This window comes from Triticum urartu, chromosome 5 (genome assembly GCF_003073215.2).
Source record: "Triticum urartu cultivar G1812 chromosome 5, Tu2.1, whole genome shotgun sequence".
Lineage (NCBI taxonomy): Eukaryota > Viridiplantae > Streptophyta > Magnoliopsida > Poales > Poaceae > Triticum > Triticum urartu.
Window position 1 is genome coordinate 356,191,330 of NC_053026.1, and position 72,089 is coordinate 356,263,418.

Below are 72,089 nucleotides of genomic sequence, written 5' to 3' on the forward strand. Positions count from 1 at the left end.
GTGCAATTAACTTTTTATAGAGGGAGAATCATACACGCAATTAACTCAAATGGATTGGATGTGACTCTATTATTTCCAGCCTAAGAGCATCTCCAACGGCAGCCGGCAAATTTCCTCCCGCTTCCTTTCGCGAAGGACGACATCAAACGCCAACGGCATACATTTTCACAACTCTAACCAACCAGATGAAATTCGTGCAAACACGGACTGTTTTCATATAAGCATGCAGGATTTCGTATAAAAAAGCCAGATCTTCATATAAACAAGATGGATTTCATTACATTTACATGAACTAAGCGGTGCTAATCCGGCTCTCTTGGTATAATTAATACTCCCTCCGTCCGGAAATACTTATCCTAGAAATGCATGTATCTAGACTTATTTTAGTTATAGACACATCCAATTTATCCATTCTTAGAATAAATATTTCCCGCCAGCAGGAGAGGGAGTGCCTAATCTAAATGGCCACCCGCGGATCCCATTGTCTTCCTCATGTCCGGCAGACACTTGCGAGGTCGACGAAGGTCCTCGGAAGAGACGAACCAGCGAAGAAACCACCTGAATGCGCAGTCGTCGCCTCGGCGGTGGCCTTCATGGGACCCAAGTGCCGGTGTCCTCCCGTGTTCTACTTCTCCTGGATGACGGCAGCGGACATGCAGAAGCTGGCCACCGACTCATCGCTCTCCACACACCCGGCTTCTGTCTCTGCCTGCATGGCGTTGCCGCGGGCAAGGGAGGCGCGTCCGCAGGCATGGGAGGTGTGCCCACAGACACGGGAGGCGCGGCCACCGCAGACACTGGTGGCGTGGTACGACGTGGCAGCGACGACGCCTGTACCGCATGCTCACCGCCGTGCCGGTGTGGAGCAACTCGCCACTTCTAATCAAGCTGAACTGGAGCGGCGAGTTGCTGAACCACGCGCCGGATTGGGGCGGTAGGCCAAGCGAGGTTGATGAAGCACCGAGCGGCCTCACCCGTATTCGGAGGGCTCGGCGGGCCACCAAGTTGGGTAGTATGCCGGAGAATGGCTCCTGGGAAGCCATCGGAAGAGTGGAGAAAATGGCGGAGGAGGAGATGGGGGAGCGGAGGGGTGCGATTCTTGCCCACTGTCTGTCTGGCCTCATTTAAATAGAGGGCGGACGGTAGGAGCTTGGCCGGTGTCTGTCCTAGTTTAAACTGAGGGCGGACGGGAGGAGCTCGGCCGGTGTTGCATTTAATTCCGGCCCGCTCACGAACGGACGTGTGGCCGGAGTAGGTTTCTTGGTTTGCATGCGGGTTTAAGGGAGGGGTTTGATGGAGGCGAGGAGGCGTGTTCAGCCAGGCGTGCAGCGGGCGGCGCAGTACTATTTGATTTGACAGCGGGTGGTGCAATTCCCAATAGACGAGGGAGCGGTAGCGGTTCCCGAAATGTTGAACGGCCAATGATGCATCCTCCGTCAATTAGCATCGTGCATGCATGAGGAAAGTAATGGGAGGAGGACCGGGAAAAGAGGCTGCACGATGTGAATGCAACGCAGTTTGCACTCATATGAAGGCGCCCCTCCATTCCAATGCATCTACCACATCTTACGCACCTAAGCATTTGCCTAAGCACCTACACTAAACGCAAAAGTGCTCACTCCAGACCCATGGCGGCGATGCGCGTGAGCGGCAAGCGGCTGTGCTAGATGGTCCATGACGCCGGCCTGCGACATGGCGTCGAGGATCGTCTCCAAACAGTGTTTGCGACCGGCTGGTGGATGGCCGCTGTCGATGCCAACTACGACTCTCAGTTGGACCAGATGATCGTTTCCACCACCAACAAGTTCACCATCCTCAAGAAGCTCGGGGACGACATCGCTGTACTCCTCCAGCCCGCGCGCCCGGGCTCCTCATTGCCTACCACCCTAATCGGCCTCCATGGCCGAAACCTCTTTCAAGCACTGGTGGCCCTGTGACTGCCCGCCGACGCCACGAAGAATGTCCACCTAGAGGTCGCGCTCGCCGCGAGGAGCCTCGCCCTGCAAGAATTCGTTGACCTACACATCCACATGTACGAGCAAATCGTGTACATAGGTATCTACAAGGCCATTGAGAACGCTACGAAGTTGGCCTTCCTCAACCGGCTAGAAGCCTTGGATGCCTTTGCTGAGAAGCACCTTGACCTCGCCACAAAAGCCGCCGCTCCTTAGCCGCCTGTCGGTGGCCTGGCGCACTAAGTTGAGGAGGAGGAGGTCGTACGTTGATGGATGCATCTTTCTTCTTGCCTCATGTAACCACCACTACGATCGCATCATCGTGGCCTTAATTCTTACTGTGCTATTTCATTCTCGTTCCAGTCAATAGCGACATGTGCGATCCCTTTGCTTAATTATATGAATCACTGTAACTAGTACTCCATCCGTCAATTTATAAGTTGTGCTTACCTTTTCCATCAACTTCGTGCAACGCACAGGCATCTTGCTAGAAACACTAGAACATGTCGGACCGCATGTGACCAAACCGACGATGCGCCAACCTAGCTACTACGTACCATGCTTATCTGGCAGAAATAGCCCTGCCCTAGCGTTTCCAATCATTATTTCTATCTATCGATCGTGCCAAGGAGCAGAACCAAATGTTACAATTTATACATTTTTCTCTACTCCTACTCCTATAAAAGACTCGGTTGGTGATGGTGGTGTGTCTGCCATCCGTCGTTTCTGACCATTAGATCTGCATCTAATGGCTATGAGGTAAGTTGTGGCATTTTTGCAACAATAGCCCACTTCTCTGCTCCAATTTGCAGAAAACCCCTTATTATCTTGAAAGCAACCACATCCCTCCCTCACCTCATCAAAACAGCCTGAGAAATATATTTTGAGTAAAAAGTAATATATTAGGAGTATATCAAAACAAGAGTGATTTCTTTCAAGTTTGTGAACAAGTACTACTATTCTACTACTTTGGATCCGCCGCAACGCACGGGCATGTTGCCAGTAAAAGGAAAAGCCCTACCGCGTTCGCGTCGCACCCCCACACGCCCGGGAATCGGGAGTACTCCACGGCCCATCTGGCACGCCACATAGCTAGGGAAGGCATGTTGCCTAGCATTTTCACTTTCACGTGGGACCGCCATTGAGCAAACCGACCATTGGCAAACCGCACCCGCCCGCAGCCGGGTTGGAAAACAGAAACAAGGGAAAGATCTAGCTGTAGCACGGAAGCCAAGAAATTTGGTGCTGATGGGGCTCGTTGATAGAGTGTTATTTATTCATAACTAGCAAGATGCCCTTTCCGCAAAAAAAAGCTAGCAAGATGCCCATGTGTTGCACGGAAAATCAAGATGCATTTGTATGAGTAGTTTACGTTGTGGGAGAAAATGATGAACAAGAGAAGGCCTCATTTGCAAATGTGGAGAGGGGTGTGGGTATCTTTTTGCAAAATTTCCATAGTTTCCTTCCTATCCGTCAGATATAAATCGGACGGCCTATATTGCAGGATGGCAGGTACACCATCATCACCAACTCTGTTTTTTTATAAGATAATAGTATAGATATAGATATAGAGAGTAGAGATTTGGTTACCAAATCTCATGCATGCAATGCATGTGTAGCTTACTAGTTGGTTACCAAATCTCATCCGGGTTTGGCACGAGCTTGTACTGCGGGAGCACCACAAGGCCTTCCTATCCATCGCAACGCACGGGCACATTTCCCTCTCGGGGCCCACGAGACCGAGCTTCAGTGGCTTAGTGCATCGGCCTATGAGTCAATGACATGCGGACCTTAAATGCGGCTGGCCCACATGTCATTCTCATGGTGGTGGCGTGGTTCGCGACTCACTCGTTAGAGATGAACCGGCCGGTGGTGGCGTGGTCGTGGCGAGGGTGCCACAGCTGGGCGTCGAGGCGTTACGAGGCGTAGATGGCCACATCGGCGGGTACTATCTGTAGTACAAAAGTACTCCAACTGAGAATTGATGCCCGGGATGAAATGTGTCACAGCCAGTTGATGAAAATTCAATGGTGCGGGAGTACGGATAGGAGCAGGCAAACCGCGTCCAATCGGGTGTGGCTGTGGTAGAAAGTTGATGGTCGCTGCAGTTCAGCTGGCCCGCATGTCATGCACACAAAGGCAGAGGAGCGGTGGGGCCGAGAGGGATGAGGCGCACGTCTGGGGACGTCGTGCCGTGGGTTGGAGCGGCGTCGTGGAAATCGCGTGTGGGTGTGGCAGTGGTAGAAACAAGAAACGTGATGGTCAGTGTGGTTCAACTTCCATGGACAAGCTGTCATGTCTGCTGACACATGCATTGCATACCGCTCACTGCAAGGAGCAATAGTAGAGAAAACTTGTTCCAAAGATACCATTTTTCCGATAAAATTCTCGAGATATCATTAGTTTTTACACATGGGATTACTCCTGCAAGGGTCAATCACAACAAGTGTTTTTTTAAATGCATCTTGATGTTCCCTGCAATGCATGGGCATCTTGCTAGTTATAGAATAAGGCCACACGGGCATCTTGCCGTAGGGTGTGCCACCAACCCAAACTTCAATTTTCTTTTCAACCGATTAGGTGCACCGGATGTCGTGCCATGCTACGAAATGTTAAAAAATAGCTCAAATTTTTTTAAAACATGTTATCTTCAAACCATCAAAACAGCTCGAGGAATATATTTTGAGTGAAGCATGATTTACTTTTACTGATATATGTATATCAAAACTAGAGTGTTTATATTTCAAGAACGTGAACAAGTATTATTCTACTACTTTGGATCCATTGCAACACACGGGCCATCACATTGGTAGTAGTAATATCTATCTCTATCTCTATCTCTACTCTTATTCTTATGAAAGCAGAGTTGTTGATGATGGTGTGCCTGCCATCCTAAAGTATAGGCCGTCCGATTTATATCTGACGGATAGGAAGGAAACTATGGCAATTCTGCAAAAAAATACCCACACCCCTCTTATACTAGCAAGATGCCCGTGCATTCCACGGAACATCAAGATCTTGTGGAAGAAAAGGATGAACGAAGGAAGGCCTTATCTGCAAATGTGGCGAGCAGTGCGTGTAAATTGTCATAGTTTCCTTCCTATCCGTTAGATATAGATCGGACGGCCCATATTGCAGGATGGCAGGCACACCATCATCACCAACTCTGCTTTTTTATCGGCTATCCGATTTATATATGTTGGATAGGAAGAAAACTATCGCAATTTTGCAAAAAGAAACCTACACCCCTCTCGACATTTGCAAATAAGGCCTTCCCTCGCTCATCCTTTTCTCTCACAAGATAAACTACTCATACAAATGCATATTGATGTTCTGTGCAACGCACGAGGATGTTTCCTTGGGGGTCTCTCCAGCGCGGTGTGGCCATAGTTGCAAGTTGACGCCCCGTGAGATGCCGACGTTGAGGGGAACTCGGATTTTGTCCGATGAGCAGGTAATATGAGTTTGATCACGTAGTAAATGCATTCTAAAGACTACTTCCGTGTCCATTTCCTAATTCTCCCCCTGCCCACTATTTCACAGGTTAGGCTCGGTGCGAGTGGAGATTGGCTTGCATATGTACGGAAGGGTACCAACATCAATTTGCACAACATTTACAATGGTGACACCGTTCCCGTAGAACCTTTGTCCAACATTGGGATCAACCATGCAACGGGCCACCGCCTAAATTGGTACGATGGAACCACGGTGAGATTGAAGAAGATAGAACGAACCTTGCACATGGCGGTCAAAGGTGGACGATGCTGTCTGCGGCCGATTTGTTGCCATACGTGTATGAAGATGTTGTGCTCCTTTCTAACCGCATCTTCGCGGTGACAAACCAGGGGACTTGTTTCGTATGGGACACATCCAACGGTATACTCCCTCTCTCCCAGTTTATTTGTTTTGAATTTTTTCCTTTTATAAGTTTCAAATTCAAATTTAGAGCTCCCCATCACATGTTGAGATTACAATGTCCATTAAATCCTTGCGTGCATGTATAGTAAATAAACAAATCTCGAGTTTGCCATGAGTTCGTGCAGTGGTAGCACCACAAGGCCTGGTGCAGGAGTTACATTTACCTCTCGGGGCCCTCGGATCTGAGCTTCAGCGCCTTACGACACCTGCCTTTGAATCAAAAACATGTGGACCCGATAGGTGGCTAGTCCACATGTAATGCTCCCGAAGGCAGAGGAGCAGTGGGGCCGAGAGGGGTGAGCCGCAGGTTGGGGGATGTGTGGTGTCATGGGTTCGAGCGGTGTCGTGGGAACCGCGTGTGTCTGTGGTAGAAACTTGATGCTTGCCGCATTTCAGTTGGCCCACATGTCATGCACACGTAGGCAGAGGGGCGGTGCGGCCGAGAGGGGTGAGGCGCACGTCGGGGGACGTGGTGTCGTGGGTTGGAGCGGTGTCGTGAGAATCGCGAGTGGTAGTGGATGAAACATGATGGTCGCCATAGTTGAACTTCCATGGACAAGTTGTCATGTCTACGGACACATGCATTGCGTACCGATCACTGGAAGGAGTAGTAGAGCCCCGACGTGGAGGCAATAATAATGTTATTATTTTATTTCCTTATATCATGATAAATGTTTATTATTCATGCTAGAATTGTATTATCCGGAAACATAATACTTGTGTGAATACATAGACAAACCAAACGTCACTAGTATGCCTCTACTTGACTAGCTCGTTGATCAAAGATGGCTATGTTTCCTAGCCATAGACATGTGTTGTCATTTGATTAATGGGATCACATCATTAGGAGAATGATGTGATTGACATGACCCATTCCATTAGCTTAAGCACCCGATCGTTTACTATGTTGCTATTGCTTTCTTCATGACTTATACATGTTCCTATGACTATGAGATTATGCAACTCCCGTTTACCGGAGGAACACTTTGTGTGCTACCAAACGTCACAACGTATCTGGGTGATTATAAAGGAGCTCTACAGGTGTCTCCAAAGGTAAATGTTGGGTTGGCGTATTTCGAGATTAGGATTTGTCACTCCGATTGTCGGAGAGGTATCTCTGGGCCCTCTCGGTAATGCACATCACATAAGCCTTGCAAGCATTGCAACTAATGAGTTAGTTGCGAGATGATGTATTACGAAACGAGTAAAGAGACTTGCCGGTAACGAGATTGAACTAGGTATTCAGATACCGACGATCGAATCTCGGGAAAGTAACATACCGATGACAAAGGGAACAAAGTATGTTGTTATGCGGTCTGACCGATAAAGATCTTCGTAGAATATGTAGGAGCCAATATGAGCATCCAGGTTCCGCTATTGGTTATTGACCGGAGACGTGTCTCGGTCATGTCTACATTGTTCTCGAACCCGTAGGGTCCGCACGCTTAAGGTTTCGATGACAGTTATATTATGAGTTTATGCTTTTTGATGTACCGAAGTTTGTTTGGAGTCCCGGATGTGATCACGGACATGACGAGGAGTCTCGAAATGGTCGAGACATAAAGATTGATATATTGGAAGCCTATATTTGGATATCGGAAGTGTTCCGGGTGAAATCGGGATTTTACCGGAGTACCGGGAGGTTACCGGAACCCCCCGGGAGGTATATGGGCCTTAGTAGGCTTTAGTGGAAGAGAGGAGAGGTGGCCAGGGCTGGGCCGCGCGCCCCTCCCCCCCCCTAGTCCGAATAGGACAAGGAGAGGGGGGCGGCGCCCCCCCCCTTCCTTCTCTCTCTCCTCTTTCCCCCTTCCCGAATCCTATTCCAACTAGGAAAGGGGGGGAATCCTACTCCCGGTGGGAGTAGGGCTCCTCCTGGCGCGCCCTCCTCCTGGCCGGCCGCACCCCCCCCCTTGATCCTTTATATACGGGGGCAGGGGGCACCCCTAGACACACAAGTTGATCCACGTGATCATATTCTTAGCCGTGTGCGGTGCCCCCTTCCACCATAATCCTCGATAATATTGTAGCGGTGCTTAGGCGAAGCCCTGCGACGGTAGTACATCAAGATCGTCACCACGCCATCGTGCTGACGGAACTCTTCCCCGACACTTTGCTGGATCAGAGTCAGGGGATCGTCATCGAGCTGAACGTGTGCTAGAACTCGGAGGTGCCGTAGTTTCGGTGCTTGATCGGTCGGGCCGTGAAGACGTACGACTACATCAACCGCGTTGTGCTAACGCTTCCGCTGTCGGTCTACAAGGGTACGTAGATCACACTCTCCCCTCTCGTTGCTATGCATCACCATGATCTTGCATGTGTGTAGGAATTTTTTTGAAATTACTACGTTCCCCAACAATGCACACATAGGCAGAGGGGCGGTGCGGCCGAGAGGGGTGACGCGCATGTCGGGGGACGTGGTGTCGTGGGTTGGAGCAGCGTCGTGAGAATCGCGAGTGGTAGTGGATGAAACATGATGGTCGCCATAGTTGAACTTCCATGGACAAGTTGTCATGTCTACGGACACATGCATTGCGTACCGATCACTGGAAGGAGTAGTAGAGCAAGCTAGGCGGATAAATAGTTCCTTATAGTCAAGCGGACCCACACTACTACTTGTTCCAAAGACATGCACACCATCGAAATAGTCCATCTATATCAATATACATAGAGAGGGAATTTTTTTACAAGAGAGGAAATAGTTCATCCATCCATAATTCCCTGCTGCTAGTGCAGCATCTTCTTCTTCTTGTTCTTCTTCTTCTTATTATTCTTGTTCTCGTTTTCTATGGGAGACGGCTTCGCAAAAAGCTCTTTGGACCTTGCAGCTATCTTCAAACTCACACGGGCATCGAGGGCAACATATTTTATCCGCTCATACGTCAAGGGATAATTCTCCCATCCAGACGACCTTAATGCCAGCATCTCGTCACCCTTCTGAAGATTTGTTCCGAGCACAAAATTTACTACGTCGAATAGGGATGGTGTCGGTTTATCACAATCTTCTACATGAATTTTTATTTTGGTTTGTAGGTCAGCGATGCTTTTCAAATCAAGGTTGTACGACTCCAACTTCTGTTTGTCCCCTGCGATGGTTGCCCCACAGAAGTATATGTCCTCCCAAGCCAAGAAATCATGAAGCTCACCTGGTATGGAGGGCGCATGTATGATGTGGTACACCAAAACATCATCTTTGAGGCACAGCTGAAGGACGGCGGCGCATTGGATCTTACCAGTGGCACGCTTCGTGTACTCTGCGTCGAGACCGATGACATTCATCTCCACCTTTTGGAGGGAGTTGGATACATTGTTGATCCACTTCCGAACAACCCTTGGGTGGTCGGTGACTATGGCAACTATGCTCAACAAGCCTTCGATGAGGACATGTTGGACGCTAAAAACCTGCATCTCGATCTCTTTCGCCATTTGGAACCGCTGGACCAGAGGGCTATGGTTTAGAGAATTAGGATTAGATGGCTAGTCTAACTGAAGAAGATGATTATTTATAGGGGCTTTGGAATTACTACAGGAGGATGTGAAGAGGTTAAAACAATGTGAATGCAGTGTGGTTTGGATGCAAATGAAGATCAAGGAGTAGTGAAGAAGCCGAGGAAAATATGTTCCCGATGGAGAAGTAAATGGGAGAAGTTATGCGCATGCATGTGGAGAGCTGCGGTGGTTTGACTGCTGCATGCAATGGATTGGACGGGCTCTTCGGTTGCCTTTTCTCTCTCCCACGCGCACAGAATGGCCCACTTGCATGCCGAAGCTTATTGGCTGGAGTCTGGCTGCAGTTGCTCATGCGTGCACTAATTAATGCTGTGAATGCGGAGCATGGAGGGAAATGGGCGCATGCAAAAGGGTATATACACAGACTAATTAGAGAAATACTGAAAAAAGTTATGCGCAGACAAAAGAGGACCGGAGGGAGTACTACTCATGTTCCTACTACGGTTAAGGAATATACGGTTATCCTCAAAAAAGAAAAGTCCTTCTTCGCGCTTCCGCATGCATGAGAAATTGGTTCTGCTCACAATATGGATGATACCTGGAGGATGAAGTGAACCCAGAGGCATGCTAGCACGGGAGTAACTCATGTTCCTACTACTCCTACTAGTAGTAGTACAACTGTGGTACACTTGATGGTCAAAATACTATTATTCATCCAGTCCTCACAGTGAAGTGACAAGACCCTGTGCCCGAGGTGACACCAGTCCAGGCGGCATGTCCGGGTTACCAAAGTCAGCCTCACCTTGTGCACTGTGCAGTCACTCTCACCGCCACTGTATAGCATGCCTCGCCTCGTCTCCATCTCCCCTAGCACCACTCCATCTCCGTCTCCGTCTCCCCGGAGATCCTGAGGTCACTCTTCATCATCTCACTGTGCCCCCGCGTACCCTCGCCTTGCTCGCCTCCCCTAGTACCACTATCCCCTCGCTAGCCGCTCCAGCACCGAAAGCCTTCTCCACCGTAAATCAAGCCCCCCAAAAGCCCACCTTCCAAACTCCACCATGGCCGGACGTGAACCGCGCAGTATCCATATGAGCCGCGATTGGAGCAATCTCCCTAGTGACGTCCTCGACCTTTGTTGTTCGTGTATGGATATGTTGAGTGCCCTGCGGCTGGCTGCATGCTCGAGGGGCATGCACACGGCCATCATCGAAGAGAGGCCTAAGCTTTTCAAGACACCCTGCTTGCTGCTATTTGGTCTTGCGAGATTTGCTCACCATGATACGGAGGCGTACATGATGCCCCACGACTTCAATCCGACCTCCATTAGCCAAAACTTCTTTGTAGGTATGTAGTGGGTCGCCGTACATCATTTCCCTCGACTTCGATCCGATCACCATCACCCAAAACTTCCTCCAGGTACATACTGGGTCGGCATGAACTCACACTAGATGGCTGCCGTCAGAGAAGACAGGGAAAAGTTGGTGCTCGTGAACTTCCAGACCTCCCATGAGATTATCCTTCCTCCATTGGATCATATAGAGTTTTACCTTCGCGTTCCAAGTCATCTAGATTACATCGTCAGTTGGACGCACCTTGTTTTGCAGAAGATTGTAATCTGCCAAGTGCCCACACGACATGCGGATTACGCGGACTTCAAGCTAATTGCGTTGTTCGACAAGGGACTCGCCTATCTTTCCGCCGGTGCCTTCTTTAGCTAGATACAGCTCATCTCGCAGTGGATCGTCGTCAAAGCTAATACGCACTTCTGTGATGCTATTGAACACAATGGCATCATCTACGCGATCGACAAAGCAGATGGCACCATGTATTGCTGGGACGGCGCATGTAAGTTATTTCTGTTTGATGTTAATGATGATGCCATGACATTGTTTAAACTTTTTGTGATGATTGACATATCCCTATTTGAGCAGAATTTGAGTAGAACTATGGCAATGTATTAGAAACGTTGTAAATCAGCTATATTTAGAATGAGTTAATTCATGCGATTATGACCATGTCATTACAGCCAATTTGTACCCCTGAATAATCAAACTGTTAGGAAGATATTGATATTCTCCTTATTTTATAGTAATCTATATACTACTAAATATGAGTGTGTATCAATGGCCACATTAGTTTCCTCGTTTTCATGATGTAGAAACATGCATCACACTGTTGATTTCATCTAACCATACATTAGGGAAACAAATGTGCATATGGAGAACTCTGTATTTTGAAGTAGTGAAATCTTGTAATGCTTACCATGTGTACATACCTATGTTCGCCCTTCAGCAATAAATAGCTAGAATAATATGCTCACAAAAATTTTGCCCATAGAACATGAGTATATAACAATGCATGGTCTGTTAGTTTCCTTGAAGAATTTGTTTGTGAGGACAGAACATGATTACGTAACATGCATGACATGGTAGTTTCCTGTGAAGAATCGATTGTGAGATAACATGAGTATAACCATGCATGGCACTTCTATATTTTCGAACCCAGTATACATTTCCCTGTATTTTCTTCCCAGTTCCAATAGGGACATATCAATGTTTTTCTTACATTATCCTACTCATACTCTGAACAATGCTGATCTTACATTAACAACGCTTGTCCTTTTTGATATGATGAAGTGTCCCTATAGTTATTGCCCTTTGTAATCACACCACCTTTACCAAAAACAGGGAAGCACAACTGGTTCCTCGCTCGATCAAAGGACGGCAAAAGACTGATGATCATTCGGACACATGAGCCGGAAAAGTTATATTGCAAAAACCCCACTGTATGCAAGCACCATGAAATACGTGAGTATCCGGACAGTGGTTGTTACGTCTATGAGCAGGATACCAGCTTGTTGGGGCCTGCGGGATTTTTGAGTTGGATGAGGGTAAACAGCCTTGGTTCATACTCTCTATTTCTCGGACTCAATTATCCGATTAACCAGGAGATCACTGTTGGCAAGGACCTTGATGGCAGAGAGGCTCTATTTGCTATGGAAAACTGTGTCTACACGGTGAGCCCTAGGAGTTCGGGAGCAAACTCCCCTGATTTTCAATGATACAGCCTGCAGCCAAAAGAAGGTGAGAATGACAAAGGCATCTGGATTAACTTTGATCCTTGGATGTGTCGAGTCCGACAGGCAGTGATGTGGTTCAAACCTTCAGGTTGATAGGTAATTGCGCTGTTGCGTCGAAAGGGTGGAGTACTGGTGTCTCCGAATCACTTGTGGCTGAACCGGGGCTGCAAATTATTATGGTGTCGGATCATCCCTCTTCGAATGACTTGTTGTCTTTGCTGCTTGTTCTGGATGGGTAGTTCTCTCTTTTGTTATGCATATTCCTTGTCATTTGGTCATCTTGTCCATGTCACTCTTACTATCTAATAGTTGCCTCTATTTAGAATGCCATTCTCGTCTGGATCACGAGAGTCTGAGCGCTGCAGATGGGTGCATTTTGGTGGTGTAGCAAGACTTCTTATGAACTATCATGTCTTGCTATTTATGTCAGTAGTAGTCACTAGTCAGTGTTTGAATGTTGTATATATCGTTGTTTCGAACTGTTTATTGTCTCGAACTGCTGGTGGGAAAAATGAGGGCATCACCATTCTCCGGTGTTCAGAGTATATCTCCTTTTTTCAAGTTATAATTTGAGCTCAGTGTCTTTTCGATGATGTACACTTGTTTGGGCCAGTGAGGTGTCGTTGAATATGGGCCGAGTAGTAACGCAATGCCAAATAGGTCAATTATGACTTTCAGGCTGGGCTCTCAAAAGATCCTAAAAAGGTCGGGCTCTCCAAAAAAGAAAGAATAAGGACTCTTAGGCCGACATGTGGGCGCCACCGGTGTTTTCGTGCGCTTGCGCGCCGAGAGCATATTGGCGTTTGTTCGAAATTCATGCTACCTTTTCATCCCCAATCAACTGCCTCTCCCCCACCTCTGGAATCTCGATTCCTACTCCAGTTCCCCAAAATCCCGCTCATGTACTCCCTGTACTCAAGTGCACTATCATGTCGGCGGTCAACGCGGATCTCCGAGCCGGAGATCTTGAGGTCCGTCCTGCCTTCAGGCGCTGTGTGATGTCACTTAACAGTGGCATCGTGGCGCTTGACGACCAGTTTGCCGGCAAAGTGCTGATGGTGACCATCAATGGCGACCGGCCTCCCATCTCGCCGGACGACCTTGTCAAAGCTCTTGGCATTGCACATGGCATCCAAATAAGTGACTTGCTCGTTGAAGTCTGTCCGCCACCGGAAGATTCCTTCGTCAGGTTCCGGGCAACTTTCGACTGCAGTCGTGTGTTCGAATCTTCCCGGCGTTTGTTCTGCGATGGCGCACTGGTGAGCTTTGATCGGTGGCACCCATGATGGGGCTCGGTGCCCTCTGAGCTTGAGTTTTTAACAAAGCTTACCTTCCATGGCATGCGTCAACGTGCTTGGAACAGCGAGTCCATGAATGAGCTTATCAACGACCTTGGAGGTGAGATCGTAAGTATGTTTGTTCCTCCAGACAGCTAGGCTCTGGCGGTTATGGCATGGATGAAGAAGTCATCCACCATACCGAAGGTGATTGGTGTTGAGATACCTGTGCAGGAACCGGGGTTGTACTATTCGTTGCCACCAAGGCCGCCGTGGACCATGTTAGGAATGTACCTGTATCGAGTGTTCGTGCATGTCGAAGAACTAGTCAATCCATCAATCAAAGTCCTGCCGCCGCCGCTGGTGCCCGGGTCCGTCGACGACGTCCATTACAGGAGTCAACGTCAGACTTTCCCCGTGTTGCTCGGAACGATGGATGGCACAGGGCCTACTCCATCGCGCGGCGGAGGCCACTGCTTCTTTGGGAGAAGAGGCAGGGCTGGCTGCTTGGATGTGCACTAATTTGAGGTAACAACTGAATCTTGTCAGATGACCTGTTCTATTTTTTTACCTGAACTTTTTTAGAAAGGGTTGTACGTCAACTTAATGTTCTAGCATAACTTATATATTGTGTTGTCTGTCTGTTTTCTTTGCACAACATTCAAGATATTTCCCCATCATTAATAAAGATGATGAACCGTTATGTACGAGTTCATTGGTTTCAACATAGCCCTACTCGTAGCGATCCACTGCTTCCACCCTAATTGTGCCGCCTGCGTGAAATTTTTGTATGCAAGTTCAATGTGCTATGATGTTCTATATGATTGTGTCAACTATATAAGTTTTTACTGAGCATCATCAATGCATATGGCTGAAAGATGTATTTACGAGCATCGACTGATGGGTCTCTCTCTCTCACACACACACACACACAAGTGGGATCCGTTGAATTATTTCTTCGCTCGTGACAACTTTTAATTAGGTTCCACTGTACTCTAACTTTTTCTTAAGTTATTAATTGGGCTTAGTGACTTCAAAAAGTTGTACAGAAGCCTTGTTTGGGCCTTTCCGGCGTCGCTGAATGTGGGCTGAGTAGCCATGTAAGGTTGTACTGTACTACACAGGCCTTTGTTCAACATCAGCAATGCAACTCGGCCGACAGTTGTACACAATCCGGGTCAACTTCTTATTCTCCGTCCCGCTGGGCTGCAAATCTTTCTTAGGAGGGATGCATTAGGCTTAACAAGAAAATGGGCTTTAAGAAATAATAAATGGGATGTAATTATAAAAATGGGCAGTAACTATAAAAAAATGCACCAAACACGTAATTAGTTTATAAAATATTACTTTTGGATTTTGAAAATTTAATTTCATTAATTGTCGCGTGCACAATGTTTCGTTGGATTTTTATGTAATACAAACTTATATTGAAATTGTATTTAATCTGACTAGAAATTTCAGGACAAAAAATTTCGGATCCTATCAAAATGTGGGAAATTTTATTGAATTCTGTTTTGAACGGTTGGTTGAAATTATTAATCGTTGTCCTAGCTAGAAAATGGGATGTACTTTTAACAAACTGTAAATGGGTTGTAGTAAATTCCATTAGAATTCAAAAATGGGTTGTGGATTCTTACAAATTGCAAATGGGCTATAAGTTCTCTGCCACACACTTGTGGGCCTACTAAGTTGACGCATATGCAAGGCTTTGCCAACTTATAGTCAACACACGATTCTAGCAGCAGTGTCCGTTGGATGCCCATCCAACGGATGTCGTGCTTCTTCTTCAATCTCGTATATTCGAGCTTCAGCCGCCCAAAAAATGATTCCTCCCCCTGACATCTGGGGTGCACTGTTTTGGAGGATGACCTATGGGCCTACTAAGTTGACGCGTACCAAGGGATTTGTCAACTTAGTCAATGTAAACGATTCTAGCTGTAGTGATCATACGATGTCCATCCAACGGCCGTTGTGATTCTTCAACCTCTGGTCTTCTTGCTCCAGCCGCCCAAAGCAGCGTCGGTCATGCCGCCTGCTCCTGCCTCCCGTGGCCGGCTGTGCTGCCGTGGAGGCCTCACCTCCCCCTGCCACTCCCACCGCTGGCCAGGCCCTGCGGCGACGGCATCCTCACACCGCAGCTGAACCAGTGAACCCTCGTACTCCTCTCCGCATGGGCATCCACTGCCGCGTCTTCCCCTTCCTAGGCCTCGCCGTCGTCCACCGCCTTGGTGCTCTCGGCATGGCGTGGTCAACGTGGTCAAGGAACGACTTCCATCAAAAGAGTACTGTACGTGGAGAGGCTGACAGCTGGGTCCACGGCCGCAGCAAGGAAGTGCCTCCTTATTACGCGCAAAATAATGATTCCTCCACCTGATAGTAGGGACCCACTGGACGGGCCACCATATTTCACGAAAAAATGTTTCCCCCTGACTGGAGGGACCCACCAGCTACATCTTCGCACAAAAGGAAGTGCATCCATATTACGGGCAGAAAAATGATTTGCCCCCTGACTGTTGGGACCCACCAGCTACATCTTCGCACGCAAGGAAGTGCGTCCATATCACAGGCAAAAAAACGATTCGCCCCCTAACTGCTGGGACCCACCAGCTACATCTTCGCATGCAAGGAAGTGCCTAACAGTCGGGACCCACCCGGTCGAAGCGTACGTAGCATTGTCATTCTGGTCATGAATGTGTACGTACATACTGGTCGATCGGTCTGTCTGCAGGCTGCAGCGCTGAACCGTGGCCGTGGAAGGAAGGGCACGTGTGGTAGTAGAGGCGCGCACGTGTGGTAGTAGAGGCGCGCACGTAGCATGTACACGTACGTACAGCGGCCATGTTGCAAGAAAGTAAATATGACCACGTGCGTACATACGGGCGGGGTCTCGAACGCCTACTCGCGCATACATATGGTCAGGGCTCATGTACATGGCTGGGTCGGAAGAAAGAAACTGCGTCCTCATCATGTTCATGGGGAGGCAATGGAATGCGTCGTGTTCATCGGGAGGCAACGGAACGCGTGCTATTCATCGGGAGCCAACCGGCTTGGGAGGAACAAGCGATGGAAACGAGGCCTGGCGTACCGCGGAACGGAGGAAACGGCCTTGTGTTCAATTGGCCATGGTGGAAACGGGATCCTGTTCATCGGGAGGGGTCTGGCGTACCGCAAAACGGAGGAAACGGACCTCCTTCGGTCGAAACGGGGTCCTGTTGCTCGGGAGGGGTGTGGCGTACCGCAAAACCGAGGAAACGGGCTTGTGTTGGAGCGCTACGGTCGAAATGGGGGTCTTGTTCATCGGGAGGGGTGTGGCATACCGCAAAATGGGACTCCACGGGATACTGTTGATCTCCACTATCGACTGCCTCCATGGGCTAATGTTCTTCCACCATCGACCTCCTCCAGCCTCCACCTGCGATTGTTCATCCACGGGCTCCTGTTCATCCATCCTCCACCGCGTGCTCCTCCATCGGCTACTGTTCAACCATCCCTCTCCACGGGGGTCCTATTTAACCACCCCTCCACGGGCTACTGTCCATCCATCCCTCCACCGGCTACTGTTCAACCAGCCCTCCACCGGCTACTGTTCAACCAGCCCTCCATGGGTTCCTGTTCATCCAGCCCTCCACGGGGTCCTGTTCATCCACCGGCTCGATCGATCGGGGTACTATTCATCCAGCGGCAACGGCCTCTACTACCATGGGGTCCTGTTCATCCAACCCCCACCAGGAACTGTTCATCCAAAGCCCCCAACAACACTCACTGTTCATCAAGGGAAGGAGGCAGCAGTGTTCGATCAGCTTCAGTTAGCATCAGTAGCGAAGGAATCACTCGGGTTCAGTTAATAGCAAGGGATTGATCGATCTCTCGGGTTCAGTAACGCGTAGCCTGCAGTGCAATCTCTCGGGTTCAGTTAGAGCCCAATGCCTCGCTCGAGTTCAATTAGAGCGCAACGCCTCGCACACACGCGCGTACGTACGAGAGAAACATGCATCGCTCGGCCCCCGACCACCCACCGTAACCGGGAACTCCCTCGATATTTTCCTCGCCCTCGCTTCTACCACGGTTTTCTCTATCATGGACGTCCCAAAGAATGTCATGCAGCTGCGTCTCCATCCCTCCCAGGACGAAAAGCCTATTTTCTGTCATGATTTTTTGTCATAGAAGTAGGAGCCCACCACATCTATTTTGATACTAGGTTTTGTCACAATTATCGTCATAGAAGTGTCATAAGTATGACAGGGAAAAAATTAGTTCGGCCCAAAATGTCACGGATGTGTCTTTTTTTGCACTGCTTGTTGTTGCTGTCTCTGGCTTCAGAGGTGCCAGGGTCGTTGGTGTTGTTGCTTCTACGAGCTAGTCAGCTATCTTCTCCCGCGCAAAGCGGGTCATAAGTGCGGTGAGAGCTGCCATAGACTTCGGCTTTTCTTGGCCGAGGTGTTGGGCGAGCCACTCATCAAGGATGCTGTGTTTAAAGGCTGCGAGGGTTTTGGCGTCTGGACAATAGAAAATTTGGTTCTTTTTAATTCAGGACATGGTCCATAGTTTTTGGGCTGACTCTCCGGATTGCTGGACTATGTGACTAAGGTCATCGGCGTCTGGAGGCCGAACATAGGTACCTTGGAAGTTGTCTCTAAAGGCATCCTCCAGATCTTCCCAGCTACCAATGGAGTTTTCTGGGAGGCTGTTTAACCAGTGCCATGCTGGTCCCTTGAGTTTGAGGGGTGAAAGGACCGAGAAGAGGTGTCTAGAGGGGGGGTGATTAGACACTAAGTACCAAAAGTTACAGTTTTTAAATTCTTTAGGTTGAAGTGGATTTTTGGCACAAGTTTAACAAATACAATACATATCAAGCAAGCACGCAAAGAGTAAATGAGCAGCGGAAAGTAAAGCATGCAACTTGCAAGAATGTAAAGGGAAGGGTTTGGAAGATTCAAGCGCAATTGGAGACACGGATGTTTTTGTCATGGTTCCGATAGGTGGTGCTATCGTACATCTACATTGATGGGGACTTCAACCCATGAAGGGTAACGGTTGCACGAGTCCACGGAGGGCTCCACCCATGAAGGGTCCACGAAGAAGCAACCTTGTCTATCCCACCATGGCTATCACCCACGAAGGACTTGCCTCACTAGCGGTAGATATTCATGAAGTAGGCGATCTCCTTGCCCTTACAAACTCCTTGGTTCAAATCCACAATCTTATCGGAGGCTCCCAAGTGACACCTAGCCAATCTAGGAGACACCACTCTCCAAGAAGTAACAAATGGTGTGTTGATGATGAACTCCTTGCTCTTGTGCTTCAAATGATAGTCTCCCCAACACTCAACTCTCTCTCACAGGATTTGGATTTGGTGGAAAGAAGATTTGAGTGGAAAGCAACTTGGGAAGGCTAGAGATCAAGATTCATATGGTAGGAATGGAATATCTTGGTCTCAACACAAGTGTAGGTGGTTCTCTCTCAAAAAAAGTAGGTTGGAAGTGTAGGTTTGTTCTGATGGCTCTCTCTATGAATGAAGAGGTGGTGGAGGGGTATATATAGCCTCCACACAAAATCTAACCGTTACACACAACTTGTCAAACTCGGTGGGACCGAATGGTTAAACTCGGTCAGACCAATTCAGCAAAGCTAGTGACCGTTAGGCTTTTTGGTGGGACTGACATGCAACTCGGTAGGACCGATATGATTAGGGTTAGGGCATAACATAATCTCGGTGAGACCGATTACACAAAATCGGTGAGACCGATTTTGGTAATAAGCTAACCAGAGAGTTGGTCAGGTAAACTCGGTGGGACAGATCGCTCATTTCGGTGAGACCGAAATGTTACGAAGGGAAAACAGAGAGTTTACATTGCAATCTCGGTGGGACCGATCGCAAGTTTCGGTGAGACCGAAAGTATTGCAATAGGCAACAAAGAGTTTGCAATCCCATCTTGGTGAGACCGAGATCCCTATCGATGAGACCGATTTGCCTAGGGTTTTGTGGCAGTGGCTATGACATTTGAAACTCGGTGGCGCCGGATAGGAAGAATCGGTGGGGCCGAGTTTGACTTTTGGTTTAGGTCATATGTGGATGTGAGAAAGTAGTTGAGGGTTTTGGAGCATATCACTAAGCATTTTGAGCAAGAACCTCATTAAGAAACACCTCATCCCTCCTTGATAGTATTGGCTTTTCCTATAGACTCAATGTGATCTTGGATCACTAAAATGGAAAATGTAGGGTCTTGATCTTTGAGATTGAGCCAATCCTTTGTCCTTAGCATCTTGAAGGGGTTTCACATCCTCTAGTTCATGCCACTTCACTGTTGAACTTATTTGAAACATACTAGATAAAAATGTTAGTCCAACAAGAGATATGTTGACATTAATTACCAAAACCACCTAGGGAGCACTTGTGCTTTCAATCTCCCCCTTTTGGGTAATTTATGACAACATACATCAATGATATTAAGAGTAGTAAGTAAAGCTTTGGAAAGACATGTAACTTGCATAGGCTCCCCTACATGTATGCAATCATGTGAATATGGAATATAGGAGCATGTGAATGCATAAACATGACAGAGTAAGCAATGTGTTACATGTATCTTGGCTATATGCATCAGAGAAAATGATGAAAATATGAGAAATGTACCTTCATGCTCATGAGTCCTTCTTGCAAACAATATGTACATCAGCAAGAAATTCTCATTCACATGTCTGTGATGCATATACTTACCTTGTGGTCTTGAGTTGGCTTAGGATGGGATGAACCTGCGTAAACAAGGTTAGATAACACAGATACACCTACTGGCCAGAGCTAACAAGAGAAACCACAAGAGTACCAAGACTGGGATGACATGTAGAGTGAGTGCTAAGTACCACATTGGATAAAGACATGTCCCCAAAGGTAAAGATATGCAATAAATTCAAGGATTTCCTTCCCTTAGATGGCTTGCTCCCCCTGAATCTAACATGGGATATTGGGAGAAGATAGGGAATAGAAAATTAGAGCAAAAACAGAGCTCAAAGGAAATAAACAGAGCTAATGCAATCGAGCAAATATGAACATGTCTTTCCCCTCTTGAAGACATGTGACTTCTCTCCTCTTGAACACCAAGCATCTGGGGTCTCTTTCTTCCCTAGAGTATTCTCTCCCCCTATAGATATGATTAAGCTTTGATGTGATGATCTCTCTCTCCCCCTTTGACATCAATTTCCAAGAAGGGTTCTTCTGGATTTTTTGTCATGATGGGTTTGGTCCTTGAGTCACAGAACAAAGCAGCAATTTGAGTAGGATGCTGGTCGAGGACAAGATTAATTGAGTGAAGCTGGATCAAAAAGAATTCAGAAACAAGTGGCAAGATGGTTTTCCTGCAGTGAAATCGGTAGCACCGAGTTTGGTGCTTTGGTGGCACCGAAAGGGTTCGGTTGGACCGAAGTAAACAGCCCGGTGTGACCGAGTTCATCACAGAGAAAACACTTGTCACCTCAGCTCACTAGACAAGTAAGATCTCACAAGGATTTGCAAGGAATTTAATGCAGAAAATGCAGAACAGAAAATAAAAGAGAAGAAACTAAAAAGAGTCTAGATGAAGTTTTTTTTGAAGAGGGAAACAAATATGCATGAGACAAATGCAAGAGCATAGAAAAGAACACAAGAGAACTTCATCTAGAAATGGGCGGTGACAAAGTCACCTATGTTAGAGTATATTGACTTAGGAGTCAAGTGAGATCATTTGATCTTTGGTCATACTCATCGTTTAAGCTCAAAATGGGGTTACCATTTTTTGTTAAAGCATTTTTATGTATTCACATCTTTTTGAGTTTCTTTATCCCATGACTTGGAGTAAAGCTTCTCTAAGATGGAATAACATACCTTGGGTGGTGGTGTTGATCATGATCATGTAGTTGAACTTGTATGGGTTGCTCAAGGTTGATGTAGCTCATCAAAAGTTGGGAGCACCACTTGGAGTTTGAGTTCATCTACCTACATGGGTTAGTTTTTGCAAGGAAGAACACTTGTGTATGCAAAATAACAATCATGATAGAATTTGTCAAAGGATATGTTTGAATGGTTGCGTGCTTCCTTGTCTTCATCCACCATTGTGTAGCGACTTGGTGATATAGAAATTGCTCAAGATGTGAGTGAGTTGCAATCTCATAGATTTCGATTCATCCAAGTACCTACACGGGTTAGATAGCATGCAAGGTGCAAATATATCCAAGACATAAGATAGTCAACATAAGAGAAATATCAAGGATTAGTCATAGGCTCATGCCTTGCATGTATTAGATGGAGTTCCTACTCCAAGTTTGAAGCATCAATGATGTTCAATTCACCTCTTAACCTGCAAAACACTTTCTCATCAAGTGGTTTCGTAAATATATCCTCCAATTGCTTATCGGTGCGAACATGCTTAAGATTAATGTCCCCTTTGGCAACATGATCTCGAATGAAGTGATGACGAACTTCAATATGCTTAGTTTGAGAATGTTGCACGGGATTGTGAGCAATTTTAATAGCACTTTCATTGTCACATAGAAATGGAACATGTTTCACATATATCCCATAATATTTAAGAGTTTGGGTCATCCAAAGTAACTGAGCACAACATGATCCAGCGGCAATGTATTCCGCTTCGGCGGTGGATAAGGATACCGAGTTTTGTTTCTTGGAAGACCAAGACACAAGAGATCTACCAAGAAATTGGCAAGTACCCGAAGTGGACTTTCTATCAACCTTGTCACCGGCATAGTCCGAGTCGGAGTAGCCAACAAGATCAAAGGAGGCCCTTTTTGGATACCAAATGCCAAAGTTTGGTGTATGGATTAAGTATCTCACTATCCTTTTCATGGCCTTAAGACGACATTATTTAGGAGCGGCTTGATATCGCGCACACATGCGCACACTTAGCATAATATCGGGACGTGAAGCACATAGATATAACAATGAACCAATCATAGAGCGATAAACCTTTTGATCAACCGGTTCACCATCTTTGGTTAAATCAAGATGTCCACTAGTAGGCATGGGTGTAGTCATACTTTTGCATTCTTGCACATTGAACTTCTTGAATAAGTCCTTGGTGTACTTCGTTTGAGATATAAAGGTGCCTTCCTTAGTTTGCTTGATTTGCAAACCAAGAAAGAATTTGAGTTCACTCATCATTGACATCTCAAACTTCTCCGACATTAGCTTTCCAAACTTTTCACTAAAATGAGGGTTAGTTGATCCAAATATAATATCATCGACATAAATTTGGCATACAAATAGTTCTCCATTAACCCTATTAGTAAAAAGAGTAGAATCTATTTTTCCAATTTCAAAGCCTTTTTCAATAAGAAACTTGGTCAAGCATTTATACCATGCTCTAAGAGCTTGTTTAAGACCATAAAGAGCTTTTTGAAGTTTGTAAACATGATTAGGTTTCTTAGGATTGACAAATCCGGGAGGTTGCTTAACATAAACTTCCTCCTCTATTTCACCATTCAGAACAACACTTTTAATGTCCATTTGGTACAAGGTGATATCATGATGATTAGCATAGGCAAGTAAGATGCGAATGGACTCAAGTCTAGCAACGGGGGCATATGTCTCACCACAGTCCATACCTTTGACTTGAGTGTAGCTTGGGCGACTAGGCGTGCTTTGTTGCGGACGACTTGACCATCTTCATCTTGCTTGTTGCGAAACACCCATTTAGTACCAATGATGTTGTGGTTATTGTCGGTCTTTTCAACCAATGTCCACACTTGATTTCTCTCAAATTTGTGTAGCTCTTCATGCATAGCGTTTATCCAATCCGGATCTTCCAATGCTTCTTCAACCTTCATAGGTTCAATGCGAGAGATGAATGAATAGTGTTCACAAAAGTTAGCTAAACGAGTTATTGAGCGAGTGATTCTCCCGGTTTGGATATCATTTTAGATTTGCTCGATGGGATGATCTTTAGCAATTCTTGCTCGAACTCGTGAAAGCTTTTTCTTGGATCTTGGTTGAACATCTTCTTCATCTTGTTCTTCTTCTTGGCCTTCTTCGTTGTTGATGTTGTCGTTCTCTTGTCGTGGTGGAGGAGGTTGTTGGCGTTCATCTTGATGCACTTCCTTGTTTTCTTCATCTTGATGTGTCCCACTTGTGGATTCTTCTGTATCAACTCTTGGTTCACCTTGTCGTGAGGTAGAAGCTTCCACTTGGATGGACGAGGTACTCTCCTTCACCTCTGTTGGACGAATCTTGCCAATAGACAAGTCTTGTATTGCTTCCAAAGGGTCTTCGTCGCCTACATCAACTGGCAATTGCTCTACTTGCGAGCCATTAGATTCATCAAACTTCACATCTACCGTCTCTTCAACCTTTCGGGTGAAATTGTTGTAGACACGGTATGTGTGAGAGTTTGAGCCATAACCAAGTAGAAAACCTTCATGAGACTTAGGAGCAAATTTAGAGCGATGATGCTTATCAAGAATGTAGCACTTTGAGCCGAATACTTGAAAGTATCCAACTGGTGGTTTGTTACCGGTGAGGAGCTCGTATGCCGTCTTGCCGAGTAGCTTGTGAAGATACAAGCGATTTATTGCATGACAAGCTGTCTCGACCGCTTCCGCCCAAAAGTGTTTTGGCGTCTTGTACTCATCAAGCATCATTCTCGCCATTTTGACGAGTGTCCGGTTCTTCCTCTCAACAACTCCATTTTGTTGAGGTGTGTACGTAGCCGAGAACTCATGTGAAATCCCTTCTTCGTCAAGAAAGGTATCCATATTTGCGTTCTTGAACTCCGTTCCGTTGTCGCTTCGAACCATCTTGATTTTCACTTCAAATTGATTTTGGGCCTTCCTAGCGAAGTTTTTGAAGATCTTTTGGACCTGCGATTTATCATCGAGAAAGAACACCCACGTAAATCTTGAAAAATCATCAACTATAACTAGACCAAAAGAATTTCCACCGAGACTTTTGTAAGCGTTAGGACCAAAAAGATCCATGTGAAGTTGCTCGAGTGGCCTCCTTGTGGTCATGATGTTCTTCACGGGATGCCTTCCTCCAACCTGTTTACCTGCTTAACAAGCACTGCAAAGTCTATCCTTATCAAATATGACATCGTTAACGCCAAGGATATGATTTCCTTTAATAAGCTTGTCAAGGTTTCACATACCAACATGACCTAATCGTCTATGCCATAACCAACCTTTAGAAGATTTAGCAATTAAGAAAGTTCTAGGTTGAGCCTTTTTAGTGGAATCAACGATGTAAAGATCACCTCTACGTATTCCGGTAAAGACCATTTTACGATTGTCTCTACGAAACACTGGGCAATCTACTTCAGTGAATAAAACATTGAAACCAAAATCAGCAAGTCTAGATACTGAAAGTAAATTGTACCCAAGAGATTCAACGAGCATGACATTTTGTATGGAGCTATCATGTGAGATGGCCACCTTACCGAGGCCAACAACCTTACCCTTTGAGTTATCACCAAAGGTGACATATTTTCGAGGGTCGTCGTTTTCAGCAAGCTCACGGAACATATCTTTATCTCTGGTCATATGATCAGTACATCCACTATCAAGGACCCATTCTTTTCCTCCTGCCATGTAGCTGTGAAGATTTGCCATAAGACCAAAGTGTCTCATCGCATCATCAAGGTCATAGTCACTATCATCATCCTCATCATAGTTTCCATGTTCAACATCATCTTGTGATTGATCAATTCCTAGAGAGGGTAATTCATTAGATAAATGATCATTTCTATAGTTATCTTTATGAATTATAATAGCTCTGGAAATGATATTGCTAATGATTCCAACATCTCCTTTGGCACTCGTAAGATTAGTAAGCTCAAATAAGCAGTCACCAAATTTGGGATCATTGGAATTCATCTTAATCAAGGTAATGGATTTATGGAGAATTTCATCTAGATCTTTCAAGGAATAATTTGGAAAGAGTTCCTCAAGAAATTTCCATATGGTGTAGGCACACTTAAGAGTAGGCAAACATCCAATCAAGTTTCTAGGCAAGCCTCTAGTGATAAGATTAACAGTTCTAAGATTGCGAATAATGTCAATTGACTCATCAAGGGTAGGATGCATGGGATCAACATGAGGTGCACAAGGGCTAGCAATATACTTGCTCAAATGATATTCATTGAAAATCTCAAGCATTTCATTTTTCCACTCATGAAAATATTCTCCATCAAGAATAGGCACTCTACGTCTAAGACTCCCCAAAGTAGACTCATCCATCTTACTCCAATGCTGTTTAAACCAAGGCAAAGGAGACCAATGATCTGATACCAATTGAAAGGACCGAGAAGAGGTGTCTAGAGGGGGGTGAATAGACACTAAGTACCAAAAGTTGCAGTTTTTAAATTCTTTAGGTTGAAGTGGATTTTTGGCACAAGTTTAACAAACACAATACATATCAAGCAAGCATGCAACAAGTAAATGAGCAGCGGAAAGTAAAGCATGCAACTTGCAAGAATGTAAAGGGAAGGGTTTGGAAGATTCAAACGCAATTGGAGACACAGATGTTTTTGTCGTGGTTCCGATAGGTGGTGCTATCGTACATCCACGTTGATGGAGACTTCAACCCATGAAGGGTAATGGTTGCGCGAGTCCATGGAGGGCTCCACCCACGAAGGGTCCATGAAGAAGCAACCTTGTCTATCCCACCATGGCCATCGCCCACGAAGGACTTGCCTCACTAGCGGTAGATCTTCACGAAGTAGGCGATCTCCTTGCCCTTACAAACTACTTGGTTCAACTCCACAATCTTGTTGGAGGCTCCCACGTGACACCTAGCCAATCTAGGAGACACCACTCTCCAAGAAGTAACAAATGGTGTGTTGATGATGAACTCCTTGCTCTTGTGCTTCAAATGATAGTCTCCCCAACACTCAACTCTCTCTCACATGATTTGGATTTGGTGTAAATAAGATATATGTGGAAAGCAACTTGGGAAGGCTAGAGATCAAGATTCATATGGTAGGAATGGAATATCTTGGTCTCAACACAAGTGTAGGTGGTTCTCTCTCAGAAAAAGTAGGTTGGAAGTGTAGGTTTGTTCTGATGGCTCTCCCTACGAATGAAGAGGTGGTGGAGGGGTATATATAGCCTCCACACAAAATCTAACCGTTACACACAACTTGCCAAACTCGGTGGGACCGAATGGTTAAACTCGGTCAGACCGATTCAGCAAAGCTAGTGACCGTTAGGGTTTTTGGTGGGACTGACATGCAACTCGGTAGGACCGATATGATTAGGGTTAGGGCATAACGTAATCTCGGTGAGACCGATTACACAAACTCGTCGAGACCGATTTTGGTAATAAGCTAACCAGAGAGTTGGTCAGGTAAACTCGGTGGGACCGATCGCTCATTTCGGTGAGACCGAAACGTTACGAAGGGAAAACAGAGAGTTTACATTGCAATCTCGGTGGGACTGATCACAAGTTTCGGTGAGACCGAAAGTATTGCAATAGGCAACAGAGAGTTTGCAATCCCATCTCGGTGAGACCGAGATCCCTATCGGTGAGACCGATTTGCCTAGGGTTTTGTGGCAGCGGCTATGACATTTGAAACTCGGTGGCGCTGGATAGGAAGAATCGGTGGGGCCGAGTTTGACTTTTGGTTTAGGTCATATGTGGATGTGAGAAAGTAGTTGAGGGTTTTGGAGCATATCACTAAGCATTTTGAGCAAGAACCTCATTAAGCAACACCTCATCCCTCCTTGATAGTATTGGCTTTTCATATAGACTCAATGTGATCTTGGATCACTAAAATGGAAAATGTAGGGTCTTGAGCTTTGAGCTTGAGCCAATCCTTTGTCCTTAGCATCTTGAAGGGGTTTCACATCCTCTAGTCCATGCCACTTCACTATTGAACTTATCTAAAACATACTAGATAAAAATGTTAGTCCAACAAGAGATATGTTGACATTAATTACCAAAACCACCTAGGGAGCACTTGTGCTTTCAAAGGGGGGGTACTTGATGGCATGGAGATCGTCACCGCGGGCCATGTTGATGTGGAGAAGAAAATCTTCGATCCATACTGCGGGATCCATCGTACCATGTTATGATTCAATGTTCACAGGTTTAAACCTTTCTGGGAACTGGTGCTCCATTACCTCATCGGTGAAGCATAAGGGGTGTGCGGCGCCTCTATATCGAGCGACATCACAACGCGATTCGGATGAAGTCCGTATGCGGTTTTTAGCCCTGGTGTGGTTATGCATGTCGGGCCAAGCCTGGCGGTCATCTTCTTGCGTTGGGGCGCGCCCCCTTGATCCATAGATTGATATTGTTTGGCCTGCTCTGTTGCCCAGGTCTTGACGTAGGTCATAGGTGTATCCTAGAGCCGCTGTCTCTCTACCTCTACGGCGAGGTGGTGCGGGTTGGTGTTCGGCGTAGGTGGCCGCTTTATCTCGCCCACGTGGTGGCTGGTCTGGTTCATCAGCATGGTCATGTCTTGACGGCATGGGCTCGAGGGCCTCATCATCAAATTGTGGTAGTAGCTGACGCTTCGGATAACTCTTTGTTGGCCGTTGAAGGCCATACTCTTCGGCGGCTAGGACTTGGGTCCACCTGTCGTTGAGTGTATCATGTTCGGCTTAGAGCCGCTGATGCTGCTTTTTTAGGCTTCTCGCAGTGGCGATTAGCTGGCGCTTAAAGCGCTCCTCCTCAAGTGGTTCCTCTGGCACGATGAAGTCTTCGTCGCCAAGGCTCACATCGTCCTCGAAGGGCGGTAGATAATTACCATCTTCCAAGTCCCCGTTCCCGACTGGATCGTCGGGGTTGACTTGCCCCTCCTCCACATCGTCTTGTTCGGATGTGGGCTCAACGGGGGCTTCGGGCTCTTCGGTACCCTCTGGAGTGTTATCGTCTCCGATGCCGGTATTACTATTTCTGCCACGGCGCGGTTTTGAGCGGCGTCACTGGCGTGGACGCTTCGGTGGTGCCTCATCAGGTTTGTCCTCCAATCTTTCCTATCTACATCTTCATCCTCTTTGGGTGTGTCCACCATGTACACGTCATATGTGAAGGTGGCCGTCCAACATCCGGTAATCAGTGGGTCTTGGCCTTGTTTGTCTTCAGCATCGTCGTCCATGTCGTTAATATCTTTGGAGGCGTAGTCCAGCATGTCGGTTAAATCTTCGATAGTGGCTATGAAGTTGGTGGTGGGTGGGACGTAAAATTCCTCGCTCTCAGCCACTAGTCCAGGCTGGGCGTAGTTCGGAAGTGATTCCTCTATAATGGCGAGAGATCGCATTAAGTCCAGAGCCTCATTTAATGGCAAGGTTTGTACAGGGAAACGAGAGTCCGTGGGGCTGGCCAGGGCGAAGGCCTCCTGGCCATGCTTGCTTTGCGCGGACTTCGAAGTTTGGATTCGGAATCTGAGGGAGAGTCCGACCTTTTAATGATACGGGTAACCCGGTCTAATCCCGAATTCACCGTGGACACAATCGCTTCCGGATCCTCGATAGTGCAGTTCGCAACAGAGAGTCTAGTGGGCTCCACACCCCCATCTTCGGACCTGGTGGTTTGCTCCGGATCTGAGGCCAGAGCAGTGGCAGAGGCCGTGAACCCTTCGAAGATCAGGTCTCCTCGGATATCAGCGACATAATTTAGTTTCCCAAAACTAACCCGATGACCAGGGGCGTAGCTGTCGATCTGTTCAAGGTGGCCAATCGAGTTGGCACGCAGAATGAAGCCACTGAATACAAAAATATGGCCGGGGAGGTAAGCTTCCCCGGACATGGCATCGTTGTAGATGGTTGAATGAGCCATCGAGCCTTCTGCTGACGACACCGTGGAACTCTCAATGAAAGCACCAATGTCGGTGTCAAAACCGGCCGATCTCGTGTAGGGGGTCCCGAACTGTGCGTATGAGGATCAAAGGTAACAGGAGGCAGGGGACACGATGTTTACCCAGGTTTGGGCCCTCTTAATGGAGGTAATACCCTACATCCTTCCTGATTGACTTTGACGAGTATAGGGGTTACAAGAGTCGATCTACCTCGAGATCGTAATGGCTAAACCCTAGATGTCTAGCCTGTATGATTTGTCTTAGCCTCTACGGACTAAACCCTCCGGTTTATATAGACACCGGAGGGGCCTAGGGTTGTATAGGTTTACAGTGAAAGGAAAATACACATCCAGACGCCAAGCTTGCCATCCACGCTAAGGAGAGTCCCATCCGGACACGGGGGAAGGCCTTCTATCTTGTATCTTTATGGCCCATCAGTCCGGCCCATGCCACATAGCCCGGACGCCCGGGGACCCCCTAATCTAGGACTCCCTCACCGAGCTCTTCGAGATGTTGAAATTGGCGGAGGTAGAAATCAAGAAGGGGCATCAAGTGTTGATGGTTAACAAGACCACTAGTTTCAATAAAAAGGGCAGGGAAAGAAAGGGAACTTCAAGAAGAATGGCAAGCAAGTTGCCGCTCCCATGAAGAATCCCAAAGCTGGACCCAAGCCTGAAACTGAGTGCTTCTACTGCAAAGGGAATGGTCACTAGTAGCAAAACTGCACGAAATAATTGGCGGATAAGAAGGATGGTAAAGTGAACAAAGGTATAATTGATATACATGTTATTGATGTGTACCTTACTAATGCTCGTAGTAGCGCGTGGGTATTTGATACTGGTTCGGTTGCTCATATTTGTAACTCGAAACAGGAGCTACCGAATAACTGAAGATTGGCTAAGGACGAGGTGACGATGCACGTCGGAAATGGTTCCATGGTCGATGTGATCGCCGTCGGCACGCTACCTCTACATCTACTTTCGAGGTTAGTTTTAGACCTCAATAATTGTTATTTGGTTCCAGCATTGAGCATGAACATTATATCTGGATCTTGTTTAACGCGAGATGGTTATTCATTTAAGTCATAGAATAATGGTTGTTCTATTTATATGAGTAATATCTTTTATGGTCATGCACCTTTGATGAATGGTCTATTCTTGCTGAATCTCGATGGTAGTGATACACATATTCATAATATCGATGCCAAAAGATGGAAAGTTGATAATGATAGTGCAACATACTTTTGGCACTGCCGTTTAGGTCATATTGGTGTAAAGCGTGTGAAGAAACTCCATGCGGATGGACTTTTGGAATCACTTGATTATGAATCATTGATACTTGCGAACCATGCCTCATTGTTAAGATGACTAAAACTCTATTCTCCGGAACAATGGAGTGAGCTGATGACTTATTGGACATAATACATACCGATGTATGCAGTCCGATGAGTGTTGAGGCACACGGAGGTTATCGTTATTTTCTGACCTTCACAGGTGATTTGAGTAGGTATGGGTATATCTACTTGATGAAACACAAGTCTGAAACATTTGAAAAGTTCAAAGAATTTCAGAGTGAAGTGGAGAATCATTGTAACAAGAAAATAAAGTTTCTATGATCTGATCGTGGAGGCGTATATTTGAGTTATGAGTTTGGCCTTCATTTAAAACAATGTGGAATTGTTTCACAACTCATGCCACCTAGAACACCACAGCGTAATGGTGTGTCTGGACATCGTAACCGTACTTTATTAGATATGGTGCGTTCTATGATGTCTCTTACCGATTTGCCTTTATCATTTTGGGGTTATGCATTAGAGACAACCACATTCGCGTTAAATAGGGCACCGTCTAAATCCGTTGACATGACATCGTATGAACTGTGGTTTGGCAAGAAACCTAAGCTGTCGTTTCTTAAAGTTTGGGGATGCGACGCTGATACGTCCCTTTTGCATCATGTTTTCCAACTGTTAGTTATAACATTTCTATGCATAATAATGCTTTATGGAGTAATTATAATGCCTTTTCTCTCATAATATGCAAGGTTTACACAAAGAGGGAGAATGTCGACAGCTAGAATTCTAGACCTGAAAAAGCTACGCTAGAGTTACCTATTCTGCGCATCTCCAAATGAGCTAAAAATTTACAGATAATTGTTTTGGAATATATAAAAAATACTGGAGCAAATAACTAACGGAGGGGGCCCACCTGGTGAGCACAAGACACTAGGGCACCCCAGGGCTCCCAGGCGCACCCTGGTGGGTTGTGCTCAGCACGGCCCAACTTCCGGTGCCCATCTTCTGGTATATAGGTCATTTTGACCTAGAAAAAAAATCAGGAGAGGACTTTCGAGATGGAGCGTGGCCGTCTCGACGTGGAACTTGGGCAAGAACACTCTTGCCCTCTGGCGAAGTGATTCCGCTGGGGGAACTTCCCTCCCGGAGGGGGAAATCAAAGCCATCGTCATCACCAACAACCCTCTCATCTTTGGGAGGCCAATCTCCATCAATATATTCAACAACACCATCTCCTCTCAAACCCTAGTTCATCTCTTGTTTTCAATCTTTGTACTGAACCTCAGATTGGTACTTGTGGGTGACTAGTAGTGTTGATTACATCTTGTAGTTGATTACGATATGGTTTATTTGGTGCAATATTATATGTTCAGATCCATTATGCTCTTTAATACCCCTCTGATCTTGAGCATGATTATCATTTGTGAGTAGTTACTTTTGTTCTTGAGGTCTCGGGAGAAATCTGGTTGCAAGTAATCATGTGAACTTGATATGTGTTCGATATTTTGATGATATGTATGATGTGATTCCCTTAGTGGTGTCATGTGAACGTCAACTACATGACACTTCACCATATTTGGGCCTAAGGGAATGCATTGTGGAGTAGTTATTAGATGATGGGTTGCTAGAGTGACAGAAGCTTAAACCCTAGTTTATGCGCTAATTCGTAAGGGACCAATTTTGATCCAAAAGTTTAATGCTATTGTCGTGGGTTTGTCACGGCAGATGTCCTCGTGAAAGGACTTAGTCGTGGAGCCATCGCAATGGGTTTTCTTAAAGGGGTTAAACCGGACAAGGGACATGAGGGTTTTTATACTAGTTCGGCCCCTTCGATGAAGGTAAAGCCTACGTCTAGTTGTGTTTGGTATTGCTGGGGTTTCGATGACCAAGGAACGAATCCGCTTTGCCTGGCTCTCGAGTTGTTGTGTGTTGTCCCTAAACCGCTGCCGGGTCGTCCCTTTATATACACAGGTTGACGCCCGCTGGTTTACAGAGTCCCAAGGCTGGATCATAAACGTGTCCGGCTCGGTCTCTATCCTTCCTATCTTACACTGTAAGTTACATGAGAAAGTCGGTTTACATCTATAGGCCTTAACTCGCCTTTGGGCCTTGGGCCTTCGTAAAGCGCCACCATCCTTACGTCTTCACAGGCTTCTGATCTTCTTGGAGTTAATCCAGCTACTCCTGGCCGATTTACGTCCAGTAGTAATATTAATATCCCCAACATTAGGCCCCAGATTGATCTGAACTTGTTCATGTCAATCTTCAACACTTAGAAAAATTCTTCCCCTGCATCTTCACCTTGATCTTGTAAACCGTCGTGACGCCATACTCCAGGATCATGTTAAATCGCCATGACGTCATCTTGTTATTTAAAAATGATATACCTCACCTTCAGTTAATGAGCCTCCGACAATCGAGGCGACCGCTCCTGTTAGGTATCCAATATTCCGGCCCCTTGATTCTCGCGCATGTTACCTCCCCCCTTTACCTTATAAATAGGGCCACGGGTCATTTCCTTTTTTTCCCTCTGTCTCTTCGCTTCTTCTTCCTCCTCGCGACGCTTCTGTACTCGAGCGCCGCCGCCGTTGACGAGCTTTGCCTCCGCCTCTCCGTTGGCCGCTGCATCGACCTGGTTGCACCAGAGAGTCGCGGCGTACCTCTGCTGCTTCAACAACCGTTGTAAGTCCTTCCCTTTCCTCCTTTGTAGATATACCTAGGGTTTCCTTGTTCATCGAAGTTCATCAAGGCTCCGTCACTATTCTTCCCTGTTCCTCCTTAGTCCATGGATAAAAACCTCAAGCTTGATATATTCCGTGTAATGGCTTATCTTCCGTTACCACAACAAACCCTTATGCGCATAAAAACTGATCTGGACCTTTGTGAACCGCTTCGGGACCAACCCCTTTAGGTCTAAATCTTTTTGCTTTTCCTGTCTTACGGTAGATCCAAAATTTCCATGTAACCTTGTGAAACCTATTTTACCTTACTTAGTCGGTCTTGCCTTAGATCTGTATCCTCTTTATCACATAGGCGTTTTACCTTTGTAGAAAGCAATCTATCACATACCATTTGTCCCCTTGTAAACCGGCAATCCCTATATCTCCGTTGTCATACCCCGGTTTAACAGTATGCGTATACCTTTATTCCGTTTATCGCTTTGTCACTCATTATTGTATCAGCCTTCGGTTTACGAAATTTACATACTTGGATTTCTTTATCCCGTTGCACCTTATGCACCACCATGAATGAATTGTAAACCGGTATTTCTTTTTAGCTTTTCACTTGCAATGGCCAAGCAATTTTATGCCTGCAACTGGGCTCCCTCCCGGGTTACCGAGGAGCAGCTTAATGGAATGGTCAAATTTGGTACCTTACCAAAAAAGAGTGAAATCCGGTGGAGAGTTCCTGGATCGGAGAACCCTCCTACTCCCAGGCAGGGTGAAGCAGTGGTGTTTGTTGATCACATAGGCCGTGGCTTCAAACCGCCCAGATCGAAGTTTTTCCGGGATGTGCTTGCCAGTTTTCAGCTCCACCCTCAAGATATTGGACCTAACTCGGTATCCAATATATGCAATTTCCAAGTCTTGTGTGAAGTGTACTTACAAGAAGAACCAACTGCTGAGCTGTTCCGGGATTTCTTCCATCTGAATCGGCGCACTGAATTTGTAGACGGACCCAACACTGAACTTGGTGGTGTCTCCATTCAAAAAAGAAAAGAGGTTGAATTTCCTCATGCCAAGCTGCACAGTCACCCCAAAGAGTGGAATCAAACTTGGTCATACTGTAAAGACACCTCCCCTGAAGATGAGAACCCTCCGCCGGGTTACCGTGCCCACCGGCTTTCCAACACTCATCCACTTCCACAGCGGCTAAGTGCTCAGGAACGGGCCCCGTATGCACCTCAACTCGCCAAGCTAAGAGCCTTCTTAGCCAACGGTTTAACAAGTGTAGACTTTGTCCGTTGTTGGATATCCTGGAGTATCTTGCCACTAAGTCGCCGCTCCCGCTTAATGTGTGAGTATACTGGTGAATTAGAAGACCCCCAACATCATATCAATATTCAGCTGACAGATGAAGAGGTCACTGAGGCCGTCAAGAAGATTTTGAATGAATCGGAAGTTGTCTGTCGCCAAACCAGACTAGCCCCTTTTTATACGCAAAACAAACCGCCCGCTGTGAGTATTGTTCCTCCGCTTTACACTTAATATCCTTACACTGTACAATCCTTGAATATCCTTCTTTTTACCTTTAAAACAGGGCGATGATCCGTTCTGGAAGAAAAAACCTCAAGAGAAAGCGGCAAAAACTGCCCGCCCTAAAACCAAAGCCGTCAAGAGAACCACAAAGCGGAAAGCGTCTGAACACATCAGTATGGAACTGGACGACGACCCAGATGAACCAGATGTTGAGGTAGAACTTGATTCACTTGTTTCTCTTTTCATGCATCTCATTGACAATGATACTTATCAGGAGGATGTGGAGGGCAGCCGAGCTGACGATGTAGAGGTAATTATCCTTTCCTCCGGTTCAGACTCTATGCCAACACAAAAATCCGTCAAGCGGCCCGAAAAGTAAGCTTTTCTTATCCTCTTGCTCACTTGGATCCAACATTTATTTTGAAGACACAGGAGCACGAGGCTCGCCGTACCACCCGGCACAATGCCCAAAAAGTCACTTTCGACGGTTTACCTGACACCCCGGTTCGAAAGCGCTGATCTTAGGTCTCACCCACTTCTGACAGTTCTTATCCCAAGGCAGGTTATTTCTGACAACCTCTTAATCCGTCCGATTCGAATTATCAGGTGACACCTCCCTCATCCTCTGGCGAGTCAACAACGACCCAACTTCCTCCTCTCAAAACTGTAGCTGGGTAAGTACTTGAACCCCTTCTTTCGATGTTTCCATACTTTATATACTATGCTTAACTTTCGCATCTTTTTCTGTGTTAGAGCCAAAGCCAGACCCAGCAAAAAGGCTCGGGTGAACAATCCGCCTAAAGACCAAGTGGTTCTTGAACCAGGGCAAATGGTTGAATCGGAACAAACGGTTGAACCGGAGGGTCCAAATCCTGAAGCTACTTTTGATGAACCACCCCTCAAGATCACAATATTGATGAACAACTAGAAGTTGACACTGCTGTGCCTGATGATGAACCGGCAGATCCAATCTGGGCTGATGATAGGTCTTTCAGTCTGGTGAGAGCTACTGACACTCCATCAACTCCAGCAAAGACTACTGGAGACCAAGAAGGCGATGTTATCATTACCGTATGAGCCACAACTCTCCTGGCCATCCTATTATATTGGCGAAACATAGTGCCAAGGAAAAGTGTGCTGCCATGGAAAAAGGCAAATGGAGCACCGACTTGTCAAGCTACGCCCATCTCAGCGCTCAAGAAATCCACTCTGGTTTTCTAAACCGTCTGTACTCAAACCGCGATTATGAAGCCGGTTTGGTGAACCCGATGAAGGAACGCTATGAGGTATTTTCATCACTTTTCCTTTCTTAAATCCAAAGTACAAGTATCATCCCAAGTAGCCCCCAAGGGCCGGTTTATGATGTTAATCATAAACTGGGACTTTGTGATATCTTAATCCTTGCATGCTGATCCTCCATATGTCAAGTCATCGTTGGAAACAAACCGGTACTTTATCATTGTATCCCTTTAGTTTTCATCAGTGTAGCCCCCAAGGGCCGGTGTATCTGTGCAAGGTAAACCGGGCCTTGAATCAATGCGTCAACTTTGAACATATGTACATTAGCCCCCAAGTGTTAAGGATAATGCTTGCATTGTACTTAAGACTTGTGACAAATATGTTGATGATAGAGCAAATAGGCATTAGCCCCCAAGTACAAAGTGCATAACTCGTTATACGCTTGGTACTTCATAACCTGTTCTGATGATATACCTCACCTTTGTAGGCTGAGCTGAGTAAAAGGGAAGCTCAAACCGCGGACCTTCAAGAGAACGTCAAATCTCAGCAAGCAGAGGCTTCCAAGGCCAAGGAGGAGTTAACAAATGCCCTGGCAGCCATGGAAAGGCTGAAAGAGACCTTCAACAAAGAATGCGCAGACTGGGAGGCAGAAAAGGCCGAGGACACAGAGGCATCCCTGAAACCGGTGGTCGAAGAACTGACTGGCTTAAAGCGGCAGATTGATGCTATGACTTCTGCTGTGTTTGGTAAGTACTCTCTCATGCAGTTTGTCTAACTCATAATATCTTATCGATGATCAGTTTATTGATATTTAACCATGACAGGGACCTGCATAGTTCACCTGGGCACTGACATGCGGATGAAGCTTAAAGCGGCATATACCTTGATAGAACAGCTGTTCTCTGGATCCCAACGAGCCATTTGCACTACAGCGTATAACAAGCCTCCGCCATCGCTTATAAAAGAAACTATCGAAAAGCTGGCCATGCTGCCTGCCCGGATCAACGAACTGAAGAGATTAGCCGCAAGCTTAGGTGCGTTGACTGCGCTAATCTGGGCCAAGGCGTGGATTCCGGATCTTGAAACGATAGATATCATCAAAGGCTATCCTGGTGTGAAAGAAGATGGCTCAGACTTCAATAACGATGATCTCCGAAGGCTGACAAAGGAGATGCGGCCAATAGCAAGCAAACTGGCAGAGGATACCGATCTATCTCATTTTCAACCGGTTTATGATGCTGAGGGAAAAAGACAGCCCGCGTTAATTCATAATGTTGAAGATCTTGTGCCGCCAATCCGTAAGCATACTTATGCTCCTGATATTGACCCCTCAAACCTCATTAATGAAGAGGCCGTTTTTCAAGCTTTAACCAGAATCGATTGGTCAACGGTTGATTTCCAACGTCTGGGGAGGGATGAAGAGAATGTGACCGTGCAAGATGACCCTCAATCGTCAAGCCGTCCCGATGAGGAATCCTAAACCGGTGGCCGGTTTATCAGCTGCAGTCTGCCACTCCTTTGAAAACATGTATTCAATTTGGGGTATTGAAAGCACCTTGTAATAGGATAGCATGAACATCTTATCTGCCATGCCATCGAGCATGTTTGTGTTGCCTAATACTGAAAACTTGTCCTGCCTGTGGGATCTATCTATGCATAGTCCATTATGATTTATGTTCCTGCATATAAGAACTTTGAAAGTGTCCTAATGGTTTACCACTGTGATATATCTTCGTTGGCTGACCAACTGTTAGCATAATGGGAGTGAAAATACCCATCTGTAGGGTTGATGACTCCTTTCCCTCTTGTCGGTTCATGTAAAACCACACTGGTTTGTTCGTATAATGCTGGTGACCTGTAGCCAAAACCAGATCGGAGCAATTTACTGTCGGTTTAGAACTGATCATGTACTGACAACTGAGCGTTGAACGCCATGCCGGGTTGTAATAAACACCATTTTATCAGAAATATTCATAAATCCCTTATCAAAAGATATTAAAAACAGCAAATCAAAACTAAATATACAAGGCTTTTCATGGGCTGCCAGGCCCTAAATCAAGGCTTTTCATGGGCTGCTAGCCACTGAGTTAAACCATTTTGCAAAGCCTTTTAAGATGGACCTCAATCTTTAACCAATCACCATTTTAACTTTGACGAGTTCAGGGTCCATGAGATTGACTTGTCAAACGTTCGGTGGGTCATACCAGGTTTACCTGGATAGAGTGGCTTACTTAAAGAGGCAGGATAACCTGGGGGTTTTCGATGAATACACCTGGCTTCCAAACCTGGCTTGATAGCCTATTACAAGGGTGCAAGCTCGTTGTTCTTTGAAAAGTAAGGAGCCCCCAGGTAATATTTGAGTTGTGCTCAGTGGTTACCTATGTTTGAGTTGTGCTTGATGCAATAGACTCTCTTTGGTTCCACAAAATTTCCTTTTGACTTTAAGCCTATCAAGAGGTGTAGCTATGGTGTGAAGACAACCAAGCGCCCTAGTGATATCCCTTTTTGGTTTTAAACCAATCAAGAGGTGTAGCTATGGTGTGAAGACAACCAAGCCCCCTAGTGATATTCTTTATATCTGTGTGGCCTTATAGGTTGGGTTAATAAAACTCCGCTTTGTCAGTAGAAGCCCCTGTGGAACCACACTTGATGTAAAAAAGAATAGAGACCCTGCTTTAGCCGAGGCTCCGGTTTCTTATATAATATATACATTCTCATAAGTATGTACATAAGAAGAGCATGTGGCTCAAGTATAGTAAGGCCAAAGAAGGGCTATATTCCACGGCCGCTTGGTCTCCTCCTCCAATTTACGTGAGTCTTTGTGCTCTCGAACATCGATAAGGTAGTATGACCCGTTGTGTAGGTTTTTGCTGACCACAAAAGGTCCTTCCCAAGGTGGGGATAACTTGTGCATATCAGTTTGATCCTGGATGAGCCGGAGCACCAGATCACCCTCTTGAAAAGCTCTGGTTTTAACCCGGCGGCTGTGATAATGTCGGAGATCTTGTTGATAAATCGCCGAACGTGCCGCTGCGAGATCACGCTCCTCATCTAACAGGTCCAGTGAGTCCTAACGTGCCTTCTCATTGTCAGCTTCAACGTAAGCCGCCACACGGGGCGAGTCATGATGGATGTGACTAGGAAGAACCGCCTCTGCTCCATAAACCATGAAGAAAGGTGTATAACCCGTCGATCTGTTTGGTGTGGTGTTGATACTCCATAACACAGAAGGTAACTCCTCTACCCAACAACCCGGTGTACGCTTTAAAGGAACCATAAGCCGGGGTTTGATACCTTTCAAAATTGCTTGATTTGCCCTCTCAGCTTCACCATTAGACTGGGGGTGAGCCACTAACGCTATGTCAAGCCGGATGTGCTCATGTTGACAAAATTCCTCCATCTCACCCTTAGACAGATTAGTACCATTATCCGTGATAATACTGTGTGGAAAGCTAAACCGGAAGATCACCTTCTTGATGAATTGAACCGCCGTGGCTGCATCACACTTACTGACTGGCTCTGCCTCTACCCACTTGGTAAATTTGTCAACCGCCACCAATGGGTGGGTTTTTTGTCCTTGGATCTCTTAAAGAGTCCAACCATATCGAGCCCCCAAGTTCCAAATGGCCAAGTGATTGGAATCATTCTCAACTCTGAGCTGGAACATGAGCACGACGTGCAAATTTTTGACAACTATCACACCTTTTGACTAAATCCTCTGCATCAGCATGAGCCGTCAACCAATAGAAGCCGTGACGAAAAGCTTTAGCCACCAAGGATTTTGAACCGGCGTGGTGACCACAATCTCCTTCGTGGATTTCTCGCAAAATGTCACAACCCTCTTGAGGAGACACGCAACGCTGAATTACTCCTGTGACACTGTAACGATGTAACTCCCCATTGATAATGGTCATTGACTTGGATCATCGTATTATCTGCCGGGCCAAAATTTCATCCTCCCGTAACTCGCGCCGGTTTATGTAAGCCAGATATGGGACTGTCCAATCCGGTGTAACATGCAAAGCCACCACCAACTGGGCCTCCGGGTCAGGAATAGCCAACTCCTTCTCTGTTGGTATCTTGACCGGCGGATTATGTAGTACGTCGAGGAAGACATTAGGTGGGACCGGTTTACGCTAAGAGCCTAGGCGAATTAAAGTGTCTGCTGCTTCATTCTTTCTCCGGTCTATATGGTCAACTTGATAACCCTTGAAATGACCAGCCACTATGTCCACCTCTCGTCGATATGCAGCCATGAGTGGGTCCTTAGAATCCCAAGTGCCAGACACCTGTTGAGCCACCAGGTCCGAGTCACCGAAGCACTTAACTCGGCTTAAGTTCATCTCCTTAGCCATCCGAAGACCATGGAGTAAGGCCTCATACTCAGCTGCATTGTTAGTCCAAGGGAACATTAAGCAAAGAACATAACAAAACTTGTCACCTCATGGGGAAGTTAATATGACTCCAGCCCCCGAGCCCTCCAATTGCCTGGATCCATCAAAGTGAATAGTCCAATAAGTGTTGTCTGGCTTTTCCTCTGGTGCCTGCAACTCTGTCCAATCATTGATGAAGTCCACGAGTGCTTGAGATTTAATCGTTGTGCAAGGTGTATACTTGAGCCCGTGAGGTCCGAGCTCAATAGCCCACTTGGCAATCCGGCCAGTCGCCTCTCTGTTTTGTATGATATCTCCCAAAGAGGCTGAACTAACCACTGTGATAGGATGACCCTGAAAATAGTGCTTGAGCTTCCGGCTTGCCATGAAAACTCCATACACCAGCTTCTCCCAATGCGGATACCTCTGCTTTGATTCTATAAGCACCTCACTGATATAGTAAACCGGCCGTTGGACCGGATACTCCTTTCCAGCCTCCTTGCGCTCCACAACCATAGCCACACTGACAGCCCAGGCATTAGCAGCCACATATAGCAGCAAAGGCTCTTTATCGACCGGAGCCGCAAGAACAGGCAGTTCAGCTAATTGTCTCTTCAAATCCTCAAACGCTTTATCAGCCGTATCGCTCCAGACAAAGTCGTATGTTTTCTTCAGCATCTGATATCAAGGGATAGCCTTCTCCCCAAGACGACTGATAAACCGACTCAAAGCCGCAATCCGGCCCGCCAAACGCTGAACATCAATGATACATGCCGTTTAGCCAGGGACGTGATAGCTGAAATTTTTTCTGGATTAGCCTCAATGCCTCTGTTAGACACCAAAAAACCCAAAAACTTGCCTGCCGGAACACCAAAGACGCATTTGTCCGGATTAAGCATCATCTTATAAACCCGGAGATTATCAAAGGTTTCTCTCAAGTCATCTATCAATGTTTCCTCCTTCCTAGAATTGACCACAATATCATCCACATATGCATGAACATTGCGCCCAATCTGTTTATGAAGACAGTTCTGAACATAGTGCTGGTAAGTCGCCTGGGCACTCTTGAGCCCAAAGGGCATAGAAACATAGCATAAGGCTCCAAAGGGAGTTATGAAAGCTGTCTTCTCCTGGTCCTTAACTGCCTTTTTGATCTGATGATAACCCGAATAAGCATCCAGGAAACACAAACTGTCACAACCTGTCGTAGCATCAATAATCTGATCAATATGAGGGAGGGCAAAGGGATCTGCTGGACAAGCCTTGTTCAAGTCTGTGTAGTCCACACACATACGCCAAGTGTCGTTTTTCTTAAGGACTAGCACCGGATTAACTAGCCACTCCGGGTGAAAGACCTCCACAATAAACCATGCGGCCAATAGCTGAGCTACCTCCTCACCAATAGCCTTACGCCTTTCTTCGTTGAAGCGACGGAGAAACTGCCTGACCGGTTTAAACTTAGGATCAATATTAAGTGTGTGCTCAGCGAGTTCCCTCGGTACACCTGGCATGTCAGAAGGCTTCCACGCAAAGATGTCCCGGTTCTCACGGATGAACTCGATGAGCGGGCTTTCCTATTTGGGATCCAGGTTAGCGCTAATGCTGAACTGCTTGGATGAATCACCAGGAACAAAATCAACCATCTTAGTGTCTGTAGCCGATTTAAACTTCAACGTCGGATCGTGCTCTGTAGTTGGTTTTTTCAAAGAAGTCATGTCCGCCGGATCAACCTTGTCTTTATAAAACTTTAGCTCCTCTGTGGCACAAACCGACTCAGCGTAAGCCGCATCACCCTCTTCACATTCCAAAGCGATCTTCCTGCTCCCATGTACTGTGATGGTCCCCTTGTGACCCGGCATCTTAAGCTGTAAATAAACATAACACGGCCTCGCCATGAACTTAGCATAAGCTGGATGCCCGAACAGGGCATGATACGGACTCTTGATTTTCACCACCTCAAAAGTCAATGTTTCTGACCTTGAATCATGATCATCTCCAAAAGCCACCTCTAGGGCTATCTTGCCTACTGGATACGCAGACTTACCGGGCACCACGCCATGAAACACGGTGTTCGACGGTTTAAGACTCTTATCTGTCAACCCCATACGGCGGAAGGTATCATAGTAAAGAATATTGATACTGCTACCCCCATCCATAAGCACCTTGGTGAACTTATACCCCCCAACTTGAGGTGCCACCACTAAGGCTAGATGACCCGGATTATCAACCTGTGGTGGGTGATCCTCTCTACTCCATAAAATGGGCTATTCAGACCAGCGCAGATACTGAGGTACTGCCGGTTCAACAGAGTTTACTGCCCTCTTGTGAAGCTTCTGATCGCGTTTACACAAGCTAGTGGTAAAGACATGATACTGCCCACTATTCAACTGCTTCGGATTGCTCTGATAATCCGACTGCTGTTGTTGCTGATTCCCCTGATGGTTATAACCTCCTTGATTGCCCTGGTTCCCTTGATGGCCATGTCTGGTTTGATTGCCTTGGATCCTGAACCGGAGCTGCCACCTCCATAACCCGGCCCATGAAAAGCGCCTCCTGAACTGCCGGGCGGGCCATTGTCATATTGAAACATATTGGAATTCTTGAACTCCCGCATAATGAAACAATCCTTCCAAAGATGTGAAGCTGGCCTTTCCTTCGATCCGTGCTTTGGATAAGGTTGATTTAACAGGCGCTCTAGATTGGGGCCTGACCCTCCGCCCCTCTGAGTCTGTTTACCCTTACGACGCTGACCGTGGTCCTGAGCATTGGTGTTAGCCACAAAGTCCAAACCATTGTCTGCCTTGCGCTTACCGTTATTCCCATGAGCTGCCGGATTGTGTTGCTGCCCCTTGGTGTTGCCATTCTTTTTCCCTTTCCCCGGTTTGTCATCCTCAGACTCGGGGTCTTTGGTACTATCTGAATCGGCGTATTTCACCAAAGCAGCCATAAGGGTTGACATGTCATTGCAGTGACGCTTGAGCCTCCCTAGCTTCAATTTTAATGGCATAAACCGGCAGTTGCCCTCCAGCGTCAAAACTGATGTATCTGCATTAATGCGGTCTGATGAATGCAAAATAGCTGAGACTCGCTTTACCCAATGCGTCGTAGACTCCCCCTCCTCTTGAACACAAGCGGCTAGGTCCACAATTGACATAGGCTGCTTACATGTATCATTGAAATTCTGGATAAACCGGTGTTTTAACTTAGCCCATGACCCGACAGAGTTAGCTTGTAAGCTCTTTAACCAAGTTTGAGTTGTCCCCTCCAACATCATGGTGAAGTATTTATCACACACCGCTTCATCCACGTCCATCATCTCCATCGCCATCTCATAACTCTCCACCCATGACTCCGGTTGTAAATCAGCGGTGTAATTGGGCACCTTACGAGGGCACTTAAAATCCTTGGGCAGTCGCACATTACGCAAAGCGGGGGTAAGACACGGCACCCCTAAAGAACTGAAGACCATGTCGGGCTCCACTGAGGTGGTAGGGCGAACCGGAGTAGGTTGACGAGCGGCGTGCAGAGCTACTAACTCGGCTTCTCGACGTGCACGACCATGATCCACCACGTCCTGCGCATTAGCACCACCACCTGCCGGGTTGTGTCCTCGCGGCAAGTTACGGTGACGTGCACTGCTTGATACGGCCGGCTCATCCTCAACGTGCCTGCTGTAGCTCCGACTCGGACGGGGGGTGGAATAAATCCTCTCACGACTATGCGAATAAGCCTGTTGCTGGTTTAAAGCCGTCTGAAGGAGCTCTCTAGCCCGCCGTGTCTCAATCTCCACTGGTGACTCGCCGTCAGTTGGGAGGGCTGCCAATCGTGAAGCGGCGGCCACAATGTTATCCAACGGGTTGGAGTAATGCCCCGGGGGCGTCGGAACATACTGCGGCACAACGTTGTTCTGACGAGGCGGGTTCATCGTGCGCGGTTGAACCGGCGCTCCTGTTCCCGGTGCCTCCGTCCGGTTTACCACTGGCTAGTTACTGGTTCCGGCTCCTGGCGTGTTGAAGAGATTTCTTGGCTCATAACCCGGCGGGAGGTGCGACCGGTATCTCCTCCTCATGACCTCATATGAGGCATTCTGGTCCAACCTAAGCCGGTAGGCCTGAGCTTCCAACTCGGCCCGTTCTGTAGCCATCCTGGCGTTTTCTGCTGCCAGGTCCGCTTTAGCCTGAGTTATCTGATCCTTTACCTTTGCAATCTCTGCATTGTGTTGATCCCTGGCTGCAGCATCCACCTATGGAGCCATCAATGTTGCCAAGGCGTCGAACAAATCATATAAAACCTAAGCGGGAGGCGGCGCAGAGCCCCCTGCTCCTGCTGGTGTTGCTATTGCTGAACCAGAGAACATCGCCGCGGCGGTAGAAGAGAGTTGTGCTGGTTGTGTGCCGGCCATGAAGACCGCGACCCGGCTTGGCAGATCGAGGAGGTCCGGAATACTGTTCCCATCGGACCCTCCGCTAATCCGGCCATCCTGCAGCTGATACAGGGACTCGGTTTCTCTGGTTGAAGACTCATCATCGAAACGGATAAGGGTTTCTCCATCAGATGCTGATCCATCCTCATACTCCGCTCCATGGATGGCACCTACAAAACATGCCTTGCTGCGGGCTGAACCGGGGCAGGGCTTGCACGCTGAGCCCTCTCGACGATGTCGGTGCAGGTGTCCAGCTCAGGGCCCGGTTCGCTGATTTTGCCGATGAAGACGTGAATTCCACCAAAGGGGACCCGGTACCCGTATTCGATCGAACCGGCCTCGGGACCCCACCCTGCGCCATTGATGTAGAGCTTGCCACGACGACTTTTCATGATCCAGCCCACAGCGTATCCCTTGAGTCCTTCAAAGCTGCCCTTCAAGAACTCGAAACAGTCGTGCGATAGCCCCATGGTTAGACTTTATCTTAATACTTTTCTCGTAGTTGCGGATGCTTGCGAGGGGGTTAATAATAAGTAGGAGGTTTGTTCAAGTAAGAGCAGCACCTAAGCGCCGGTCCACCCACATATCAAATTATCAAAGTAACGAACACAAATGAAACCAACATGATGAAAGTGACTAGATAAAATTCCCGTGTACCCTCAAGAATGCTTTGCTTATTATAAGAGACCGTTTTGGCCTGTCCTTTGCCACAAAAGGATTGGGCTACCTTGGTGCACTTTATTTACCGTTACCTGTCCGTTACAAATTATCTTGCTATCAAACTACATGTTCCTGACTATTTCAATGCTTGCAGAAAATACCTTGCTGAAAACCACTTGTCATTTCCTTCTGCTCCTCATTGGGTTCGGCACTCTTACTTATTGAAAGGACTATGATTGATCCCCTATACTTGTGGTTTATCAAGACTCTTTTCTGGCGCCATTGCCGGGGAGTGAAGCGCTCTTGGCAAGGAAAAATTTAAATTACGTGCTCAAATTTATTGTCACTTGTTACAATGGAGAACCATCCTTTGAGGGATTTGTTCGGGGTATCTTCACCTCGACCCAAACCACAATTTGTTGCCCCTCAACCTACCGCACCTACTGAAAATATTGGTTATGAAATTCCTTCGGGTATGATAGAACAACTGCTATAGCTAATCCTTATGCAGGAGAGGGAATTGAACATCCTGATATACACTTGATATATGTGGATGAAATTTGTGGATTATTTAAGCTTCCAGGTTTATCCGGAGATGAATCTAAGAAGAAGGTTTTCCCTTTATCTTTTAAGGGAAAAGCATTGACATGGTATAAGCTATGTGATGATATTGGATCTTGGAACTAGTATCGATTGAAATTGGAATTTCACCAAAAAAATATCCTATGCATCTAGTTCATCGTGATCAGAATTATATATATAATTTTTTGCCTCGTGAAGGAGAAAGTATCGCTCTAGCTTGGGGGAGGCTTAAGTCAATTGTATATTCATGCCCCAATCATGAGCTATCGACAGAAATTATCATTCAGAACATTTATGCTCGGCTTTCTCGTGATGATCAATCCATGCTCGATACTTCCTGTACTGGTTCTTTTGTGAAGAAGGCTATTGAATTCAGGTGGGATCTTTTACAAATAATTAAACACAACTCTGAAGATTGGGAACTCGACGAAGGTAAAGAGTCAGGTGTTAAGCTTGAGTTTGATTGTGTTAAATCTTTTATGAATACTGATGCTTTTCACAAGTTTAACACTAAGTATGGACTCAACTCGGAGATAGTAGCCTCTTTGCAAAGATCGATATAGTTGACTAGAGGGGGGTGAATAGGCAACTAACAATTTTTAGCTTTTATTTACCAATTTAGCTTTGCATCAAAGTAGGTTGTCTAGATATGCAACTAGGTGACCAACCTATATGATGCAGCAACAACAAGCACACAAGAAAGCAAGGGATACAACACAATATAAGCTTGCACAAGTAAAGGTAAGAGATAACCAAGAGTGGAACCGGTGGAGACGAGGATGTGTCACCAAAGTTCCTTCCCTTTGAGAGGAAGTACGTCTCCATTGGAGCGGTGTGGAGGCACAATGTTCCCCAAGAAGCCACTAGGGCCACCGTATTCTCCTCACACCCTCACACAATGCGAGATGTCGTGATTCCACTATTGGTGCCCTTGGAAGCGATGACGGAACCTTTACAAACAAGATTGGGGCAATCTCCACAAATTAATTGGAGGCCCCCAATGACACCTTCACCATAATGGAATATGGCTCTGCGGTGACCTCAACCGTCTAGGGTGCTCAAACACCCAAGAGTAACAAGATCCGCAAGGGATTAGTGGGGGGAATCAAATTTATCTTGGTGGAAGTATAGATCAGGGCCTTCTCAACCAATCCCTAGAAAATCAACAAGTTTGATTGGCTAGGGAGAGAGATCGGACGAAAATGGAGCTTTGAGCAACAATGGAGCTTGGGGGAGTAAGAGGTAGTCAACTTGGGGAAGAAGACCCCCTTATATAGTGAGAGGACAAATCCAACCGTTACCCACCTACTCAGCCCGCGACATGCGGTACTACCGCATACCCAAGCGGTACTACCGCACGGGCTCGCGGTACTACCGCTAGGAGGTGCGGTACTATCGCTCGCGTGGCAGGAGCCAGGTGAGGCTCTGTTGCACAAGGCAACAAGCGGTAGAACCGCCGGAGCGGTACTACCGCGCACCCTTGCGGTACTACCACAAGGCAGAGCTCATCCTGGGCTGGGAAGGCACGGACTAATAAAATTACATACGTTGCTACTTCCGCTGAGTTTCGGTCAGTGCAAAAATCCGGCACGGTACTACAACTCACAGGGAGCGGTACTACCGCGTAGGGTGGAGAAGTAAAAAGCTACTTCCGCCCCTACATACGCTCACGCCACGGAGTTGGGCCAGAGGCCACGGTACTACCGCATGCTAGGAGCGGTACTACCGCACTTGCGGTACTACCGCTACGTTGGGCGATACTACCGTGGCCAGCTGTGGTATTACTGCTCCCTTGAGCAGTACTACCGCACGCCGCAGACCAGTAGCACTAGGATGCCTTCATCTTCGCAGCGACAAGGGGAACACCAGTGCTCCAATGAAGCAAGGAAAGGTGGTGCAAAGGAATAGATGTGTACATGATGATTCCACCCTAACCTTTCCAAAGCGGACCCCCTCTTAATAGTACAGCTTTCCTATGACTCAAATCCACCGAAAAGAAACATAGAGAAATGCCGTCTTCGATAGGCTCCGAGGGGCACCGAATCATCTTGTGCCTAGACATGAGATATCTGTAATGCTCAATGCACACGATTAGTCCGCAAATGCATTGTCATCAATCACCAAAACCACTTAGGGAGAAATATGCCCTTACAATCTCCCCCTTTTTGGTGGATTGATGACAATACGAGATTTGCACATAGGGATATACAATGAAGCATAAGCAAACCCAACATTTATAAAATATAAACAGGCCCCCCCCCCTAGATGTGTGCACTCTATAGAAGTGCTTTGGACTGCACGACACACATACTAGGATCAACACTCCCCCTATATTTTATAAACAAGGCAATCCTAGCAACAATATGAGTGGCGTTAAGCAAGGAAGCAAGATATAGCAATGAGCATGAAGTAAAGGGCTCATGACATAATAAGCTCACAATCTGCTAAACATGCTAGATAATAGGATAAGACAGAAGATAAGCTGAGGAAATATGTCTTACACCATATGATAGTCTCCTGGACTCACACGAACACAACCACACACCAAAGCAAACAAAGGTTCAACAGAACAAAAGCAAAGCGAACCAAAGCACGACACAAGACACAAGACTCATGAATCCTACTCTCTCTCCCCCTTTGGCATCAAGACACCAAAAAGCAGAGAGGACACCTACGATAGAGGTGGTGGCAAAACTCCACGGCATCACAAGTCATGTTCCTCCTCCTCAGACTCCTCGGCAGCGCGGGATGTAGAAGGAATGCCAGTCTCCTCTGACTCACTCCACCGGCAGTGCTGTCTGGTCCACTGCTCCTCATCTATGATCTGCTCCTCAGAGCCACTCTCGACCTCAAGGCCAACCTGCCTCATGATGGCCTTGTTGCGACGATGAGCCATCTTGGCGTTCACATGAGCCTGGTACTGACCCTTGGCCTGCATGCAGAAAAGAGCCTTCATCTTGGCCTTGAGCTTCTTGGCCCAAGTTGTCTCAGAAGAGGGAGGAGTGTATCCCTCAGAGTTGTCCTCTCCTGCCTCCTCATCCTCATCCACATCCATCCTAGCAGCCTCTGCCTCAGCCCGGGTGGTGGTGTTAGCCCACTTGCTCCTGATGCGTAGCTTGATAGGATCATGGCGGGTCCAGTCGGGAGCATGAAATTCTTCACCCGGAAAATGCTTCTCCCAAGTCTTCGAGATCAAGAAAAACAGGTAAGGGCCATAGATGGGCACTTTACGGTTGAAGACAGCAAAATGCAGCTCACACCACATGATATGAGATACATGAAGTGGAGCCGTTTGTTGGAGACGCGTCTTCTCACAGATGAGCATCATATCCACAAGATAGGCATGCACCTTGTCCTTGTCGCCTATGCGAGGAAAGAGTGTGTTGCGGAAGATCCTGTGCATGATGTCAAGGAACGGGTTCAGCACCCATGTCTTCTTGTCATTGGCAAGCTTCTTCTCAACAAGGTAGGGTTGAAGCTTGTTCTTGTTGGCTGACTCGGGGTTGGCGTGTGGGCGGACACCAACGGGCACATTTAGCCCCTCATCATGAACGTTCAACAGATCCATGAACTCCTTCCACTTAGCAGACATCCTCTTCCCATTGGTCATCCAAGTCATTGTCCGCTGCTCATCCGTGTGAAAGTGGACAGAAGCAAAGAACTAAGCCACAATATCCGGGTCAAAATCCAAGTGAAAAGTGACGAGTTCCTCAATTCCAAATTTCTCCACCAAATCCAAAGGCTCACCAAAGTATTCCATGTTGCTCTCCTTCTTCATATGATGCATGTCAATTCACTGCACTGGCACATGATCACATCCAGGAAGATAAGATTCTGTTGCTTGGTCCAAAACAAGTCATTGCCCCTTGTGACCTCCCTAGGGTTGACGTAAGGGTTGAGCTTCCTTTGCAATAGAAACTCTGCTTGAGGGATGTCATCCATTCCCATTGTTGGCTCCTTGGTCTTGGTAGCTGTGGACTTGGTTCTATGTTGTGGGGCACTGGAGCCCTCTGGAGCCTCTTGGTTGTACAGGCGCTTTGAGCTTGTGTCACGGCTGGGATTCGAGCGCCGGACATTCGAACCTGAGCCACCACCTATGACACGCAACACACACACACACAAGAAAAGCGAGAAGGGTTATTGCAAAGATGAGGGCCAAAACCAACTGAAACAAGCCGACAATATATTTGGAAGGACAAAATAGCAAATTTCCAACTCTATAGTAGTACCGTACCAGCACACGGATGTAAAAAATTACATCCGCTCGAGCCGCAGTAGTACCGTGCCGGTGTGGCACGGTAGTACCGTGCCTGGAGTGAAAGTAATTTTTTACTTCCGCGCCCCGGGCGGTAGTACCACTCTAGCGGAGTGGTAGTACCGCACGGGACGGTTCTTGAGTGGGCAAGCGGTAGTACCGCTCCAGGAGGGGCGGTAGTACCGCATGGATTCGAAACTCTCAAGAACTGCATCTATGGATCTAGAAAATCCGCAAAAAAATGGATTAGTACTACCATTGATTAAACTACACTGATGTATCACTCCAAATAGCATATCTACTGCACTAGCACTCTACTACAAATCTCCTCTTGCAAAGATTTAGCCAAAAATCACACGAACTACACATGCATCTCCCCAAGACCTAGAAGCACAAGAACGGAACAAAAAGAGAGGGACTAGGGGAGATACCGGGGTCCATGGCAAGGGCGAGGTGGGGAATGATCCCACCGGTCGGAACGCGAGGAGAGCGGCCAGAGACGGAGATCCAGTGAGGTCCTCCGGCGCCGTTCTTGGGCAAGAGAGAGAGAGAGCGACGGGGTGGGGAAAAGAGATGAATGGGTATGGGGGGAGTTGGAACTACCCATGCCCTGCTCTTAACCCCCACCCGCTCGCGACGGCGCGGTAGTACCGCAGGTCCTCACGGTAGTACCGCCCGGGCAGAAGTACCGCTCGTTGGGCGGTAGTACCGCTCTTCCAGCGTTAGTAAGAAATTACTGCCACGATGGAAGCGGTAGTACCATGCTTAGGATGCAGTTGTACACACATAGAGCACCCCACCTCCTGCAGTAGTACCGTGGCTTGCCATGGTAGTACCGTAACCCCAAGAAAGTGCAAGTTTCGACAAGAAAAGAAGAACACGACCTTTGCAATGCAACCTTCAGGCAACCGGACACTCAAAATAGCACACACACACGAGGCAACAAAAACACCGGCTCGCCACAAAGAAAGAGGCAAAAGACAACAAGGACCAAACACGAAACACAACCTCTCCAAAGAGAGGGGGTGGCCGAAGCCACCTATGTTTGAGTCAATTGGTATGGCACCGCGAAGAATTATCCTTGGGCCCATGACCAAAACTCGTCTTTGAAGCACAAGTACCATAAAAAATGGCTAATGTGAATGAGTTGATCAGTTTATGCATAATGGGGGGAGGGAGAGTTCATTGAGAGAACAACACTCCCCCTATGTCCATGCCTACACTTAAACAAGACAACAGGACGAGTATGGTGGGGTGTGCAAGGGTTCAAGCCACATTGCTCGAATCAATGATATTTAGCTCATGCCTTAACTCGCAAAATCTTGCTTCATCCAAGGGCTTTGTGAAGATATCTGCAAGGTTATCATGAGTGTTGACATAGTTGAGCTCGATCTCCCCTAGCCTAATATGATCCCGGATAAAGTGATACCGAATCTCAATATGCTTCGTCTTGAAGTGTTGCACTGGTTTGAGAGAGATCTTGATGGCACTTTCATTGTCACACCAAAGAGGCACTTTGTCACAAATGACACTGTAATCCTTTAAAGTTTGCCTCATCCAAAGAAGTTGAGCACAACAACTATCGGCGGCCACATACTCCGCTTCAGTGGGCGAGAGAGACACACAACTTTGCTTCTTAGAAGACCAAATCACCAAAGAGCAACCAAGAAATTGGCGCCCTCCGAAAGTTGACTTCCTATCCACTTTTTCTCCCACCCAATCCGAGTCCGAAAAGCCCACAAGGTTGAAGTTTGCTCCTCTTGGGTACCATAAGCCAAAGTTTGGGGTATGAGCCAAATATTGAAAGATTCGCTTGACCGCCACATAGTGGCTTTCCTTAGGTGCGGCTTGAAACTATGCACAAATTCCCACACTCAACATGATATCCGGTCTAGATGCACACATGTAAAGCAAGGAATCAATCATGGAGTGATATACCTTTTGATCCATCGCTTTACCATTGGGATATATGTCAAGTTGGCATTTGACGGGCATTGGAGTAGAAGCCGTCTTGACATCACTTAGCTTCAATATCTTGAGCATGTCTTGAGTCTATTTGGCTTGGTTGGTGAAGGTTCCTTCTCTTCTTTGATTGATTTCGAATCCGAGAAAGAACTTCAACTCTCCCATCATGGACATATTGAACTTTGAGGTCATGAGAGCGGCAAATTCCTCATTGAAAGCTTTGATAGGGGAACCAAAGATAATATCATCAACATATAGTTGGCATACAAACAACTCCCCTTTGACCTTCTTAGAAAAAAAGAGTGGGATCAATTTTCCCAATTTCAAACCCACGATCTTGCAACAACTCTGTAGGGTGCTCATACCACGCACGTGGAGCTTGGTTAAGGCCATATAGTGCATTATCAAGTTGGTACACATGATCAGGGAAATAAGGATCCTCGAACCCCGGGGGTTGTTTTGACATAAACCAACTCATTAATAGGACCATTAAGAAAAGCACTCTTCACATCCATTTGTTGTAACTTGAAGTTATGATGTGAAGCATAAGCAATCAACAAACGAATAGATTCAAGGCGAGCAACGGGAGCAAAGGTTTCACCATAGTCGATACCTTCAACTTGGGAGTAGCCTTGTGCTACCAAACGAGCCTTGTTGTGAATGATAATTCCATGAGCATCTTGCTTGTTATTGAATATCCACTTGGTTCCAATTACATTATGGTTCCCTGTTGGCCTTGGCACCAATCTCCACAACTTGTTGTGCTCCAAGTTGTTGAGTTCTTCATGCATGGCATTAAGCCAATCCAGATCCTCGAGCGCCTCATAGACCTTTCGGGGTTCAACACAAGAAACAAACGCGTGATGTTCACAATAGTTTGCTAATTGTCTACGAGTGCTTACCCCCTTTCTTAAGCTTCCAAGCACATTCTTCATGAGATGATCTTTGGTAGTGAGCTTGGATGCAATCTTGGCGGCACGACGCTCCAATTCCTCCTCGGGGGTAAGTTGAGGACCGGTAGCTTGATCGTATTGAGCGTTTTCTTTAGCTTGTTCTTGATCTTGAGCTTGCTCTTGATCTTGAACTTGCTCGGAGGTGAGACACTTGGTGGTTCACCACCATTTTGAGGTCGATCTTGCCCTTGATCTTGTTCATTTGGTTGAGGGCCTTCACTTTGTTCTTTGGAAGCGTGTGGGTCTTAGGTTGGTGATGGTTCCACTTGAGTGGAACATTGTCAATCTCCTTCGGCCACAAGGGGTTCCTCAATGGGTAGGATATAACCAACACCCATTATTCTTATGGCTTGGGGAGGAATTTCATGACCTACATCACAAGTACCACTTTGCTCCACTTGGGATCCATTATTCTCATCAAACTCCATGTTACACGTCTCTTCAATAAGTCCCGTGGACTTACTGAGGACACGGTAAGCATGAGAATTTGTAGCATAACCAACAAATATGCCCTCATGAGCTCTAGCCTCAAATTTAGATAGATGAACACCTTTCTTGAGAATGAAACACTTACACTCGAACACTCGGAAGTACTTGAGGTTTGGATTGTTACCGGTGAGTATCTCATAGGGAGTCTTGTTCAAGCCTTTGCGGAGGTAGAGCCGATTGGATGCATGACACGCGGTGTTGATGGCTTCGGCCCGAAAGTTTTATGGAGAATTGAACTCCGCCATCATGATCCTTGCCGCATCCATCAACGTCCGGTTCTTCCTCTCCGCCACACCATTTTGTTGAGGGGTGTAAGGTGCGGAATATTGATGATTGATCCCCTCATCACTAAGAAACTCATCCAAGGTGTAGTTCTTGAACTCGGTGCCGTTGTCACTTCTTATCATCAAGATCTTTGCATTGTGTTGGCGTTGAGCTTCATTTGCAAAGTCGACAATGATTTGTTGGGTCTCACTCTTCCTCTTGAAGAAATATACCCAAGTGTATCTTGAATAATAATCCACAATCACCAAGCAATACTTTATACCCCCAAGACTATCAAAGGATGGAGGTACAAAGAGATCCAAGTGAAGGAGCTCCAAGGGCCTCTTTGAGTAGATGATAGTCATAGGAGGGCGAGCCTTCTCATGTAGCTTTCCTTTGATACAAGCACTGCAAGCATGATCTTTGGCAAAACTTGAGAAGACTTTGCAAAGATCTCATATTGACATGGGCTAAACGGCGATGCCAAAGCCATCCCACGTCAACTTTAGCCATTAGGCATGTCGCAGTCTTAGTGGGTCGCTCCGAGAAGTTAAGCACATAGAGACCATTCTCGACATGCCCAACAAAGGCTACTTTAAGAGTCTTGCTCCACAAGAGGTCCACGGTATCAATATCAAATAAAGTGGCAAAGCCCATGAGTGCAAGTTGACGAACAGAAAGTAAATTGTATGCAAGGGACTCAACAAGCATGACTTTCTTGATCGTGAGATCATGAGAAATGACAACCTTGCCAAGACCCAATACCTTAGAAGACGAGGCATCACCCCACTCGACATTGGTGGGCATAGATGAAATCTTGTGCACGTCCACCACCATGTCCTTGCTTCCGGTCATATGATTTGTAGATCCACTATCGATCAACCATGATCCCCCACCGGAAGCAAACACCTACACGAGATTAATGCTTGGTTTTAGGTACCCATTTTGTAATAGGTCCTTTGATGTTAGAAACAAGGGTCTTAGGAACCCAAATAGACCATTCAATGTACTCATAAGTAGAACCAACAAATCTATGATAAACATGTCCATCACTAGCACGGCATAACACATAAGAAGGGTTAAAGTCGCCGGCCTTGTTGGAAGAAGTGGCATTGCCCTTCTTGACATCACCACCCTTCTCATTATTATTATTCTCCTTAGAAGTACCCTCTCCCTCCTTCACAAATGTTTGCTTGAGAGGAGGAGGTCATTTGGCCTTGTCATTCTTCTTCTTGTTCTTGGACTTGGGTGCAAACCCAATCCCCTCCTTGCCCACAACTTCCTTTTGATTGCTCAAAAGGTCGTTGAGGTTCTTCTCACCTTGTATGCAAGACACAAGGCCTTTCTCGAGTTGCTCCTTCAACTTTTCATTCTCCTCCACAAGATGCACATGCTCACAACACGGGTTAGTAGCATTTGCATTATCAATTAAAACCATATCTGGAAAACTGGTTTTTCCTTAGTTAGCTTCACTTGGAGTTGATCATGAGACTCTCTGAGGCTAGCATGAGCACCCTTCAAGGCTTTGTGAGCCTTGTCAAGTATATCAAACTCCTCCTTGAGTCTAGCAAGATCAACCCCAAGTCTGGCCTTCTTGGAATTGAGCACACGAGATACAACAAGAGCATGATCAAGATCTTACTTTAATTTAGCATGATCATTGTTGTGTGACTCCTCAAAAGCCAAACGATGACCACGCTCTTCCTCAAGAGCATTAGAGAGATCTGATATCTCATCGGCATAGTCACGATTATGCCCCTCCATCTTAGAGATGGTGTCTTCGTGAGCCTCGATCATGTCATTGGCTTCACCAAGTTATTCCAAGAGAGCAACAAAGTGCTTCTTGGATTTACCTTTGAGCTTACTCATAAAAGACTCAAATTAATTTTCTTCCTCATTGGACCCCTCACTTTCATCAATGCAATTCGTCAAAGAGGTAATAATAGTGATGGTGGTTTTGATGTTGGGGGTTACCTTGTTGGTGGCTTTGGCCATGAGGCACTTGGCGGTGATGTTCTCGTTGGGTGAGTCGAAGAGGGACACCCAAGGAGTTGTTGCAATGGCAACGGAGGCCATGGAAACCGTCTCACCATCTTCATCATCATCATCCTCATTGTACTCTTCTTGTGCCACCAACCCCTTGGGAGGTGTCTTCTTGGTGAAGTCGTTCTTGTTGGGGAAGGACTTGGCCTTGTCTTTTCGGATAAGCTTGCCACCATTGTCTTCCCTCTTCTCATATGGGCACTCCACAACAAAGTGGCTCACATTGCCACAATTATAGCATGTCCTCACATGTTGCTTGCCCTTGGTGCCACTTGAGTTGTTCTTGTTGAAGTTGGGCCTTGAGTTCTTCTTGCTCCAAAATTGCCTTGAAGCGAGAGCCATTTTCTCATGATAAGCATATTTTGTATCTTCGCGGTTACTCTCCTCTTCTTCATCTTCATCCTCTTCTTCCACACTAGCCTTGGCCTTCAAGGCAAGGTTGGGATTCTTTATGCGTTGAGAATGCAACACCGCATTTTTGGCGGTCTTATCTAAGATCCTCATTGCCACAAACTCATCCAACACTTCACTTGAGGACAAGGTGTGGAAGTCCGGCCTTTGACGGATGACGGAGGACATGGCCTTATGGTAAGGCATCATGGCCTTGAGAAACTTGTGCTTGATCCAATTGTCATCCGTATCCTTGCTCCCATGATTTGGGAGTGAGACCGCGAGAGTGGTTAATCTCCGGTAAAGCTCACAAGGTTCTTCATCTTCATTCATTGCAAACTCATCGGCTTCATCTTGAACCACTTCATAGTTGGAGCGTTGAATACTTGCGCTTCCCTTGTAAATGGAAACAACATGTTGCCATGCTTCCTTGGCCACGGTGAAAGGTCGAAGATGCGCAATATCTTTGGGAGGGATGGCCTCTTGGAGAATGCAAAGAGCGGACTCATTGAATTGATGATCCGCGGCTTCTCTAGGAGTGAAGTTGCTTGGGTCATGTGGGTAGAAACCTTGCTCAATAATTCTCCAAAGGTTATTAGAACTATGATTTAAATGACGTTTAAAGCGATAGACCCAAGAGGCAAAATCCTCACTTTTCACAAGCTTAGGAGGAGGACCAACATGATTCAAATGAGCGGAAGGAACCAGTCCTCCATAAGTAAGTGGAGATTCAACATGGGCAAAGATGCCATTTCCACTTCTACCACTAGATAAAGGAACTTTGTCACTAGTAGCTTCCCCCTTGTCGGAGTTAGCATCCGTCACCTTGTTAGCGGAATCACCCACTTTCATTGGTGCCATGGATAATTTAAGGCCTTCTAAAAACTTATTGACCATGCCTTCAACCTCGGTCATCATGGAGGTTTTCAGTGTGTCCAAAGCGCATTGAATTCCTCACGAGAGACCGAGGATCCCCCATCGGCCGTAGACGAGGACGGAATCACACCGAGGTGCTCCTCCCCACCGTCTACGATGTCAACGATACTCTTCGAACGGCAAAGTCCTTAATAAAGAGACGAGGCTCTGATACCAATTGAAAAGATCGATATAGTTGACTAGAGGGGGGTGAATAGGCAACTAACAATTTTTAGCTTCTCTTTACCAATTTAAACTTTGCATCAAAGTAGGTTGTCTAGATATGCAACTAGGTGAGCAACCTATATGATGCAACAACAACAAGCACACAAGCAAGCAAGGGATACAACACAATATAAGCTTGCACAAGTAAAGGTAAGAGATAACCAAGAGTGGAACCGGTGGAGATGAGGATGTGTTACCGAAGTTCCTTCCCTTTGAGAGGAAGTATGTCCCCGTTGGAGCGGTGTGGAGGCACAATGCTCCCCAAGAAGCCACTAGGGAAACCGTATTGTCCTCATGCCCTCACACAAATGCGAGATGCCGTGATTCTACTATTGGTGCCCTTGGAGGCGGTGACCGAACCTTTACAAACAAGGTTGGGGCAATCTCCTCAACTTAATTGTAGGCTCCCAACGACACCACGAAGCTTCACCACAATGGAATATGGCTCCACGGTGACCTCAACCATCTAGGATGGTCAAACACCCAAGAGTAACAAGATCCGTAAGGGATTAGTGGGGGGAATCAAATTTCTCTTGGTGGAAGTGTAGATCGGGGCCTTCTCAACCAATCCCTAGAAAATCAACAAGTTTGATTGGCTAGGGAGAGAGATCGAGCGAAAATGGAGCTTTGAGTAACAATGGAGCTTGGGGGAGTAAGAGGTAGTCAACTTGGGGAAGAAGACCCCCCCCCTTATATAGTGAGAGGACAAATCCCCAAGCAGTACTACCGCACGGGCTCACGGTACTACCGCTGGGAGGTGCAGTACTACCCTTGTGCGGCAGGAGCCAGGTGAGGCTCTGAGATCCACTGAACCTTTCGGCCTAAATTACAGCATACCGACCAAGAATAAACCTAGACTATACAACAAAAAAATTGCAGCATATTACATCCCCTCGGCATCAAAGTTCGCCGCTAGTGATAATAAAGGGTAACCAGACAGCAGATTAAATAAACTAGGCAGGTCGCCACTAGTGGAAGTTAACAGGCAGACAAAATAATAGACAAAACCGACATCACTTCAACACAATTCAAGAAAGGTTAGCCCGGCCCAGGAGCTGCGGCGCAAGCAGCTTAGCAACCTGATGAGATTACGCTTCTTTGGCGCTCATATCCACCAACTTAAGCTTCAAAGCATCAATATATGTCATGTACTTACGGTTAATCTTGCATAGAGATTGCAGTTCCAGTCATATTTGAGCAGAAGCATGTATTTATGCTTGAATTTTAAACTGAAGAAGTCGAAGAAATTCAGGTGGCAACTTCATCGAGCTTGGGCCACTGAGTAAGTTTGACACTACATCAAGATGTGATTTTGTGGTTGTATCCCTACCCTCAATATGTGTTGCCTTCTCCTCTGGAATATGTGTTAGAGGGACAAACAATGGGTTCGTCTCACTATCATTGTGGCAGTTCTTACTAGCAGCAGTGTTGTCACCCTGAAAGAGAAACAAGTAGGTAGATAAAAGGTTTTGCACGTATAAGCATCAACGTTGTCAATTCATCTCATTTCTTTGTCAGAAATAAAGAGACACGGTTTAAAATAGCATGAACATAATAGGCATTGTTCATACTTAAGACGGCAGGAAATGACATTGTGCAGGAGCGGCTAGCTTCACCAGACCACTGGATTACAGATCAAGAACACAAGCATATATGTAGTTCTAAACAACATATAAGCATGAATGGTAAGTGTACTGACAATTTATACCATTTCAGATTAGTAAACAAAGAGACACGATTTAAATAACATTAATATAATAAGGCATTGTTCATAGTTGAGACATAGCAGGATATGGCATTGTGTTGTTGTTGGTAGTCTCACCACACCACTGGATTATAGATCAAGAACACAAGCATACACATAGTGCTAAAGAAGATAACTTGCTATGTTTAGTTTAATTTACATGGTATGAATAAGGAACTAGATTGTAAAACTAAAGACTGAAATTGAGAAGGACAAACTTATGTTTATGTACTTCTACTTTATAAACTTTGAACAAGCAATTTGATGCAGACGACAAAAATAAACAGCATTTGCACTCATAGCTATCCAAATATAAACAAAACAGTTTGAAGGCTTGAGGAGGACAAACTTACATTAGTAGTGATGACAGGCTCTATAAAGGCCTTGTCCATATTGATGGGGGGCAATTCAAGAAGTTTACCACACACTCTTCTTCAAGACTATTGCCTTTATTCTACATTTTGTTAAGAGTGAATATAGATATGAAATATAGGAACAAATGGCGATTATTTAACTTAAGATGCAGAGTACAAATGTAAATACAGCATACAGGCAGAAGGCACGGACAAGAGCAATGCGGAGCTAAACTTCTTCAGTAACATTGGTTTTATTCTATATTTTGGCAAGAGTAAATGTAGATTTGATGTGTAGAAAAATGGAGGACAAGGGGAAAATAAGCTGCAAAGTGCACATGAAGAACTAGCTGACAAATATAAGTACAGTGATGAAGGACAACATATACTTACAAGAACAATGCAGAACTAAATTTCTTCTTAGGCATTGGGTTTATTCTACATTAATTTAAGCATTAATATAGATCTGATAATTTGCAGCGAACAATGGATAAGAAAGCTATAATGCACAATCATGTCACATAATCCACCAGGTATGAATGTAAAGACAGCGATAGGACAATAGGTACTCACAAGAGCAAAGCAGCGACCAGCATAGTTGCGATATCCTAGGTTTTGCGGCGCTGGTTCTATCGCCAATATACGTCAGGTGCTATGTGATTTCTCTGGTAGCACCACCTTTTTCAAGGACTTTGCTTATACTCCTTCAGGTTCTGCAATCACCCTCTTCCTTTTGGATGTCTGAAACACAAGAACAACATTTGAATGGAAAAACATGGTATGACAACAAATGGAATAGGTGTTTATAATGGATGGGCATGGCATCTTCACATATATCATGAGTAAACTAAGCAGATGGTGGTGCAACAAAGCAAAAGAAATTCAAGACACCTTATGCAAGATATGTGCAACCAATAAAACCTTGCCAAATTAGAACAGACACCTTATTGGGTGAACATGATAGGTCATCTTCCTTTGACTCCTTGAGCTCAGAATAGTCATTAGGATCATATTCTGAATATGAATCTATAGGTCGAGAGCATGTGGGTTTCATTGCATCCAGAATGGACCTCAATCCCTTGCTACCAAGTTTGTTACCCATTGAACTGTTCCGCAATATTCTTATGATGTGCGCATTCTTATATTCATTGTGATTACGTACAATATCTGTAAAGCATGAAAACACAAATAGTAGTGAGATTATCTTTGTAATTGAGAGGATATTGTAATATAATAGAGGCTCCTTGTAAACCCTTGTGTGCTATCACTGGATTCCGATGAGAGAGCCCATGTGTGCTGTAATATCGTGAGTAGATAAATATAATCTGGCACAACTACACAAAAAAATAAGCTCCCTGTTGGGGGCCCCAGATGTACGGATAGTTGGCAGACGATAGGTTCATAATATACCGTATAGAAAGTTTATTGCCAAACCATGATAATGAGAGCGTGGAGCCAATAGGCAGATCGTAGTGTAGATAATAGGGGTACACCATAACCACCATAAATAAATTGGGAAAGCGGAACTGGCTGGAAAACATAGGGTTTTGCCACTACTAATATGTAGCCTATCGATCACCTACAAGCTAGCTCTATTCATCTGAAGGTGCACAGCTGTTACTATCAGTTTAGTCTATCAAAGACAGCGCGGCTCCCACCATTTCTGGGGTATTATGGCAGACCAACTCGAAATGCGAAATCATTTAGCAGAACCGTCCCAATAGAGGTGTCGACTGCAGATGTCCCTGCTCCCCTTCCCGACAAGGAACATACTGTGCTTACTAAAGAAGAACAGAAGAGGAACATGTTAAAGAACAGAAGAGGAAGCATATTCTGCATGTGTGCATGCAAGTCGGGTGACTTTTGTCATTTGGGTCAGTCGACCATTTCAGGCGGTTGGATGAAGATCCTATGTCTCCTAACCCTTCTTATTTCTCGTCTCTGATTCTTCCCATACAGAACACCACACGGGCCGCAGGCCGAACCACCAGCCCGACCCCCCCCTCCCCGCCCTCCCCTGAACCGCCCCCACCGCATGTGTTCCTCCGCCACCCCCACCCCCACCAAGCCCCCACCTGCGTCGAGTTTTCTTTGTTTGGCGAGGCCCCACCATCGCCCCCACAACCACCGTCCCCGCCCGAGCCCCTTCCTTCGCACTGGCAAACTCCGGTGAGCTCTCAAAAATCGACTGACCCAATTTTGAAATTTAGTCTACCGTCATTTAACTAGTGTGGAATATAAAAGGGGAAAACCATAAGCATTGCGAATATAGTGTTGAGCGTGCCATGGCGGATCTGTAGGTGCAAACCGGACAAAGGCAACTTCGCAACCAATGTTTACTTTCAACTAACAAGTAAGTGATGGACAAGAAATCAGAGTAAAGTAGTGGCGATCTATTTTCTTGCCGTGATAAATAAGTTGAGCTGATACGAAAGAGTACCGCCTCTGGTGCGGCGCCGTGTATGCATCTGTGAGAATTTGATGGTGCTGCGGTAGTGATGACTGTCTGCGGTGTGGAAGCAGATCTAGGAGGGTAGACAGTGGCGGCGGGGTGCGGTGGACGAGACGGTCGTAGGAGCGGCGCCGGCAGGGTGGACGACGCCGGGGATGAAGCGAGAGGACTGGATGCAAGGATCCCGGTCCGAAGCCGTGGATGAGGGAGATCAATCTCTTCTAATGGACAACTGCGTTGGGGTATCAGCTCCGGCATGGTGGAGGAGGACGGCGGTGGATGGGGTGGCAGACGGAGGGTGCTGGGGTGGAGAGGGTGTTTTGTCGCCCACGGAGTACGAATGGGGAAATGGAGGGAGAGAGGAAGGGGGAACCATGTCTTCAGGGCGCGCTTGTCTCAAATGCCACGAAATTTACAAACTTAGCCCCCGTTTAAAATTTCCTACATCACATCAATATTAGTCGGTTGGGGATAGGACGGTAATCTCTCATACACCGAATATTTGCCGAAGAGAGTTTGTTTTTGGCGCCCACCGTGTATGAATCGGGGAGGGAGTCGATTTCGGCTGAGGAGACACTGTGTTTTGGCGCCCACCGTGTATGAATCCGGGTGAGAGGCGGTTATGTCACGTTTGAGTGAAATTACAAACCTACCCCTATCAAAACCTATAGAAATCGAGCCGATAGGATTTGCGTGTCAGGGATAGGCGGTAATTTCCATCTCGCAGATTTTGGTTTCGGACGGTTACTACGACTTACCCGCTTCGTTCAAATTTTTGCAGAGTAAGAGTGCACATTTACCGTGCCAACTCAATTTGAATCCAGTTTGTGTTCCATTTTTGTTCGGGCAGGATCCATTTTCGATTGGAATAAAATTCTATATACAACATTTTTATATATACTTTCAAAAGCACAACACCCTTTATACATAAATATGGTTTACAAATGGCATGATCTCAGATTTATAAGGTTGTATCCATCTTAATTTGGATTTCCAAATATTTGAAACCACTTTATGTTGAAATCCAATGTATGCATTCCTCACTAACTATCTCCAATTACTGTGTGTTTCATGTGGTTCTTTGTACTTCTCAAACATGTATAATGTGTTTCACACATGCAACATATAGTGTAATCCAGTTTAGACATTAATTGCATATAAATCATGCATTGTCTCTAATTAAAGAATCTATGGATCGCTAATATTGATAAACTATATAACATTGCACGTGTCCGCAAATTCAAATGAATATGCATGTTTGATACACCAATTTGTGTTATGATATTATCGATGTTGTGATCTCCAGTTTAAATATTTGAATCCCCTTTAATCCATATATTCGTCTCATATAGCTATCACTCATGCTTATATAGTAGTATCTCTCTAGACCTATACGTGTTCATCGTCTCTCGGGTATCTCTCGTGCTACCTGTATGTCGACAATGATCTTTTATCTTCGCAACACACTGACGGTACTCTCTCCCCCGACCTTCATCACTCTATCTCTCTCAAAGTATATCTCGCTCCCTGTTATGTGTCTCTAACTATGATTCTTCATGTGAAATATCTTTCTCTCACACAAACACAAACTTCGTCTCCCGGGATCTCATTTCTCTCTACTATTCCCCTGTGTGCCACTCGCACACCCCCTCTCACACAGATATGTCTTTCGCTCCTTAGGTATGAGAAGCTACGACTCTTCCTCTTAAATATCTCTTTCTCACACACAAACACAAACTCTGTCTCCCAAGGTCTCATATCTCTCCACCGTTCTGTTGTATGTCGCTCACACACACTCTCTCCCCCTAGAGATATCTTGTGTTCCCTCATATGTCTCTCAAGCTATCACTCTCGTTGTGAAATATCTTTCTCTCTCGCAGACACAAAACTCCATCTCTCGGGATCTCATTTCTTTATGATATTTGTTTGTATGTGACTCACATGCACCCTCTCTCTATCTCTCTCACACCCACACACATAACTCAGCCTTCTGATCCACTCGACTCCTATCTCTAACACACACTAGCTAGCATCTTTATCTTTCTATTTATCTGTTTCTCCATCAACCTTCTTTCTCGCCCTCACTCTTGCTTCCTATAACGCACACTATATATGTTTCTCTCTACATGCGGTCAAGTGCCCTCCTTTTATCTTTCTCTCTCACACACACACACATAACTTCACCCTCTGAACCACCCGGCGGTCATCTCCAACACTCAAACTAGCCGATGTCCCTCTAGCTAGCATCTCTATCTCTGTATATATCTGTAGTTTCTCCGTCAACATTTCTTTCTCGCACGCACTCTTGCTTCCTATCACCCACACTATATATGTCTCTCCATACATGCATTTATAGGTTGATCCCTTTTGCACAATCGTTGTGTCTCACTCCATCTGCTCGCCATAGATGCATGCTCCATCCCACGCCACTGTCTCTTAAAGACAAAAACACATGCTCAATTCTCGAGCCTTCTTCCCTGCACTCTAACATGAATGCATATTGTCATACTGATCTATCTCTCCCATGTCGTTGATCTTATGACTTATGTCTTCTTTCTTTTATCTCGATCATGCTCACGCGCACACACACACACATCCCATGTATACATGTATGCCTCTCGCACATGCACGTTCAAGGTCTCCTATGTCTCCATACGTAGTTAATTACCCTCAACCCTAATGCCACATCGAATCGTTCTCTTCTTGTGTGCACATAACTTCCGCCTGGATGGGTAAAACACACACTCACACTTAACAATCTCCTTCTAGCTACCCTCCTCTCTCACTCTTCCCCTATATCCCCGAAACCAATAAGACCATCCCTTCGTTTAATTCCCGCCTACATGCACCATCGATATATAGTAGTCTTCCTCGGTGTCTCTCGAACAAACACGTTCTCTCGATGTTGACTCCTCTCACGCGCACACGCCTTCTCTTCCCTCTCTACGAGCCTTTTCTCTCTCGCACACCCTCGTTGGTGGCCTCTGCCATACACATCACCTCTTTATGATGAAGCCACGCACACTTAAATTACATCCGCCACCGAGGACCCCGTGTCACACACACACACCCACCCACCCCCCACACACACCAAGACTCCATCTCACACACACATGCTCTAGGTGGAGCATTTGTTCCTACCACCCTTCGTCCAACCTTACCTGTATGATAAGAAATCACCTTAATTTACTTTTATAACATGGACAAATTCCACTTTACTTTAGTAGTTAGCAAACTTATCATCTCTACTCATATAAAAAATGACTTGGTGATGATGGTGTGCCTTCCGTCTTGTAATATAGACCGTCCGATCTATATCTGACAGATAAAAAGCAAACTATGACAATTTTACAAAAGATACCCGCACCTCTCTCCACATTTAGAGCATGATTGGTTTGCTGCCAATATTTGGCTAGCCAAATGTTGGAATTGCCAAATATTGGCAATACCAAGACTTGCCGAATATTGGCAACTTTATGTGAGATAGGCAAGACAACTCGGTAACCAACCAAGTAGTAGCGAATATTTGGCACAATGCCAAACATTGGCATGCCTATTTTTGGCACCAAACCAATTATGCTCTTACAGACAAGGCCTTGCCTCATTCATCCTTACCTCCCACAACCTCATTGCTGAGCAATTAAAAAGGAAGTCTCTGGAACAATCTAGCGTGGTGGCCGCTGCCGCCTGCCGACGCCGTCCATCCCCATGCCTCCGCCCAGTCCGACAACCAGTCACCACCACGCTCCACTCCTCACCTTATCTCTCATCTTTCATTTTTTCGATGAAATTGTCGAGATACCAAATTTCTGATAAAATTCTCGAGATATCATTAGTTTTTACACATGGGATTACTCCTGCATGGGTCAATCACAACAGGTGTTTTGTAAAAAAATGCATGTTGATGTTCCGTGCAATGCATGAGCATCTTGCTAGTAATTATATAACGCAAATCACGAGCAGGAAGTGACATTTTTTTCACACAACCACGTTAACATGGCCACGTAAATCACTAGCTAAAGTGTAATACCATTATACTTATATCCCAATGCAAAAGGTTGAGTACATGTCCGAAGAGTAGAGTCGCACACACGCACTCTATCGCTCAAAATCTCTCACACACACCAGTTACGTGACGCCCACTTAAGTAGACACGTGTGTTACAATTTGTGCACCCGCGGGTACATGTGATGGTGCACATTTATTTAAGCCGGACGGCGAACCCAAAAAGTAGCTGCATTCATTTCCCTCCCGCCGCCTCTTCTCTGGTCGCCATAGCCCAGTAGCCATGGCCCGGCCGAAGGTAACGTCATACGTCATACTCCCGCCGGAGCAGTGCTTTAATCTAGAAATTTTAGTGGTCATGCATGCATATTTTTGTGTTAGCACTCCTATATAAGGGTTGACCGGTCGCTTCCCACGGACGTGCGCGGGCGGTGGAAGAGGAAGGAGAAGGGAAGCGGGCTGTGAAGTAACGTTTTTACCACATTTTCTTAGGAAACTGAGTGCAATAATTGGGTAGTTTTGCAAACTACCAGTACTACACCTGAAACGGTTCAAAACCAATACCACCACCACGCTCGCGTCTGACCGCCCTGGCCGACCCAACCCCCCTCCCTTGCCGGTGCACACTTCTCGCGTGAAACAGTCAGCGTCGCCCCGGAACGTCGGTGCCGCATTAATGCCCGGCCAGAGCAGAGGCGACCTCTCACTGGCACCGACTTTGAAGCAGCGCGTCGGGCGAGAGAGCGTCGCTTCCCTGTGCATGCGATTGCTCCGCGTCGAGGCTAGCCATAGTTTGGATGAGTCTCCATCGTGGTGAGCCACACTAACTGTGATGATATTGACTCCCGTTCCCCATAGTTATGGATCGTTCCATCTATGAAGAACACGTGGGACTGGAACTACGAGACGTACATGTACCAAGGAGTGGATGTACGAACCTGAGTAATGTAGCACAATAAGTGAAGTAGAAAGGCACAAATAGTATGAACATGCGTGGCATATATGCATTTGTCTCTTACTACCACTAAATGTTGTACGTGCAATGCCCGGTGATGTTATGGAGTACGTGCCTAAGTAGTCTACTACTACTATATTAATTGGATGCACATATTAGGTTTTATATTTGTTTACGTGTATGCCCCGAGACCTTCCAACTAGACATGTCTTTCTCTCCGGGTCGCACTTCGTATCGTTCATACAACTAGTACTACTACGTGTGGTCTTCGACCCAGAAGTGGAAGAAGTGGAGACGCTCTACACATTGTTCATGTCCCAGTCCTTTCCCTGATGTGTGGGACATCCAGCACGTGCCGTGTTTGGCACTCCTTCGTCGTAAGAGTTGAAACGCTAGCATTCATCAGAAATAAAAAATGAATATAAATCAGTAGTGATACTATACCACGCAGTTTGCTTGCTCCTCGATATCGGAAAGAATACTTCCGTTCGCCGACATGTGGGACGTCGACCATCCTGGTCCACTTCCCATGCCCGCAGAACTCCAAGGGAGAGTCACCCTCGTCGTCGCGCCACGGTAATTACTAATGAGCCGTCAAATCACAGGCCCAACCTTTCCCACTGTGAAGTTGCTCGGATGAAGGAACCATCATGACTTCATTGAATTCCGCTTCTTGAAGAAAACTACCGTACCAGCAGTACTGCTAGCTATAGTAGTTACTCCAGCAGAGGCCTCCTTTGGTTCATAGGATAGGAATTTTATAGGAATATGAAAATCATAGGAAGTGAGATGACATGCATCTCAATTCTTATAGAGAAAGAGATGACATTTGATGCATAGGATAGGAATTTTTCCATTGAGTCTAGACTAACGTACTGGTAATTTGCTCTAAAAACTACAATAGTAACTAGTATTGGTACATGCTCGTAATTAATTAAACAAACATACGGGCGACACAGACACACACACTAACTACTAGTACTACTACTTCTCACATGCTGGCCAGACGCCGTCGTTCTCCTTCCCGGCTTTGTCGGCGACACCCCACCGTGCTTGGATCTCCGCCGACCTCTCTGCAGTAGCGCATGCGTCCTCTTCTTTCTTGCGGGGGCGGGCCTCTCTTTTCTTGAGTGCTTTCAGACTTTTCCGCTCCCTTTGTGCGGCTTTGGCCGCCTCTTGCTCTACCGCCCTTTCGGCCTTGGCAGCTTCAAATTCCGCCCACATAGGTGTGAGGTCGTGAGCAGCTATGAACTCAGCATGTCGGCATGCCATCGCTTCTCTACCATTCTATGTGCGGTCGTGGGCGGCGAGGAACTCGGCATGGCAGGATGCCATCGCTTCCTTACCGGTTAGTGTATGGCGCGGTGGCATGAACGACGCTTGGTGACAGCTCTGGGGTGGAGTGGCTGGACAACCATATAGTGCATTGGTTTGTCAAGAGCTCAAGGACAGAAGAGAAGGAAATTTGGATTCCCCTTCAATCCTGGTCATTTATTACCGAGTAAAATGCATTGGCGGTCATCGAACTTGTCTTAATGGCTCACTTTGATTATTGTATACGAGATATGGTGATTATACGGTCACTGGCTCAGTGTATAGCTCTGTATTTGTCTGGTTGACCAGTCAAATAGTCCGCATGCGCCTCATCAGCTTGTGTTCTTTATCTATCTATCTATGCGGGCCTACCTGTCAGTGGAGAAAGAAATAAAAACCAAATTTTTGCATATGTGAGGAATCAAACCACAGACTCGTCGCTGCAATGCACACTCATCATCCAAATGAAAATGAAATACTTTGCGTTAAATTCACACATGAATTTTTTTATTATACATGATGCACACATTAGCGCACACCGTCCATAGAGGCAAGTAGCATGTACGCGTGCGGACACTCACGCTCACGCTGTCAAACCATGCTAATGCATGCATGTCGCCCTCTCAATCAAAGTCCTATGCAAACAGCAAGCCCATCACCTGCGCGCCCCGGTGGTGCCTGACATTACTGTTTAGACGTTTGCTGGAGGCCTCCGTGAACACCGAGCATGTATTCACCTTGCTCAACACCAACGGTCATACAGTACTACCTCAACAACTACTTCCCGAAACCCACATGTTAAACAGATCCTACTCATGCAATGTTTGAGGATTAAGACTAATGCATAAAAACTGGGTAATAAGGGATATGATCAAAGTGTTACTTGCCTTGCTGATGATCTCAAAACCCTAGTGGCTTGTAGTAGCACGCTTCGCACTCCGAAAACTCTATCATGAACAAACAATAGCATACATAAGCAATCAAACATAAGATGCAAGGTTAAAACTCAAATAAAAAGATCCAAACTGAAAGTTCAACTGAAGAGCTTCGATTTGCAAAAAGCATCAATCGAATCGGAGCTACAGTAGTCAAACTACGATCAAAAGAAGTTTGAAATCTAATATTCTTGAAACCAAATTTTAAATTGTCAAAACCATGTTCCAGTTGATTATCTGGAAAGAGGGGAATAATACAAAGATTTTGGCGTTGGTTTCGCTGGATTTGGTCAAGCGAGCAAAAAGTTGCGAGGGTTTGAAGTTCAGGGACTAATCTGTGATAAAAAAATAATCGTGGATAGGTCCCTAGCCAAAAAATAAATAAAAAGAAAAATCCTATCGAACGAACGTTCGCTATCAGGGACAAACGAGTGAATACGTTCGCTAATAGTGACGTTCGAGTGAACGTTTGCTACTTAGCGAAACCAAAAAAAAGACAAAATCAATCTAACGAAAAACCAAAAATAACCGGGGTGTCGGTTCGGCGGTCTTTACCGGTTCGTAAAAAAACCAACGGGTCGGCGGCGGCGGGATCCGGCAAGTCCGGCAAGGCGGGGCTCCGGCGACGGCTCACGGCGGTGGGGCGAGCCAAGCGGCGGCGCAATGGCGAGTAGGCGGCGCAGTGAGCGCCTTTTAAAGGGGCCAGGGGGGCGAGGCTTGCGGGAGGGGGCGCGGCGGCGCGTGTTCGACCGGGACACGATGGTGGCGACGGCGAGGCTCGGGACTCTGTCCCGAGTCGGAGGAGGAGGCGGCTGTGGCTGGTGGGTCGGCCTGCTTGGCTAGGCTTCGGCCCAGTCGGGCGGGAAAAGTTTTTTTTTAAATAAAATTTCACCCGAAGAAAATCCTAATAAAATATATAAAAAAAATCTAAAAATACCAGAAACAATTTTCACCATCTAAACCTATTATTTAGAACAAAGTGAACATTTTTCTGGCCTAAAAATGCAATTTTCAAAAAATGCACATTTTTCTAAATTCAAATAAAATAGCAAGTAAAATCCAAATGAAATATAAATTTGATTTTAAATTTTCTTCTCCAATACTCCTTTCTTTTGAAGAAGTCATATTATCTTCTCTCTTTTATTTTAAATATTGGAAATAATTGGAGAGAAAAATATTAAAACTAAATTGATCCTCTTTTCAAATTTGAGAAAATTCAAATATGAAAATTTATGAAATCTCCAACTCTCTCCTTGGGTCCTTGAGTTGCTTATTTCTAGGATCACAACCAAAATGCAAATAAAATATGATATGCATGTGATGACCTATGTATAACATCCAAATTGAAAATTCGGATGTTACAAACTGAAACTAAGTGGGTGTGCATCCAACTTGCTTGCTCATGAAGACCTAGGGCACTTGAGGAAGCCCACCATTGGAATATACAATCCAAGTTCTATAATGAAAATTCCCACTAGTATATGAAACTGATAACTCAAGAGACTCTCTATATGAAGAACATGGTGCTACTCTGAAGCACAAGTGTGGTAAAAGGATAGTAACATTGTCCCTTCTCTCTTTTCTCTCATTTTTATATATTTTTCTCCTTTTTTGTAGGCTTATTTGGCCTCTCTCTCTTTTTGGGGGGGGGGGCTTCTCTGGCCACTTTTATTTTGATAACCTCACATGGGACAATGTTCTAATAATGATGATCATGACACTTTTATTTACTTACAACTCAATATTACAACTCGATACTAGAACAAAGATATGACTCTATATGAATGCTATGTGCAATGATCTAGCGTGGCAATGAAATCAAAAAACGGACAAGCCACGAGAACATCATGCTAGCTATCTTACGATCATGCAAAGCAACATGACAATAAATGATCAAGTCATGTATATGATGATGATGGAAGTTGCATGGCAATATATCTCAGAATGGCTATGGAAATGCCATGATAGGTAGGTATGGTGGCTGTTTTGAGGAAGATATAAGGAGGCTTATGTGTGATAGAGCTTATCATATCACGGGGTTTGGATGCACCGGCGAAGTTTACACCGACTCTCAAGGTGAGAAAGGGCAATGCACGGTACCGAAGAGGCTAGCAATGGTGGAAGGGTGAGAGTGCGTATAATCCATGGACTCAACATTAGTCATAAAGAACTCACATACTTATTGCAAAAATCTATTAGTCATCAAACAAAGTACTATGCCCATGCTCCTAGGGGGTGTATTGGTAGGAAAAGACCATCGCTCGTCCCCGACCGCCACTTATAAGGAAGACAATCAATAAATACCTCATGCTCCAACTTCGTTACATAACGGTTCACCGTACATGCATGCTACAGGAATTAAAAACTTCAACACAAGTATTTCTACAATCCACAACTACCCACTAGCATGACTCTAATATCACCATCTTTATATCGCAAAACTATTGCAAGGAATCAAACATATCATATTCAGTGATCTACAAGTTTTATGTAGGATTTAATGACTAACCATGTGAATGACCAATTCTTGTCATCTCTCTAAATAGATATAAGTGAAGCAAGAGAGTTTAATTCTTTCTACAAAATATATGCCCATGCTCTAACAAA